The sequence below is a fragment of the Saimiri boliviensis genome, chromosome 2, assembly GCF_048565385.1.
Source record: "Saimiri boliviensis isolate mSaiBol1 chromosome 2, mSaiBol1.pri, whole genome shotgun sequence".
Taxonomy (NCBI): domain Eukaryota; kingdom Metazoa; phylum Chordata; class Mammalia; order Primates; family Cebidae; genus Saimiri; species Saimiri boliviensis.
Genome location: NC_133450.1, coordinates 139,358,532 through 139,426,216, shown reverse-complemented (window position 1 = coordinate 139,426,216; position 67,685 = coordinate 139,358,532). Strand labels below are relative to the sequence as shown.

The following is a 67,685-nucleotide window of genomic DNA, read 5'->3' as shown; positions in this document are numbered from 1 at the left end:
GCCTTTTCCAGCTTCCAGGGGCCTCCACATTCCCTGGCTCGTGGCCCCTCCTTCCACCTTCAGAACCAGCAGCGCAGCCTCCTCTGCTTCTGTCATAAATATTCTCTCTCCCTGCCTCCCTCGCTCGCACCCCAGCCCCTCTCCTGTAAGGACCCCTGTGATAACAGTGAGCACACCCAGATAATCCAGGGTAATTGCTCATCTCAGATCCTTAACTGAATTATATCTGCGAAGTCCCTTTTACCATACACAGTGGGTTTTAATAAATTCACAAGGCTGTGAAACCATCACCACTATCTAATTCCAGGAGATGGCCATCATCTTACAAAGGTCCCCGCGCCTGTCAGCTCTCACCCCTGGTCCTTCCCTCCCCGCCCCGGAACCTCTCGTCCACTTCCCATCTCCGTGGACTTGCCTGTTTGGGCGTTCCGTCGAAATGGAATCATATACATGTGTTTCTTGTGACTGCGTCTTTCCCTTAGCATACTGTTTCCTGGTTTGCCCAGGCAGTAGCATGTGTTGGCATTTTATTTCTTTTTATGACAATAATATTTCATTGTGTGGATAATTCCACCTTTTTTTATCCTTTCATCCAAAGGTAGACATTTGATTTCTTTCTACTTCTTGAGTTTTATGATGCAGCTAGGGACATTGCGTATAAATGTTTTCATAGAAACATATGTTTTCATTTCTCCTGGGAGTGGAATTGCTGGGTCATATGGTATTAAATAATTCTAAGCATAACTGTTGGATGAACTGCCAGACTATGGTTCTCGGAGCTGTGCCGTTTTACCTTCCCCTAGGCAGTGCATGAGGGGTCTATTTGCTCCGCATCCTGGCGAACGCTTGTTAATATCTGGCTTTGCGATTCTAGCCATCCTAATGAGCATGAAGTGCTATTTCACTGTAGTTTTGATTTGCACTTCCCTAACGACAAGGGACATTGAGCATATTTTCATGTGCTTATTGGCCATTTTTATATCTTCCCTGAAGAAAGTCTGTTCAAGTCATCTTCCTTTTTAAAATTGGGCTATTTGCATTTTTGTGTTGAGTTTTAAGTGTATTTTATATATTGTTGATACCAGACTCATCAGACATGCGATTTGCGAGTCTTTTCTCACGTTCTGTATCTTGTCTTTTCATTTCCTTGATAGTGTCCATTGAGGTACCAAAGTGTTTAACTTTGATGAAGCTCAATTTGTCTGTTCCTTTGGCTGCATGCTTTCTGGGTGTATAGAGAAGAATTCATTGTCAAAGCCAAGGTCACAGATTTGCACATTTTCTAAGAGTTGCGTGGTTTTAGCTCGTGCGTTTAGCAGTTTGATCCATTTTGGGTAAAACCTTGTGTGTGCCGTGAGGACCCACTTTATTCTTTGCATGTGGACAGCCAGTTGTCCAAAGCCATTTGTTGATGACCCTTCTTTCCCCATTGCATTGTCTTGGTGTCTCAACTCATTCTTACATCTGTGTTTGTGGGATGCTGATTTCCTTCATTTCCTTGGAATCCTTCTTTACTCAAACATTCTTTTCTCTGGCCCTGCGGAGTTCCTCCCTCTTCCTGCGTGGCCCGGTATTTAGCTGTGGTCTTGAGGACCCCTGCACGTTTCTGGAGCTCTTCCTCTGCGGAGTGCCCTCCTGTCTGCTTCCTTGTCTCCTACATTCTAGTCGTCTGCGATGCCCAGAGTCCAGTCTGTGTCCCATCCACACCATGTGACCCCGTGCTCTGTCGGGTTCCCCTCTCTGCAGTGGGTTGAAATTCCCTCCAGGCTTAAGGCTGCCATGATCCTGCTGAGCTCCTTAGCTGCCCCTCTCGGGGATCACAGCCTGCACTGTCTGAGTCCCGTGTCTAAACACAAGCGTTTCACACCTGGGGCCGGTTTCCCTCTGTGGTTGGACAGGGAAGTCCATACCCCATTCTCTTGGAGTCCCAGGTAGAAATGAGTGCACCATCCTGGGTGATTGCCACATCTTCCTAACTGGTTTCTCTGCTTCTATATTTGCTCCCGAAATCTGTTCTCAGTGCAGCAACTGGAGTGATCCCTTAAATACGCAAGTCACAGCTTGCCTTTGTCAGAGCTCTCCAGAGTCTTTCACTCAGAGCAGAAGCTGAAGTCCTCGTGGTGGTCCTCAAGCCCTACATGGCAGTTCTGCCCTGTCCCCAGCCTCACATGTGGCCAGTGGCCCTGGATCGTTTGCTGTGACTGCTCTGTGGTGTGCTCCTGGAAACTGCCAGCGTGCTCCCACCTCCAGGCTGGCACTGGATGCTCCTGCCACCTGGATGCCTCTTCCAGCTGACAAGCTCATGGCTCGCTTCCTTCGTGTCTTAAATTTGGTGTTTGAATGCCACCTTGGTGAGGCTGTTCCTCATCTTTTCATTTAAAGGACAAACAACCCCTTGTCCCAACACTCCCTGCCAACTTTTTCACTTTGCTTTTTCCATAGCATGAGCATCATTTGAAATAATATATAATGATATGAACCAGTGACCCATCAGGATCCAGAGATGACAGATGGAACAGGGATTGCTTACACAGTGAACAGTCAGCTATAGAGGTTTAAAGTCAACCACAAAGAATGGCTCAGGATTGCAGGAGAGCAGCTAAGGAAGAAATAAACCGCGGCGGGGTCCCTTCCACAGGCTGGATTCAGACTTCGTGGATCAGAAGCTGCGTTCAGATCCCCATGCGGCCGAGGGATGCTGGAGAAGCTTGCTGGGTTGCCCCGGCCAGAGCTGGTCCATGGTCAGGGCAGAGGCCAGCAGGTAGGAAAACGCAGGCTGGGCCTGGCAGGCAGGAAGCCTTTCTTCCCTCCCGGAGGCAGGTGAGCTGGGCTGGGAAACCTACAAGAATCACTGGGAATCCACATGTGTGGATGCCACTGAATCTCAACAGGAAGCCATCCGGGGGGGTCCCCTGAATTCAAGGTAGTGAATGCCCCCAGATGTTCCTGACTTGTGCCATGTCATTTGTACAGTAAGGGAAAGAAAAAGAAAGAAATGGAAGCATCCTGGACCCAGGCATCCTGGACCCAGGCTGGGAGGCACTTCCCCCTACGCCCCTACCAGCAAAGCTTAGCATCACGCCAGGCGCACAAGAGAAGTGCCTGCTGGCTCCAGCTCCATTGCCTGGGAACTGGCCATAGAGGGTACACGTGGAGCTGGAGGTGAGACATTGACAGCTGGCACCACAATTCACTTATTTATTTTCCTCACTTTATGTCCCCTGCACCTAGAATGTAAGCCACATGAGAGCAGGACATTTGTTTGTTTTATCCATTGATGCAGGCGTCCCCAAACTACGGCCCGCGGGCCGCATGTGGCCCCCTGAGGCCATTTATCCGGCCCCCCGTCCCACTTCAGGAAGGGGCACCTCTTTCATTGGTGGTCAGTGAGAGCAGCACAGTATGTGGCGGCCCTCTAATGGTCTGAGGGACAGTGAACTGGCCCCCTGTGTAAAAAGTTTGGGGATGTCTGCATTGATGTAATCCTTGTGCCCCAAAGAATGAGCGACATATCGAAAGTGTGCAAAGATCAAACATAAAATGAACCTTTATTCAGTCATTGTTATTCTGATGGACACCTGAGGCATTTCCAAGATTTGTAAGTAACAACTGAATCCGTCTACTGGGTCACAGTGGGAGTGTAGCTGTTGAAATGCTGCTTCTGAGTGGAGTTGCTGAGTCTTTGGCTTTAAGTATTTTTTTTTTTAATTGTGGCCAGGCATGGTGGCTCACGCCTGTACTCCAAGCACTTTGGGAGGCTGAGGTGGGCAGATCACCTGAGGTTAGGAGTTTGAGACCAGCCTGGCCAACAGGGCAAAATCCCATCTCTACTAAAAATATATTTTAAAATTAGCTGAGTGTGGTAGCATGCACCTGTAATCCCAGCTACTTGGAAGGCTGGAGCATGAGAATCCCTTTAACCCAGGAGGCGGAGGTTGTGGTGAGCTGAAATTGCACCACCGCATTCCAGCCTGGGCAACAGATCAGGACTCTTTGTCAAATAATAATAATAATAAGAAGAAAGCATTTATGTTCATTTTGGTTTTTAAACTTTTAATCTTGAGACATTGTAGATCCCCACGGAGTTGTAAGAAGCTGCACAGAGTGGTCATGTGTATCTTTACCTGGCTTGCCCCAGCCTCAACCCCAGCAATGACAGACCTGTTCTCCACCACCATAATCTGCTCATTTCAGGAATGCAATCTACTACAATCATAAAATCGTGGGATTGGCTTTTTCCCATGCAGCATCATTCTCTGGAGATTCATCCCGTTGTTGCATTTATCCACAGTTCATTCTGTCTTACTTCTGAGCAGTGTTCCGTGCTATGGCTGCACCACAGTCTGTTTAACTGTTCACCTGCTGGAGGACATTGTGTTTGTAGGTCTGGGTTATGACACATGCACAGGTTTTTGCACGGACATCACTTTTCATTTCTCTGGGACAAAGACCCGGGGGTGCTATTGCAGGGTTCTATGCTTGTTGCAGGTTTAGTTGTTTTTTTTTTTTAAACCTGTCGAGCCATTTTCCAGAAGCCGTCCCATTTCCATGCATCCTCACCAGGCTTCAGTGCGATCACTGTGATCTTATCTCAGCCACCTTGATAGGTGTGTACTGATACATCACGGCTTTTATTTGCGTTTCGCTGACAACTAATGACATTGAACACCTTTCCGTGTGTTTCTTTGCCATCTGTATATTCTCTCTAGTCAAGTGCACCTTCGGATCTTTTGTTTACATTCTATTTTTGAAACTTAAGTTTTGAAAAATTCTTTATAAAGTATAGAAATGAATTCTTTGTTGAATATGTACTTTGTCAATGTTTTCTTTCAGTATTTAGCTTGTCTTTTTATTCTCTTCACAGGGTCTCTTAACAGAGCAAAAGTTTTTTATTTTGATGAAGTCTATTTTAACAATTTTTTTTTTTTTTTTTTTTGAGACGGAGTTTCGCTCTTGTTACCCAGGCTGGAGTGCAATGGCGAGATCTCGGCTCACCACAACCTCCGCCTCCTGGGTTCAGGCAATTCTCCTGCCTCAGCCTCCTGAGTAGCTGGGATTACAGGCATGCGCCACCATGCCCAGCTAATTTTTTTGTATTTTTAGTAGAGACGGGGTTTCACCATGTTGACCAGGATGGTCTCGATCTCTTGACCTCGTGATCCACCCGCCCCGGCCTCCCAAAGTGCTGGGATTACAAGCGTGAGCCACCGCGCCCGGCCACAATTTTTCCTTTTAAGGATCATATTTTTGGTGACAAATCTAAACCTCCTGACCCAGCTCCAAATCCCAAAGATTTTCTTTATGTTTTCTAAAAGTTTTATAGTTTTAAGTCTACAATCCATTTTGAGTTAATTTTCATAAAGGGTGCGAGACCTCGCTTGTGGGTCTTCTTTTTGTTTGGTGGTTTTGTCTGTGGATGTCCAGCTGCTCCAGCCCATTTGCTACAAAATCTGTCTTTCCTCCATTGAATTGCTTTTGCATCTTTGCAAAAATGTAATTGGTTGTATTGGTGCAGGTCTGTTTGAGGATTTTTTTATTGTCTGTCCCATTGATCTATGCATCTGTTCATCTGCTATCTACATAACGAGTGTTGAAAGGGTAGCCTATAGCTGGGCGTGATGGCGCGTACCTGTAATCCCAGCTATTTGGGACATGGAGGCAAGAGAATCGCTTGAAGCCAGGAGGTGGAGGTTGGATCAAGATCGTGCTGCTGCACTCCAGCCTCAGACTCTGTCTCCAAAAAAAAAAAAAAGAAAAGAAGAAGAAAGAAGAAAAAGAAAGGGTAGCCTGATTCTTCCCATTTTATTCTTAAACAAAAATGTTTTAATTATTCTAGTTCCTTTCTCTTTCCATATAAATTTTAGAATACTCTTGTCTATATCTACCAAAATTCATTCTGGAATTTTGATAGAAATTGTGTTAAATCTTCATATTACTTGGGAGAAATGACATTTTTACTCTGTTGAGTCTCCTAATCCATGGATAGAGCTTGTTTCAGTCTTCTTTGATTTATTTTATAATCGTTGCATTGTTTTCAGCATACAGATCCAGCGTATGGGTTGTTAGACATGCCTAGGTATCTCATTTTTTTAGCCATTATAGATAATATTGTGTTTTTAGGGTTAGGATCCATTAGTTGTATGCAGACACACAATTGATCTTTGTGTATTTGTCTTGTGTCCTGCAACTTTTGTGTATTTATTTGTTCTAGGAGGTATATTGTTTTGTTTTGTTTTTCAATTCCTTGTGATTTTCCAAAGAGAAAATCATGTCATCTGCAGATGCAGACAGTTTTCTTCCTTCCTTTCCAATGTGAATGTCTTTTATTTCCTTTTTAAGAAACCGTTGCTGCTCTGACTAGAACTTTCTGTACTATGGCAAACACAAGTGGTGAGAGTGGACATCCTTACCTTGTCCCTGGTATGAAGGAGAAAGCGTCTGTAACTGAGTATCCCAGCCTCAAAATGTCCTTTAAAGCTTTTTTTCCTTTCTTGCTTTCAGCCTTGACACATACTTTGTTTCTGTCTTTCCCACCAGGCACTTCTGTAAGCAGTGCTCGCTTATCTAATTACGTGCTTACTTAGAAATTCCAGGGGCCAGTTTTGAAACAAACCAGGCAGAGAGACCCAGCTGCAGAATCCTCCCACTTAGGGGGAGTTACAGGCAGCCCCCCACTGCCGGGCTGAAGTCAGGATGACGCAAAGCAGACCTCAGGACAGGCAAGTGATGACTCAGGAGAATCATCAGAACAGGATGCAGATCAACACCCCCCTGCCCCGCTCCCACCTACTCCCCAAACTTCTTCCTCCTTGAACCCTTCACTCAGCCCAAAAAGTTGGAATGCTCTTTTAAAGGCATGGGCCTGGCCTTTCCTCAACTGCTAGCATTTGAATAAAGCTGCTTTCCTTCCACCACACCTCACTGCTCATGCTTTGACTTCTGAGCGGCGAGCAGCTGGACTTGAGCCAGTTACACATCAGTCTTTCACCGTTAGGAATAATGTGGCCAGGCACGGTGGCTCACGCCTGTAATCCCAGAACTTTGGGAGGCCAAGGTAGGCAGATCATGAGGTCAGGAGTTCGAGACCAGCCTGGCCAACATAGTGAAACTCCATCTCTACTAAAAAAAAAACAAAAAACAAAAATTAGCTGGGCATGGTGCCTGTAGTCTCAGCTACTCGGGAGGCTGAGGCAGGAGAATTGCTTAAACCTGGGAGGCGGAGTTTGGGGTGAGGTGAGATCGTGCCACTGCACTCCAGCCTGGGCAACAGAGTGAGGCTCCATCTCAAAAAATAAATAAATAAGAAAAATACAAAAATTAGTGTGGCATGGTGGTGCATGCCTATAATCCCAGCTACTCAGGAGGCTGAGGCAGGAGAATTGCTTGAACACAAGAAGCAGAGGTTGCAGTGAGCCGAGATTGTACCACTGCACTCCAGCCTGGGTGACAGAGCGAGATTCCATCTCAAGAAAGAAAGAAAGAATGTTAGCCAGTTAGCCACAGGTTTTTTTGTAGATGTTCTTTGTCAAATTAAAGTTCTCTTCTGTTCCTATTTTTGAGCGTTGTTATCCTGAATGGGTGTTAAATTTTGTTAAATACATTTAACAGCCCAACAGGCATCACCATCAGAAGGAACACAGCCACCCAGAGAAACATGCCAGGCCACAAAGCACTGGGGACCAGGGATCGCGCCCCTCCCGTCTGCCATGGGCTGACCCCCAGCCTCCAGCCCTACCATCTCCTGACGGCGTCTGCACCACTGGAACCCAACCAGTCTCTAAAAGAACACAGTTGGCGGACGAGACTGGGACACAGGGCGAGATGGGTGGACGACGGGAGGCTCCTGGGGAGCAGCCGTCGCACTGAGCATGGAACTCATGGGGGAGCCCCATTCTCTGAAGCATCTGTGCATGTTGTTCCAGCATTTTCTTCAAGGATTGGGCCAGCAGCGCCAGTGTCGCAAGGTGCTTAGATGATTCACAAACAAACAGTGAAATACGAGGTGCCTGGGGTACCATCAAAGAAAACAGGAAATCAGAGACATCTTCCTGCTGATGTAGAGACTCCAGCCTGTCTGCTCTTCTCTGGTCCTGAAGAGCCCAGGCCCCACCCTTTTCTGCCCAGGGCCATGGGGGGGTTTCCGCTTGGTAGCACTTGCCGTGGGAGGGGTGAGGGACTTGGTCACACCAGCCCCTCGCTACAGCCACCTGGGGTTATTAGAGTGTGTGTTAGTATTATTTAGCAAGTACTCAAGGGCGTCTGATCTTGGACCACCGAGGCATACAGATGCCGGCATGCCAGCCCAGCACTTGACTGCAGAGCGTGGCTCAGCCCTGGGTCCCAGGGCAGATGACGCAGGCCCGGGACCTACAGGGTCCAGGAAAAAAAGGCACAGTCCTTGTTCAGGTTGTCTGGGGATGAGGCCAGCGGAGCCAGGTGCCCACACGATCTCAGCACTCATGAACGCTGAGCACAGGCTGGCAGGTGGCTCTTGGTGCCTCATGCCACCCATTTATCTAAAGGGATGAGATTCAAGGCCTGTCCCGCGGGCTGGGGCCGTCAAAGCTGATGGGAGAGGGGAACGTAAATTCTAACGGGGAGATGGCCGATGACCACGTGCAGGAAGAAGTGGACAGAACCGTCCAGAGAGACCGCGTGCTCTGAGGACAGCACAGCCAGCTCGGGTACAGAGTGAAGCGGGGTCGGGGAGGCGGCGTGGTCCCTCGTATGGCCCGAGGAGGCCGTGCATAAACTGACCCTGAGCCACACAGCGGTATCCTCCTCTGCCCCTAGGAGGCTCTAGTGCAGGGTCCGGGGCAGGGAAGATCAGTGCAGCGTGGGTCCCGGAGCGGGCGGAAGCTTGGGCTCTAGGGCGTGTGGGAGTCAGGGGGCAGCAGCCCCACGTCTCTGTGGTCCTAAAGCCCAGTCCCTTTCTCCTCAGCAGGGGAGATGCCCAGTTCCCCAGAGAACTTGCCCAGGGTCCTAGCCGCAGCACTGGGAGGGCTCAGGGGCTGGGGAGGGACGTCCCAAGGCCGTGGGTTCTCCCTCTGTGGCTCGGGGTGCAGATACACCCCATCCTGCACCGTCCTGGGGAGTCCTCCGGGCTGGTCTGAGTGGGCGCGTTCTGGTGGTGCAAACCCTGGGCACATCATGTGTCTTTTCTTCTCTGGCTGGCACTGAACTGCTGCTCACCAGATGCCAGCAATGATGACACTCCCCCTCCTGGATGCAGGACTGGCTGCCACCGCGGGGAAGGGCGACCCGTGCCACGTGCTCCCAGGACACTGGCTAGGAGGCTATAAAGAACACCTTGAGAGAAGCCGGCGCAGACTTGTTCAGACTCCCGGTGGCCCGCTGAGGTCGAGAGCATAGAGCTCTGGAGATGAAGACCCTGCTCCTGGGTGTCACACTTGGCCTGGCCGCTGCCCTGTCCTTTGCCCTGAAGGAGGAGGATGTGAGCTGGGCTGGTGTGGGCGGGTGGAGAAGCCAGGCTGACTCCTGGGTGGGGGGCAGCGCTAGAGGCCCTGCTTTAGGAGGTATCACTCAAGGCTGGGTTCTGACCCCGTGCTCCCAGCCTAGGGTTGAGGGGAGGGGTCCTATTGTTCCTCCAGCAGACATGGCCCCTTCTGGGACCCAGAGCCAGAGCAGGCTCAGCTCAGGGGGTCCTGCTGCACTGACACCTGATCCCTGAAGGTCTCGCAGGGTTGGGCCCTTGGGAGAGAGGGCTCACCCGGTGCTGGGGCCCGGGGTTCATGGGGGGCAGACACACTCTCCCTCCACCGGAAGGTGGGAGCCCTGAGCCAGGGGTAGGGATGGGGAGGGCGGCAGCCGGGCAGCATGGCTGTCTGATTATAGCTGCAGGCCTGAGTGCCGCGGTCAGGGTAGACTCTGGGCCAGCCCATGGTGAGCTCACAGCCTCGACCTGCTCCAGATCACAGGGACCTGGTATGTGAAGGCCGTGGTGACTGATAAGGACCTTCCGGAGGAGAAGAGGCCCAGGAAAGTGTCCCCAGTGATGGTGACAGCCCTGGACCGTGGGGACTTGGAAGCCACATTTACCTTCATGTGAGTGTCACCCACTGCAGGGCTGCTCAGGCCGCTTTCTCTCCCCTCCCCAGACCCACTGGTGCCCATCCCCCATCCACATATTCGGGCATTGGTAAGAATCACCCCCTGCCTTGGAGGGAAACAGCTGGGCATCCTAAAGCTTGGTGGGGGGCGTGGCAGGGGGCAGTGGAATTTTCAGGTCGCTGGGTCAGGACCATGCACCAGGTGAGCTGAGGACGGCCCAGGTGTGTCCTGGGAGCCACGGCCCGTGTGTCTCCTGTTTTCCAGGAGGAATGATCGGTGCTTCCAGAAGAAAATCTTCATGCAGAAAATGGAGGAGCCTGGCAAATTCAGCACCTGTGAGCCTCCCCCAGCCCCCTGAAGGCGGAGAGCACCCGGGCCGCCCTTCTACCAGGGTCCCAGCTCTGCCCACCTATGAGGACTGGCTGGCCTCTCCTTCCTGGGGGTCTGGTGGCCCTGACTTCAGACACCAGGTGTGACCAGCTTGTCCACAGCAGAGATGGACCAGATCACACCTTCCCTCTGGGAGGCCCTAGCCATTGACACACTGAGGAAGCCAAGGGTTAGGGATCAAGGAAGCCAAGGGTTAGGGACATGGAGGGTGAGGATTAGGGTTAGGGACAGAAGAGTAGGGCAGGGGCAGCTGCTGGAGCTGGGAAGGTGGAACTCTAGTCCTGGACGTGCTCTGGCCTCTGTGGCTCTATTGCTTGGGTTGGGACCCTCCCCGGAGGAAGCTCCTGCCTCGGTGTCAGGGAACACGCTGTGGAGAGCAGCCAGGCCCAGCTCAGGCTGTCCGGGGCACCTGGGTGACCACTGAAACATTCCCAAGTGTTCCTTCATGTGGTCGCAAATGCTTTCTCTGGGAATGAGGGCACTGAAGCCCACCTTCTCTGTCATCTACAGATGGGGGCAGGAAGCTTGTATACCTGCAGGAGCTGCCCGGGACGGACCACTACGTCTTTTACTGCAAAGACCAGCGCCATGGGGGTCTGTTCCGCATGGGAGAGCTCATGGGTGAGGGCCCGCTGGGGCCTGCGTGTCCTGCCCCACAGTCTCTGCCTCCAGAAGCCGGTGGAACCGGCATCACCACGCCCTGGCATGGGGGAAAGGGGAAGCCCCCTGCACTGGCCTTCATGTGCCAGGCCCTGAGCGCTGCCCTCGGCGGCTGGTCCAAGTACCTGAAGTGGGAATGGGGTGGGCCAGGCAGGGACAGACACGGCCCTTGGTGACATGAACCTGCCAAGAGCCACTTCTGGGGTCTCAGGTATAGGGGTGTCATCTTACAGGGGAGGTAGTGTCCTGACAGAGCCCTTTGTGGGGCAGGGACCCTCCAGGGCAGGAGGGCAGCCAGTCCCTCCAGGACACAAGGTTCCTCCCAGTGAGGGCTGTGACCCTACAGGGTGGTTTTGGGAGCTGCCCAGGTCCCCTGGGGTTGCTCAGTGGCTTGGATAGTCCCCGCCACTGTCCCCCTTCCTGGGGACCTTTCAGCTGGGCCACGGCCGTCTCCTCTGTCCCCAGCCCCACCCTCAAACTCTGGTCCCCTCTCGGGCCTCCCCTCCCCGCGTCCCAGTGCTGGGCCGTGGCCGTCTCCTTTCCGCATCTGCTACCTGCAGGGCCGGGCCGCCGTCCCCACCTCGGCTGACCTGGCCACCTCACCTGCAGGTCGGAATCCCGACACCAACCTGGAGGCCCTGGAAGAATTTAAGAAATTCGTGCAGCGCAAGGGACTCTCGGAGGGGAATATTTTCATGCCCCTGCCGATGGGTGAGAGGACTGCTGTGCCCCGTCCCCCGTGTGCCCCCATGTGCCTCTCTGTGACCTCCAGTGTCCCATGACCCCCGTGTCGCCGTGTGCCCTGAGTCTCCTCACAGAGGCTCCTGCTTAGGGTCCTTGTCATGACAGGGTCTGAGCTCTGGGCTGTGACGGGGTCTGGGCCCTGGGCCAGGGCGTCTTCTCATCACTGGGTTTTTCTGGGTCTCTGCAGGAAGCTGCGTTCCCGAACACTAGGGTGAGTGGGCCTTGCTCCCGGGGTTTGAGGGTCCGTCTGCTCTGGCCCCTGCCATCCCACACAGGCAGGGGGACCCCCCCGGCCCAGGCAGGAGGTCGGCACCTTGGAGTGTGCTCGCCCGCAATTCCCGGGACTTTCGGGAAGTCCTTCCTTTCACCTGCTCCTGAGCCTGCCAGCCCGAGCGAGGGTCCTCCTCAGCCCATCCACAGCGAGGCCACCCTCGGGCTCCTCAGGTGTCAGCTCAGCCCATTGCCCCCTGCACCTGTCCCCACTTGGTCCACTCCCCGTCCCCCACCCACTGAGGATGCTCAGAGGCCTGCTCAGGTGTTGGAGGAGCTGAGGTCGCTCTGAAGCCCCGAGGCTGCCCAGCAGTGGCCGACATGGGGGCTGTGGAGCCTGGGGAGAGAGCTCTGGGCCTGGCCTCTGCCCCACCCTGCAGCCTCCCTGACCTCTACCCTGCAGCTTCCCTAGCCTCTACCCTGCAGCCTCCCTGACCTCTACCCTGCAGCCCCCCTAGCCTCTACCCTGCAGCCTCCCTGACCTCTACCCTGCAGCTTCCCTGGCCTCTACCCTGCACCCTCCCTGACCTCTACCCTGCAGCCTCCCTGACCTCTACCCTGCAGCCTCCCTGACCTCTACCCTGCAGCTTCCCTGGCCTCTACCCTGCAGCCTCCCTGGCCTCTACCCTGCAGCCTCCCTGGCCTCTACCCTGCGGCCTCCCTGACCTCTGCTCCTCTTCCCAGCACAGCGGCACCCGGGTCTACACTTCCAGAGCCCACCCTGCCGCCAGACACGGAGCCCGGCCCGCCTGGACCTACCCTCCAGCCATGAGCCTTTCCTGGCCCCACCCGCCTGACTCCAAATAAAGAGCTTTTGCCCCAGCTCTGGGTGGCCTATCTGTGGGGATGGAGGAGCTTGTGCTGGCTCCCTGGGAGGCCTGCTGGGAGGGGGAGCCACCAGGGAAGCTGGGGAGATGTTGGCAACCACAAGAGGCATGACGTCCAGCAGGCCTGTGGGGCCGCGCGGTGTCCTGGAGGGGCCTCCTGCAGAGCCGCCCTGGGGTCTCAGGTTCATCTTGGGACTGGCAGAGCCCTGGGCAGGAGTGTTTGGGAAGACGTGGGGAGGGCAGGAGTGGGGACACAGCATCAGGGCTGTAGCCGTGGGGCCACCACATGGCTCCCGTCCTAGGATGGTCTCGGTGGGATCCTCCGAGCCACCCCCTTTAGCAGCCTGGGCTCAGTGGCAGCGCTGGGGAGAGGGGTACTGGCACCTCCGTCATCACCCCCACAGCAAGGCAGAGCTGGCCCAGGCCTCCAAGATCTTCAACCCACCATGGCCTTCTTGTGTTTTGTCCAGAGCGAGGGTCTGCACAGACACTGGGGCTGTGGGGATTCAGAGAGGCTGGTCACAGTGAGGGAGGAGAGGCCACTGCACCAGGGTGATAAACACGCCCCAGGAGGCACAAACCCAAGTGGAACGGGCCTCCTGGGGGATGAGCCTGCAAAGTGACAGCCTCTCTCCAGGGCCACTGGCTGTGTACCAGGTCACCACTGCCCGCTCCCTCTGGGACCAGCATTCTCACCTCCCCACCTCCTGCCCAGACCTGGTTCAGGCAGAGGCTGCAGGGTGGCCCCGAAATAGACCAAGCCAGCAGGGCCCAGGCGAGCCGAGGCTGAGCCAGCCAGGGTGCCCACAGGCCACATGTGGGGTGCAGGGCAAACCCCATCTTACAAAGACAGGGCTCACACTTTTCTGTCACTGGGTCTTCAAGGTGACAAATGCCTGTGATAATTTCTAAAAACAATAATTTCTAAGCAAGAAATAATTTCTAAAAAACAGAAGGAAGTCTTAGAGGAGAAACATTCCTGGGTTGGGCAAGGCTCCAGCTGTGGCGGTCGGTGCTAGGTGTGGCTGGCGTTCCTCTCCTCCCCCTCACCGCTGGCCAGGGCCTCTGCTGGTCGCTTCTCCAGAGGGATAGCACCGACCTTCACCCCCGGGGTTCTGAGCCCCCAGGTGTGCGCCTTGCAGGTCTGTGGGGCTGCTGTGCCAATTCACAGGCCTAGACGCACCAGAGGGTGTCCAGAGAACCCCTCAGTTCTGGACGTCCACTCCCTGCTCCACTCATGGGACAGTGCACCTGTTGCTTGGTGACAGGAGGACTCACTCATCCGCTGGTTGGCAAGACTATCATACTGTAGGGCAAAAGACACACGGGCAGAAGTTTAAAAAGTTCTGATTTTGCCAACAAAAGTAAAGGCGTCATCTGGCTTGCTCCTGGCCCTGGGGAACTCTAAGCACCTGCCTAGAAGATGCCAGCAGGTGGGGCGGGAGCTGCCTATCTCACCTGGCATTGCCAAAGCCTGGGTGGGCACACACCCCCAGCCGTCTGAAGATACACCCCCAGCTGTCCGAAGATCAGGCCCCAGCAGGAAAGTCCCACAAGGCCCAGGTGAGAACCGGGCAGAGGACATGGGGTCCCGGCCACCTGTTGGACACCATGGTGCTTGGAGGTCTGGGAAGCCCTTCCCTGTTCCTGGTGTTTGTCTATGACGTAGCAAGCACCGGAGTCCAGCGTGCCGGGATTTAGCTCCTGCGTTTCCACGGACCCACTTTAATGGCTGACGCTTAGAGCTGTCTCTAGCCATTCAAACTCCGTCTTTCCTTCCTGCCTCACTGGCTTCCTCTCCGACCTCCTCTCCAGTCTGTGGCTGTGCCACCGTGAGCTGAATGGGGTGCTTTCCTGTGTCATTCACTTCGCGCTGGGGATATGGTGAGAGGCTAGGGGGCTGCAGATCACAAAGGGATGCTCCCGTGTGGCACACGTGGGTTTCAGTTGCTTCACACTAAAGTGAGAGGCTGGCTACACCGCTCAGCCAGAGCGGCTGTGGCTTTCACCTGAGTGCACCGGCACGCTGGCACCACCCTGAGAGTCCCCACAACCTGCATCCACACTGCATGCAGCTCCCAGCACCGCCCTAGCTGCCCGACAACACATGAGCAAGCTGTGCTCCAACTTCCGTGGCTTCCCACACACCCCTGTGATCAGTGTGAGATCCACGACCACGTATGCAGCCCAGGGGCGTCGGCTTCTCTGCGTGTCCTGTTTAACGTGCCTGGTGCATCCACGGCTCCTCCGATGATCCTTGGCAACTAGTGAGCTCTCAGTCAGTATTTGCTGAGAGAAATCACAAGTTCACGAACCGATAAACATCTCTTGAGAGCCACAGTCTCAGACACTATTGGTCACGTGACTCTCTTGGGATGACTGAAGCTGCCAAGAAGCCCAGGCTGCGTGTTGCAAGAAACGTTTCACAGAGAGGCCTCTTCGAGGCTGAGAAGTGGGCACGGTGCTCCTGCAAGAAGAACAGATGGCGTCGAACGGCCTGGAGGGAGACAGCAAGGCACCCGGGGTTTAAACAGAAGCCACCCTGTGCAATTCTTACCTTAAGGATTTTTTTGTTTTGTTTTGTTTTTGAGACAGAGTCTCGCTCTGTCTCCAGGCTAGAGTGCAGCGGTGTGATCTCGGCTCACTGCAATCTCCGCCTCTGGATTCAAGTGATTCTCCTGCCTCAGCCTCCCAAATAGCTGGGACTACAGGTACCCATCACCATGCCTGGCTGATTTTCGTATTTTTAGTAAAGATGGGATTTCACCATGTTGGCCTGGCTGGTCTCAAACTCCTGACCTCAGGTGATCTCCCGCCTCAGCCTCCCAAAGTGCTGGGATTACAAGCGTGAGCCACCGCACCCAGCCTACATTAAGAATTTAGGCGATCGTACGGTAGCATTGACTTCTCCTTTGGCACAGTTCTATGAATTTCAAGGCATGCATAAATTTGTGTTAACACCGCCATAGTCAAGATGCAGAACAGCTTCACCCCCAGACACCTCCCTGTGCTCTCCCTTTATAGACACCCCCTCCCACCTCCCAGCAGCTACAGAGGTGTCTGTCACTCCAGCTGTCTTCCCGGGAATGTCAGATCAGCAGAGCTGCACCAAGTGTGGCCTCAGGGACCAGCTGCTTCTGCGCAGCATACGGTCCCCCAGATGCTGTGTCTGTAATCTCCAGTGGGGAAGCCACAACTACCTGATGTCTGCTGACTGTGGTGCTGAAGGCCCCTCCCTGCACCGGATGGCCCAGGTCTGAGGCTGGTGAGGAGCCAGGCTCCTGGGGGAGGCGATGTCAGTGCCCTGTCTCCCTCCTGAGCCTGGCTGATAGGACGCCGTGGGGATACCCATGCCGACTGCCCCTCCCTCTCCTTATAGGACCATCATGTCCTGTTCATCACCTCTGTGACTCCCTGGTCCTGGGGCCGGCTCCCCTCCTCAACACATCTCCTTGTCTTTGTACATAGCAGGTGCAGCAGCCCGCCTGGAGGCAGAGTGAGCCAAGGGGCTTCAGGGCCCTGGACCACAGGCCCAGCCTGGACCGCTCCACCCCGGGAGCTCTTGGGTTACGTCCCCATGTCCTGCCAAGGCAGTTCTGGCCTCTCCGCTTCACTCACACAGGGCTTCACGGTATTCTAAGCCTCAGAGCCAGGCAGTCCAGCACAGCAGGCTCCACGGTACCTGGCAGTGGGCAATGTCCAGGGCATGGGGGAGGAATCTCCTGTGGGCAGACGCCCCCCACAAGCCTTTATCTACCTCCAGGGCCCAGCACCCCGGGAACCTGTGTGTGCTCCTGGGTCCCACAGTGTGTGTCAGCCCCATCCTGCAGCTGCTTCAGGGAAGCCCCCTGCCCGGAACAGCGTACCCCGAGATGGGGCATCATAGGCTGGCTGCAGTCGGCCATTGGCACCATGGCCTTGAGCCAGGCAGGCATCTTCTCACCAAGCTTTACCCTCTGTGTGGTCTTTGAGAGTTAGGGGGGTGGTTCTACTCTAACAGGTGTGAGGACCCTTCCCCAGGAGTTCAGGGGGATGTGGCTCTAAGGCTCTCAAATGGTGTCCCTGGACAGCCCAGTCCCAAGCCTCGGGGTCTCACTCCTCCCGGCCCGGGGTTCTCACTATAGGAGATTTGCTGAGGCAGCACATTCAGCCAAAGGACATGAGGGTCTATTTAAAACATTATTTGGGAGACTCAGTCCATGTAGACTACTATAACAAAATGCCATCAACCAGGTGGCTTAGAATCCAGGGAAATTCGAGGGAAATGTATTTCTCTTTAAGGCCGATGATGCCAATCCATCTGCTTCCCTTGACCGAGTCGCCCTTCTGGTGCTCCAGCTGAGAACTCTTTGCCTCACCCCAGGTCAGGATGATCTCTCTGTATTATTCTGAATGTGTCATGGGCTGACGTTACGTGGACACCTGTGGCCGCGTGGGAGCTGGTTTTGTGTGAGGCGGGCATGTCTCTCGGGTCAAGGACCGTCTGTCTGCCTGTGGACCTGCAGCTGTTCCAACCCCAGTGGTTGAAAAGATTGTCCTTTCTCCGTAGAACCAAGCCAGGTTCCATGAATAAATGACCCTTGTCCATGCAGCTCTGTTTCTGAATGCTCTGTCCTGTTCCATCACGCATGGAACAGATGCTTCCAACACAAATGCTCACACCCCTACAGACACACACATGGAGGAAACGATTTCTTAGCCACCCGTGTGGCTGCTGCCCGAATCCCCATCCTGGCCTGCCAGCCTCCATCTGCACATTTCCTCCTGTGGAGCCTGCTGGGCTGTGGACAGACACTGCCTCTTGAGCCCCTCAGGTGTCCAGGTTCCTGCCGAGAAAGAGACAGCCGTGGAGTCTGCTTCAGGGGCTGGATGGTCAAGGGGCCTGGGAGAACACCCTGTCCTCTCTGAGATCCTGCCCCCGGGAGAAGGTCACCATGGACAGGGAACACTGGAGCCTTTCTCTGTGGCCCCTGGGGGCTGGGACCTGCCCACTTGTCTCCGGCCCGAAAGGGCACTGGCCCTGCCTCTCTCTACCCTGGATGGCAGGACACCACCCAGCTGCCCTCTCTGCAGGTAATTACAGGGTCGAGCTGACACCTACGGTGCCGCCCTCCGGGGTAATTGGGAGTGGGCGGGGGAGACAGCACCAGGGCCTGGGAGGCACAAGGGTGCCATTGTGAGCCTGCATCACCTGCAGCCCTGGCCTCCTGCTGGGGTCAGCCCTGGGTGGCAGGGCAGATGCTTCAAGCTCAGGAGCTTCCCCAGTCCCAGGAAAGAACCCGAGACCCCCTGGCTCAGAGAGCAGCGGGGGCCTCAGGTCAACAGGGCGCCCTTTTGAGCTCAACCACTGTGTCCAGCCTCTGGCGTCTGTGCCTCTCACCTTGCCTGCATGTGACATGGTGACAACGGGAAGGCCTGAGGTCAGTCAGGGAGGCTGGACTCACTGGAGCAATGACCGAGCCCTTCTCAGTGGCCAGCTCCTCCCACCTCCGCTCTGCCTACATCCCCCAGGAGGCCTGGAGTGCCTCCCACCTTCTCTCCCTGATTGTTCTCAGGGAGCTGGTCCAGGGACCTGACCTGCCCTCAGCAGCAGCGGTGATGTCCCTTAGGCTCCCCCTGAAGGGCCAGTATCTCTGTTCCCTGCTGGAAAATTCTCCATCTGCAAATAGTTCTTCCACCTCTCAAATCCTACCAGATGAATTTTGTTCTTAGTAATTTATTGAAGGAAAATTCACGTAAGATCAACATTTTAAAGTGAGCAGTTCAGGGGCAGTGAGGGCATCCATGGTGCTAGGCAGCCACCTCCTCCATCCAACCCAGGACACTCAGCTCTCCAGAGCAAGTCCCGGACCCTGTCGACCACAGGTCTGCACCTGCCTGGGATGCTGAGCTTTCGGCTTTGGGGAGGAAGATTTTGCACGATGTTTGCAATCACTGTGCGCTTCACGTGCCCATTCATTGCTTGTGACCATGTTGGGAGCCTTGATGGGAAAGCCGTGGGGTCCACACGCCCCCAGAAGTCACAGCAGCAGAGTGTGAGGAGAGGGAAGAGGGGGCTTTGTGAGATTGAAACAACACTTTTATTTTGTTTTAGCGAAGATGCTTCAGAGTCCCAGGCCAGGGCCTCAGTGTCCCCGGATAGGACTGACTGAGGCAGGGGCCGGGCTGACAGTGCAAGCTGGGGCACTTCCCAAGCTCAGCTGGGGCAGGACAGCACTGGGAGAAGAAGGGGTGGGTGGGTAGGGTGCTCACGGGTTGAGAAGCGCCAGCTCACCCCTTGGAGCCTTGGTGCGCTTCTGTCACCAACACGAACTCCAAGGCTGCTGACTCCTCCAGGAAGCTACATGGGTGCAACTATTCAAATGGCCCTTCGAGGAGCCATCTTCACCGGGAAACTCCCAAACAGGTAAGTGGCCTCCAGGAACCTGCCATGTGACCACACAAACTGTGACTGTGGCTGAGTTTTCCATGTAACAGACTGCAATCCTGCTGTCACCTGTAAACCTCAGTTTCCACCCTGGTATTGAAGGGACCATTTTTGACTTCTAGTGCCAAGTCCCACCGGTCATCCTGGCTGGTCCCAGACACAGCCTCAGAGCCCGAGTCCTTGAGAGGCTCTGAGTCCAAGATGCAGCTCTCCTGGGGCCTGCAGATGAAGCCCTGGGGGCCACAGATGGCCACTGATTGTGGAGAAGGATGCTCTTCCCCGGGAGCAGAGGAGTCAGCATCACCCAGGCACAGGCAGGGGCAAGGAAGGGCAGGCTCCAGCTGGAGCCCAAGGGGGCTGGGCTGAGCCCACGGGCCCTGTCTTGTGCCAATAGGAGCTATGCCAGGGTGTGAACAAGTCCCTTAGTGCCAGAGGCTGGGCAGCACCTTTGTGCCCAGCCTTTTCCAGCTGTCCGTGCGTGGCCTGGGTGGGGGACGTCCACGTCCCTCATGAAACCTTGGGGGCCACAGATGGCTACTGACTGCGGAGAAGGGTACACTTCCCCAAGAGCAGAGGAGCCCCAGTGCCCGGGCACAGGTGGGGGACGAGGAAGGGCAGGTGCACGTGGGGTGAGGGACCCTGGCTGTGGCTCCTGGGGACACAGGATGGGCAGGGGAAGGAAGGGGGCGTGGGCAAGGGTGGCAGGGGCTGGGCCAGGCGAGATGTGGTTTTATGGAGTGAACAGGAGACGGGCTTGAGTGACCTTTCTGGACAGAAAGCCAAGTTGGGGCTGCACAGCCCGGTGGCTCCCCAAGCCCCTGTTGTCCGGCCCGTGTTGCTGCCAGGGCGTCACTGCTGTGGGAGCACGGCAGTCTCAAGCCCCTGGAGGGTCCTCTCTCATAGTCCGGAGAGGCAGGCAGGAAGGAGGGAGCCGGCTCGGTTGCTCTGTGAGCTGTTCTCACGGCGTGCGCCTGTCGTATCCTGTGGACCTTGTTGGGGAAGGTGGGCGTAAATAACGTTTGGACGTTTGGTTCCAGCAGTAATGATGGGATCTCCTCCTCTTTGGCAGCCCGTGGGCCATTGTGAAGCCAGGTGCCTCCTACCTGGGGCGGGCCCTGGGCCAACACCCAGGCAGGTGAGGCAGGGATGCAGGCAGCCCGCTGGGGACACAGGTTCACTCCCAACCCGGGGACGGAGCTGTCTCTGCTCTGCCAGGAGCCGGCTTCCTCTGCTTCCTCATCTCCAGGCTGCAGGGAGCAAGTGAGACAGTCTAGGAGCTGGTCCGAAGACACCCAGCCTGGGGGAGGCAGGGCCTGAGCCCAGTACTGAAGGGGACCTGTCAGGGCAGTGGGTCTGGTCCTTCCCGCCCATGGTGCGGTGACAGGCACAAGGCGAACAGGCACCCCTATCGTGGGCGGGGTCCTCTCCATCTCGAGTGCAGGCTGCATCTGAGGCCCTCTCCCCTCTGGTTCTCTGCGGCGTAAATGCCGTCAGCCTCGGCAGGGGCTGCTGTAGGCTCTGCTTGGTGCTCCATGAGTTTCTTGGGTCTGTGTGCTTACAGTTTTCATCAAATGTGGGTTTGGGCAATGATTTTCTTACTACATGTCTGCCCTCGCCGTTTCTCTTCCCTGTGGGGCTCTATGTAGGTCAGACCCCTTGAGGGTACCCCATGGGTCCCAGGCCCCAACCCTTTCTTCACTGCTCCCTTGTGGTTGGCTCTGCTGCTGGGCCCCGTGCTCCCCTCTCCTGCTTTCCTCGGTCCTTCTGCTGTGAGCCCACTGGTGCCCTCATCACATCAACTTCCATGCTTTCCGTCTCCAGGATTTCCATCTGGCTCTTTATTCCCCTTTAAAACTTCACTGAAGTGAAATTCACAGAATGTCAAATAACCATTTGGAAGGGCACAATTCTGTAGCAATGAGTCCACGCAGCCCGGTGCGTATCCATGACCTCCGTGTAGTTCCAAAACCTTCCCGTCACCCCCAGAGGAAGCCCTGTCCCCAGCAGCATTCACCTCCCACATTCTGTCTCTAAGGGTTTACCTGTTCTGGGCATTTCCTATCAATGGAGTGATACACCATGTAACTTTTTGTGACTGGCTCCTTTCACTTCACTGTTTTGAAGGCTCTTCCATGTTGTAACCTGTATCAACGCCCTGTTTATTTTAAAGCTGAATAATATTTTACTGAATGAATAGACCCTTTTTTTTTTTTGAGATTGGGTCTTACCCTGTCACCCAGGCTGGAGTGCAGTGGCACAATCTCAGCTGACTGTAACCTCCGCCTCCCAGGCTCAAGCAATTCTCCTGCCTCAGCCTCCCTAGTAGCTGGGATTACAGGTGCATGCCACTATGCCAGGCTAATTTTTGTATTTTGAGTAAAGATGGGGTTTCACCATGTTGGCCAGGCTGGTCTCGAACCCCTAACCTCCAGTGACCTGCCCATCTCACAAAGTGCTGGGATTACAGGCCTGAGCGCCCACACCCAGACAACCCCATGCCTTTAATCCACTCATTGTTTCATGGACACTGGAGGTGTTTACATCTTTCAGGTCTCCTGAGCAGTCCAGCCACAGATATGCACATGCAAATATTTGTCTGAATTCCTGTCCTCAATTCAAGCCACGTTTCTGGGTCACAGGATAAGGAGGTGTCTAACTTTCTGAGAAACTGCCCAACGTTTTCCACAGAGGAAGCACCGTTTTACATCCTGGGTCTTTTCCACGCCTGGCACCTTGCTTCTCATCCTGCTCGTGCTTTCTGGACCCTCTTGAGCGTGTAGAGACATTTATACTGGGTCTTTAACATCCTGATCTGCCAAGTCCATCATCGCTGTCATTTCTGGGTCTGTTTCGGTCACTCGATTTTTCTCCTGGTTACGGCTCATATTTTCTTGCTTCATTGCGTGCCTGGTAATTGTTAACTGGATGTCATATTTACTTTGTGGATTTCGCTTTGTTGCTTTGTTGAGGTGGCAGCTGGCCCCCAGGATGACTTCCCTTGTGTGATGCTTCCCATTGAGTGTGGGCTGGACCAAGTGACCCACTTCTAATAGAAATGACAAGGAGGAAGGGATGGCGCATGAATCAGACGCACAGTGTGACGTCAGCCCCGCTGGTCCTCATTCCACTTGCTTTGGGAAACCGTGTCACCAGCAGCCCCAGGGAGAGGCTCACATGGCAGGAATCTGAAGCTCCCAGCAGCCATCTGGTCCATCAGTTCCAAGACATTCTCCAGAGCCCAAAGTCCCGGCCCAGAACATGACCACAGCCTCATTGCAGACCCTAGGCCAGAGCCACCCAGCTGGACCCCTCTTCCATTCCTGAGCCCCAGAAATTGTGGTTTTCAGCAGCTGTGTTCGGAGCCAATTTCTTATGCAGCAAGAAATAACACACTCTGTTTTGTTTTTCTCTGAATCGTGTTAGACCGTGTGGCTGCAGTTAGGTTGTTGTTAACATGATGGATCTTCCCAATACTTGCTTTTAATTGTTTTCGGATGGGTTTAGAGCCCCTATATTTAGTGAGCGCATCTGCGCAACTCAGGTTTCACTGTAGCTCCTCACAGCTCACAAGCAGAGGCACGCACAGAGGACGGGCGTTCCTCCCCCTGCTTTCTGAGGTCACCCAGCTCCAGCATGGAGTCCTTTTCCATCCACTTGCTTTCACTGTGCTCTGTGAGGCACCTTGAATTCTTTCCTGTGTGAGATCCAAGAACCCGTGCTCAGGGTCTGGACCGGGACCCTCTTTTCCAACATCTCCCCCGTGCACTGCTCTTGCCACTCGGTTAAAGGTCAGTTGCCGTATTTGTGTGAATCTGTGTTCCGGCTCTCTGTTCTTTCCCACAGATCTATGCGTCCATTTCTCTGCCAAAACCACATTCTCTTGGTTACTATTGCTAACAGTGCTTGTAAAGTTGGGTAGACTAACTCTTTATAGTTTAGTCTTCTTCAAAATGGCTTTAGCTATTGCAACTCCTTAAAAAATCTATCTACATACTCCATATGGCCAAGTGCAGTGGCTCACGCCTGTAATCCCAGCACTTTGGGAGGCCGAGGTGGGCAGATCTCTTGAAGGCAGCAGTTTGAGACCAGCCTGACCAACATAGTGAAACCCCCTCTCTACTAAAATACAAAAACTAGCCATTTGTGGTCAAGGGCACCTATAATCCCCAGCTACTCAGGAGGCTGAAGCAGGAGAATCATTTGAACCCGGGAGGCAGAAGTTGCAGTGAGCCGAGATTGTGCCACCACACTCCAGCCTGGGCAACAGAACAAGCCTCTGCCTAAAAAAAACACACACACACACACACACACACACACACACACACACACACACACGTCTATATCTATCTACTAAGTACCTTGCTGAGAATTGGATGGGAACGGCATTAACTCTCTGGGTTGAGTGGAGAGAGCGAACGTGTTCACTGTATTGAACCTTCCAGCCCACGAGCACGTTGTGATTCTCCGTGTCCTTAGGGCTTTGATTTCTCTCATTGCCATTTGCAGGGTTCAGAGTGTAAGTCCCGTCCACGTTTAGTGAGACTTTTGCCTGCATGCTGTGTGTGTGGGATTACGAATACCGCATTTCCAGTTTCGGCCTCTGTGGAGGCACCATGGTAGATTTTTGTGTGATTGACCTTGCCGACCTCACTCAGCTCGAGGAGTGTTTTTGTGGATTTCCTGTCATTTTGTACCTGGGTAATGGTGTTCTATGCAAACGGGGACAGGTGTCCTTCCCCTTCCCACCTGCGTGACTTTCCTTACCATTCTTGCCGCGTTGCCCTGGCCAGAATGACCTGCCCTGACGGGCGGGAGAACAGGAGTGGACACCCATGTCTTGCCTCAGCACTCACTTGCTCTTCAGAGACTGGGACACAGGCTCATGTGTGAGTGACAAAGTGACGCTTCCCTGTGGGAAAAGGGCTTACAATATAGACCACAGGACAAAGTCTGGAAGTTCACTGACACCTGACAGCATCCTCCACTTCCAGCCCGTCTTGCCTGTGAGTCAGAGAGGAACAGCGCTAGCAGGCAGTGAGCCCCTGTCCAGAGGCTGGCATGTGAGGGGCACAGCTGTACACACCTGGGCATGGCTGAGCAGAAGGTGCAGGTCAGGATTCGGACCATGCAGACAGCTGCCCACTGGCACAACATCTGTGGCATCCCAGGGCTGCCATGGGGCTCTCGGGCCCTCTGCCTGCCCCACAGGCCATACCCCTGCCCTGGACACAGCTGTTCTCACTGCTGGCCTCTGACCCGACATTGTCCAGAAGCCCCGACCCAGGAGGTGCTCCCACCACTGGCTGCACACCTGGACCCGATCCAGGCCCCTCCCACCTGAGGCCCTGCCAGGAACTGCCCGGCTGGACACAGAGGAGGTTCCTTCGTGGGCACAGGGAAGAGCCTCCCATGGTCCAGTGGAGGAAGCTGCCCGTGGGGTGAGGATGAGTCATGGGTTTGAGGAATGGCATGGCGAGGCTGTGGGCGGGGCTCCTGTCTGCCCTCCTCCTACATCAGGCCCCCGAGCCCACACTGCCTCGGCCTCCCTCTCACTCCAGAGCTCAGAGCCACCCACAGCCACAGTCATGCTGTGCCTCCTGTACACCCTGGGTATGGCCCTGGTCTGTAGCATCCAGGCCAGTGACATCCCCCAGACCGAGCAGGACCTGGAGGTCTCAAAGGTTTGAGGCGGGGGAAGGGGGCATGTTACTGTGGGAGGTCTGGGCTGGGTGGGAGCTGCAGGCCAGTGGGAAGCCCAGGATCTCAGAAACCTACAGGAAGCGCAGAATGGACGCCATGATGTCAGGAATCCCTCAGCCCTGCTCTCCATCTTTAGGGTGGTCTTTCTGGTTTCCCAGCATCCCAGGTGACTCCCTCAATATTTGGACTTTGGAACACTCCTGAGTTAGCACACACTGGTGGTTTTAAGTACAGGAAATTCCTTAGTCCAGCATCTGATAGATAGCAGACCAGACAGCCATCCAGTGCTCACTGCACCCATCCCTGTTAGACTCAGCCCTGCCTGCACGGGGTGCAACGAGAGCCACAGTCAGGCGGGACCCCCATGCAGCTGAAGGCCCCCTCAGTTGGCAGGGACCTGGCACTTCATGGCCATGGCGGCCAGCGACTCCACCTTCCTGGAGGCCAGGGATGCCCCTTTGAGGATCTACATCACCTCCCTGATGCCCACCGCCGAGGGCAACCTGGAGATCATTCTGCACAGATGGTGGGTTCCTCGTCATTGGGACTGGGGCTGGCGGGGGACTCAGCACTCCCCCATAGGGGTCCAGGACTGGGTGGGGTGGGCAGAGCTGGGCTCAGCCCCAGGCGTTTTCTGACAGCCAGGAGCTTCACCGTGGCCCCTCCATGAGGGTGGTGTGGAAAACCGGGGCGGCAGACGGTCCCTGTCCCCTCAGGGTCCCTGTCCCCTCAGAGCCCCTGCCCCAGGCTCTGAGTCAACAGCCGACCCCACAGAGCAGCCTCAGGTCAGACTGAGAAGAAGGTCTGGGCGGCTGCGGGCTGCGGTGCTCCTGGGACCCAGGGAAGTTCCTGCAGTGACCTCATTTGAGGAGTGACACTGAGGGCAACTCCAATTCAAGTGGTCACCACATTCTACTGTCACCGCCTTTCAGGGAGAACAACGATTGTGTTGAGAAGAAGGTCCTTGCAGAGAAGACTGAAAATCCGAGGAAATTCAAGATCAACTGTGAGCATCCCCAGGCCCCAGGGGCTGGCTCAGTACTGGCATGCTAGCCACGGTCTCCCAGAGGCGGCTCTGCTGGAGGGTGGGGCATGGGGCCTGTCTTGTCTCAACTCTCTCCGCTTCAGGGAGTCAGAGTGTTTGCTCCGCTCAAGCTGATGCTGAGCCCAGAGGCATGTTTTGCCTGGAGAGGAAGGGGAAGCACTGACTCTTGGCATGACAGTGACTGGACGTACGTCTGCACTGTGCCCGGGCACAGGGGACAGGCGCTGTCTGTGCACTGTTCACTCCAGCCTCACAGCAGGTCAGGGAGGCTGCAAGTGAGTAAGTGGGCAGACGGATAGCTGGGCAGGCAGGCAGGTGAGCAGTTGGACAGGTGGGTAGGTTGCCAGGTGGGCAAGCAGGTAGGTGGACAGGTGGGTAGGTGGGCAGGTGGACAGGTGGGTAGGTGAGCAGGTGGCTAGGTGAGCAGGTGGGTCGGTTGGCAGGTGAAACGATGGGTAGATGGGCAGGTGGGCAGATGGGTGAGTAGGTGGGTAGTTGAGCAAGTAAGTAGGTAGGTAGGTGAACAGATGGGTAGGTGGTTATGTGGGATGGTGGGTAGGTGAGCAGGTTGGTAGGTGAGCAGGTGTGCAGGTGGGCACGTGGGCAGGTAGGTAAGTGAACAGTGGACAGGTGAGTAGGTGAACAGGTTGGTAGGTGAGCAGGTGTGCAGGTGAGCATGTGGGCAGGTGAACAGATGGACAGTTGAGCATGTAGGTAGGTGAGCAGGTGAGTAGGTGAACAGATGGGAAGGTCACAAGTGGGTAGGTGAGCAGGTGGGCAGGTAACCATGTGGGTAGGTGAACAGGTGGGTAGCTTGGCAGGTGGATAGGTGAGTAGGTGAACAGGTGGGCAGGTGGGCAGCTGGGCAGGTGGGCAGGTGGGCAGCTGGGCAGGTTGGCAGGCAGGCAGGTGGGAAGGTGGGAAAGTGGGTAGGGGAGCAGGTAGGCAGGTGGGCAGGTGGGCAGGTGGGCAGGCGGGCAGGTGGGCTGGTGGGCTGCTGTTCCCATGGGCCTGGCTGCTTCCTGCTCACTCTGGGGCTGCAGCTCCGGCCTCTGACGAGCTCCCAGGCCTCTTTGCAGGAAAAGAGAGAGACCTTCCATATGTCCTTGCTCCACTGAATTCCTCGTAACAATTTGCAACTTTTTGTCTATTTTGTTAATTATTGTTTTTTTTTAAAAGACAGAGGTGGTCAGGGACTGGGGTCTCTTATCCCTTCCCGGGCAATGGGCCTCAAAGATTTAAAGGAAGGACACAGAGGGAATGTCTTGCACAGTTTTTCAGCAAATACAGTTTGCTTCTCATGCTCGGGACTTGCCTGAGGCCTTGCTGATCCCGCTTGCCCTCCCCAGAATCGAGGCACTCTGCAAGGTCCATTTCTTCTCCCTCTTCCCGCCCCCTGCCCTGTTTCTGTGCGGTCCCCCAGCGTCCTCACCCATCTTGACTTCTCAGTTGGAATCTGTCAGGTCAGAGCCCCTGCCTGCCGCGTCTGCCTCCGCACTGCACGCCTGGGCTCTCCTTCAGCCGGGGCTCCACGTCCCTCCACGCCACCTCTTCTCTCCTCCCTCTGGCTTCCCTGACCACGGCCCACGGCCCACAGGGGTGGTAGACGAGGAAGCCACTTAGTTTGGTGGGATGTCCTCACATCTGCACAAGACTCTGCTGGGATGGAGGCTTCCTCTTCCTCTCAGTGCTTCTCTTCTTTCCCAGATATGGCGGTGAACGAGGCTACGCTGCTGGAGACTGACTATGACAAATTCCTGTTTCTCTGCATGAAGAGCACCGCTGCCCCCAGGCAGAGCACCATGTGCCAGTACCTGGGTGGGTCTCAGAGGGCATGAGCTCAGCGTGGGTGAGAGGTCACGGCTACGTCCATGGGAACCCTGGGGAGATGACAGCTAGCTTCCTGTCCACCTCGGTGCCTGGGGGCTGAGTTTTTCTTTCTTGGTTTTTTGTTTGCTTGTTTGTTTTGCTTTTCTGAGACAGGGTCTCTTTCTGTCGCCCAGGCTGGAGTGCTGTGGCGCCGGGCCAGGCTGAGTTTTTCTGCAGTGATTGATTCAGTCCTCTGACACTGCATCAGAAACTGGGCAGCGGGGAGCTGATATGGGGCCAGTGGGATGGTCGCCAGTCAAGGAGCTGGGCTTGGTGGAAAGAATGCTAATTGGACATTCAACCAAAACACCCCTAAACCTATGATGTTCTCGACCAAAGACCCCAAATACCAAAAAATCCACATGGGCGCAGCCCTTCCCGGTGTTTCTGAGCGCAGCATTGCCTCTGGGGTCACACAGTGTCTTCTTGATCAACCCCAGCTGTGCTTGGTGAGAGTTGAACACTGGGGAGGCGGGTACTGTGCTCCCGTGACCCTGTAGACACCATCCTGAGCTGTGTGGACCCCAGCGCTGCCCAGAGCGGAGCAGAGGGGGCCCGGCTGAGAAGTGGGAGCTGGGGATGGGGAGCCTGGAAGCCAGGTGGACAGAGCCCCGGAGACCACCCTGGGGGCCTGCTCCAGACCAAACTCTGCCTAACCTGGGAGCACTGGGGCCTCCTTCCCTGTCCTCCCTCCCTGGCACGGCCTCTGGAGCTCCCCAGCTCTCATCCAAGCCCCTGGGGCCCAAGACTGAGCCAGCCTCCCCCACAGCCAGATCTGAGGAGGCAGACAACGAAGTCATGAACGAATTCTTCCGTGCTGTCTTGACCTTGCCCATGGACTCACGGATCCTCATGGGATGGCACCAGGTGCCAGGTGAGCTCTGCCCAGGACAGGCCCAGCCTCGGCTAGAGGAAAAGCAGCCTCCTTCTCAGCCCGAGCCCCCCGCTGGCTCTGGAGGACTCAGGTCACTCCTTCTTGGCCCCTCCCCAGTTCTCCCCCTGCCTCCTGGGGTGCAAAGGCACCTGGGGTGGGGTCCCGCCCCCTCCCGGCATCCTCTCACCTCCTCTCCAGCCCTGGGGCTGCTGTGTCCCCAGCTGTCTCTTCTCTCTCTGATGCCCCCACTGCCCCCTCTCCTCCCACAGAGCCATGCCCTATCTAGGAGAGCTCCTGCCTGGTCCTTGCTGGGTAACGTATCCGCCTCGCCCACAGCCTGGGGCTGCCTCTCTGGGCCCCTGGGAATGACCCCACTGTGTCCAGTTCAGTGCTGAGCCTGCAGGAATGAGCTGGGGTCTGGTCTTGTGATTCCAGACAGCCAGGCTGCTGACTTTGGACAGGCTCCCCATCCATGAGCCTGGCCTGTGTCTTGCAGGCGTTGTATTAGTCACCAGCTCGTGCCCTACAGTCAAACCTCATGCTTTTCTGGGGGTTTGGGGTGTTGGTTGGAAGTGGTGGGGCTGGAGGAGGAGGGAGGATGGTTTCATGGGAGGGCATGAGAAGCTGGGGACGTGCAGGGCCAGGTGTCACTTTTTCTCTTTTTTTTTTTTTTTTTTTGAGACAGAGTCTCACTCTGTTGCCAGGCTGGAATGGAATCGCGTGATCTTGACTCACTGCAACCTCTGCCTCGGGTTCAAGGCTCCAGCCCCAGCCTCTCAAGTAGCTGGGACTACAGGCACCCGCCACCATGACCATCTAAGTTTTGTATTTTTAGTAGATACAAGGTTTCACCATGCTGGCCAGGATGGTCTTAATCTCTTGACCTCGTGATCTGCCTCCTTCAGCCTCCCAAAGTGCTGGGATTTCAGGGTCACATTTTTAAGGGGGTGTCCTTGAGCCCACCCACGTCCTTCCAGGACCCCCCACAGCACCCTGCTCGTCCTTCCTCTACTTAAGTGGCCTATGAGACTCAACAGCTCACCTCTGCCTCCAGGAAGACCAGACCCCCGTCCAGCCACAGCTCCAGCATGGTACAACCTCCTCCTGCCCTTTCAAAGAATGTCCACAGCACAGAAGACGATGACGTGGCCACCGTGTTCCGGTCCCTTCCTGCTGCACATCTGCACCTCGGGCGTGGGGAGGCTGCTCCCTGGGACCGTGTCTGGCAGAGATGATTAATAAACCCATACCACATGCTCTGCCTGGACCACAGTCACTGCCGGGTGTGGGATTCGAGGGCCGGGGCCATGGGGTGGGCCCAGCCCACCGTCTGGCAGAGCCAGAGCTGCCACAAGCCCAAGGGCAGTGTCCGCTGGAGAAAATACCTCAAGTTTCTTATCTACAGGATGAAAGATTTGTGAAATGTCTAGAAAAATCAAACCAAACCACTCTGTCAGAATTGATGAGCCCAGAGGAAACTCATAGTCTTAACACTGAAATAGGTTCGCAGGAAGGAGTTGAAATCAACGAATCTGTTTCCAGCTCTTGTTAGAAAAAAAATCATTAAGGAAAGTAAGAAAATAGAATTAACAGAAATCAAAGCAAAAATGTAAAAATCAAAGAAACTTATCCAGTTCCTGCACCTGTGCCCCACGGTGGAGAGGGGGTGGGCATTCTGGGATTTAGCTCACCTGTCAGAAACACCTGGAAACAGTTCCAGCAACTGTCAATGAGCTGATTGAGAGGAAACTGATGAAAAGAATCCTAGGGGATTATGCCATTTGACGCCAGAACACAGTCTCCCCAGCCATCACACTCCCTGCCTCGAGAGACTCTGGAGAAGGAAGTCCTCCGGGGCAGGGGGGCAGGGGTCGGCCACTCCGCAGGCATCACCCTCCCCTCCCTCAGAGTGCCTCTTGCCCCAAATGAGACTAAAAAGCCCTGCGCGCTGAGGGCTTTGGTCGGCCAGCTGAGTTTTGAGGTCCCTCAGGCACCAGGAGCCTGGGTGGAGATCCCGGGTGATGCCCTGCCCGGGGCACCACTGGAAACTGGATGCCCCTCTGAGGTCAGGCTGGCCCTACCCCGGGGGCTGACACACAGAACGCAGGTGCTGCAGGTGCTCAGGGAGGAGCCCATTCAGAAAGGCCTCCCATGTGCACCGCTGGGGGCAGGGGCATTGTGCTCTCTCGGAGCTCACCCCAGGCTGCTTAGCGAGGTGGATGGACTGTCTCTGGAGTCAAGTCTTGCCCGACCCACCCTCTCCAAGACTCCCTCCCTCACGTGCCAGGCTGTGGGTCTTCAAGAACCTGATCTCCTGGAAGTTTCTCCCATGGGTCAGATGGAATTTCACTCCAAATTTTTCACTTTGCAATGAAAGGCTCATCATGAAGCTTAACCTTAAAACCACGTGTTTGTCAGTAACGTCAGACTTTCGAAAGCTAAGGGTTCACTTTTGGATGAAACGGAAAGCCCTGGAAAGGGTCAGGCTAGGACCCTGCACCGACAGTCAAAGGGCCTGGCTGAGGCTTCCCTGAGTTTTGTGTCCTCATCCCAGAATGAAAATGACCTGGTCCCAAATATGTGCCCAGGGTGGAGGCTGGTGGTCCAGGCACCCCTGGCTCCCTGTAGTGACAGGTCCAGCTCCCGAGCCACTCTGTCCTGCCCCAGGGCACCTTCCCCCTCCCCACCCACAGTGACCCCATGTCCCCCTTTCCCCGTCAGGAGGTTGGTCAGGACTGGTCAGGCTCTGGTACACCTAGGCCTGAAGATGGAGCTCCCCTGCTGCCCGTTCCTCACCAACCCCTGGCCTGGAGCCCTCCACTCCCAGGTGGCACCCACAGCCCTGAGGCCCTGGGCCACCCACCCTGGACAGAGGAGATGAACGAGGTCAGGTGGTGTGGACCCTCGGGTGCCCAGGAACAAGGCAGGAGCTGGCCTGGAGGCCGGGGCCAGGCTGCCTGTGCTCAGGACCTCCTGAGTGTGTCGGGAGGGGCAGCGCTGGTCACCTGTGGGCTGGTCTGCCCCCAGCAACCAGGACTGCAGTCATCAGATGAGATGGCACTCCCTGCAGGGGCAGGTGCCTGCCCTTGACAGGTCAGCGCCTGAGCTCTGTGCACTCGACGGTCCTCCTGTCTCAACCCCAAGCATAAAGGCTTGACCTGGTCCCGTGCGTCTCACAGGAGGGTGTCCCCCGAGGCCCCTGGCCAGGCTCCTCTTCTGATGGACACTGTGTTGTCTTGGGACTGGTTCTCCTGTCTGTCTCTGAAGCATCTCTGGGCCTCTCAGACCCACACTAAGGTGACCAAACCACACCCTGTCACTGCACTCCCCCCACGCCTCTGACTGCCACTCCACCTCCTGGCCCCGCCCCCTTTTCCTGGCTCACCGGGAGCCCCTCAGCCCTGCTCACTGATGGCTCCCGCTGACCCACCAGCTTTTAGGAAACTGGCATGTAAAGCGCTGGGTGGGCACTGTGCCCACACCTGTGGAGACGCGGACTCACCCGCTGCCTCCGTTCACATTTGTCTCCAACCATCTCCACATGGTGACACTCCAGATGCTCTTCAGCTTCTGCCCCGAGCCCAGCACCCTTCCCAGCTCACACTGCATCTTTTCTACCCCAACCCTCTCTCCCATCTGGTTCCTGAGCTCAGCCTCAGTCGCTCGGGGCTGAAAATGACCTCTTCCCACGTTATCTCAGCAACACAGCAGCTTCCGGGCCTCTCCCAGGCAACACTGCTCCCCAGGGTCCCGGCCCCAGCCCAGACACCAAGGCGAGCCCAGCACACAAGCTGCTCCATCGGCTGAGCTCTGTGCTGGGCGCTGTGACACTGGCTTTTCATGCTGGAAAAAGCCAGCGGCGTGGGTTCTGTTCTCATTTCTCTGCAGGAACAGAGCCTTGGGCTTAAAGGTTTTGCTCAAGGTCACACGGTCAGCTGGAGGCTGCCTGCAACCAGCTCCAGAACTCAGCTCGGGAGGACAGGATGGCTTGATCCACATCCTGGAGAACACGGTGGCTTTCCCCACCTCTTCTCTTTCCCATGCAGCCCTGCCTCACCCATCCCCTTCCCACCCCGTCCCCTTCCCACCCCGTCCCTTTCCCACCCTGTCCCTCTCGTCCTGGGTCTCCTCCCCCCATATGACAGGCTTGGCTGGGTGGATCCCTTCCCAGCTCTCCACTAGGTGTCTACACAGCAGAAATTGTACTGAGGCTTTCTTATGAGTGGGGGGAGTACTGTCATCTTTTAGTATTTGTTTAATTTAATTTTATTTATTTTGAGATGGAGTCTTCCTCTGTCACCCAGGCTTGAGTGCAGCGGTGCGATCCTCACCACACTGCAACCTCTCTGCCTCCTGGGTTCAAACAATTCTCCTGGCTCAACACCCACCCAGTAGCTGGGATGACAGGTGCCCACCACTATGTCCAGCTAATTTTTATATTTTTGGTAGAGATTTTTAGATTTTTTTTTTTTTTTTTTTTTTTTTTTTTTTTGCGGTGGAGTCTCCCTCACGGGAGTGCAGTGGCGTGATCTAGCCTCCCCGCAGCCTCTACCTCCCAGGTTCAAGGGATTCTCTGCCTCAGCCTTCGGAGCAGTTGGACTACAGGCTTGTACCACTATGTGTGGCTAAGTTTTGTATTTTTAATGGAGTCGGGGTTTTGCCATGTTGGCCAGGCTGGTCTTGAACTCCTGACCTCTGGTGACTAGCCTGCCTTGGCCTCCCAAAGTGCTGGGATTACAGGTGTGAGCCACCATGCCCAACCATCTTAAATAAACATATAAATCATGCGAGAGAATTCATAAAACAGGATATTCCATTTAAGGGAGACAAAGTTAACCCCTGTGGACCCTGCCTCCTCAGCCAAGGGCTCATCAACCTCACTGCCCCGCCTAAGCCACGCCCCACGTGGAGACCACGCCCTGAATTCTCCTGGGTTCTCTGCCTGTCTTTCTGGCTTTATCACATTCAATGCTCTCCATAAACAGCTCTCCTCTTACTGACTTTTCTCTACATGAAAGGGCACCATCTGTCTTCTTGCAGATGTCTTTTTCTTTTCATTTTAAAAATGACTTTTAGGTGGGATGCAGTGGAACACATAATCCTGACACTTTGGAGGCTGAGGTGAGCTGACCACTTGAGCCCAGAGTTTAAGACCAGCCTGGGCAACACAGCAAGACCCCCATCTGCACAAAACATACAAAACTTAGCCGGGCGTGGTGGTGCGCCCCTCTAGTCTCAGCTACTCAGGAGGCTGAATCGGGAGGATCGCTTGAACTCAGAAGGTCAAGGATGCAATGAGCTGTGATTGTGCCACTGTACTCCAGCCTGGGCGACAGAGTGAGACCCCGTCTCTGAAAAGAAAAAAGAAAAAAATAAATAGAAGACTCTTAAATTGGTAGTTCACTCCTAAGTTTCAAAAACCAAAGCGCAAAAGCGCACGTCAGAGGACCTGAGTGGTGTCGCCGGCTGCCCAGGCTCTCCCTGCAGCCTCCTTTGGAGGGGCTCCCGGCTCCGGCTCCGCCCAGAGTCCGTCCATTCGAATCACACATGGACAGGATGGGTGAGGCCAAGAGGGCGCCCAGCACTCCCTGCGCTCTGTACCCGGGTTTATTTTGTTCTTTTCATTTCACGAGCCGGTTAATCTTTCATCTCGCATGGGTTTAAAAAAAGGGGGAACGGATCCCAGAACTGCGGCGTCTTTTTCCTAAGTGTGAGCATCCCTCCTCCCCAGGCCACGTCTGTTTGGGGAGCAGTGTCCGGTGAGTGAGGCCGGGCAGTCCCTGCCTCAGTGGGTCCAGGTAAACCCAACAGAGCGGACCCTGGCCAGCTTCCCAACATTCTCCGGCAGATACCACGAATCCTGCAGGTGAAAGTCCACTCCCTAAGTAACGAAGAATGCAGACAAAGGAGGTGCTTGGCTTTTCTAGAAATAATAGGGCCTGTTTGCTTCTTGAGCCTTGGCTCAGGGAGCCGAATGGCGCGGGGCGGGGCGGGGAGGGAGCGGAGGAGAGGGAGGGCGATCCGATCATTTTGCCCATTAAGCAAACATGGGTGGGTCAAGAATTAGGGAGATGGTATCAGAACACAAAAGAGACACTGACCTGAGGAGATCATTTTTGGGTGAGGACACGAGGCCACTGGGCGTGCCACGGAGACCCCCAGGTTCACCGGGGCTGCTGCCCGGGTCCTGCTGCCTGCCCGAGTGGAGCTGTGGGGCGCTCAGGAGGGCTGGGTCTCGGGGACGAGAAGCAAGGGCAGGCCGCTGCCTGGAGGGAAGGAGCCGCTGACGCCGGGGCAGGGATCGTAGGAGCTGAGTGTCCTCGGGGAGCAACAGCCGGACACTCAGACACTCATCAGAGCGGCAGCACAGGCCTACTCAGTATGGACGGGGCTCGACTCCCTTGAAACCAAAAGGGGGCTCTGCAGACGCTGCGGTGTGGTAAGAAGAGGGCCCCGCAAGGTGAGGGTGTGAGCCGCGCAGGGTAAGGGGGTGAGGGTGCGAAGCACGGGGTGAGGGTGCGAGGGACGGGGTGAGGGTGCAAGGGGCCCGGCGAGGGTGTGAGGAGCGGGGCGAGGGCGTGAGGGGCGGGGAGACGGCGTGAGGGCGGGGCGAGGGCGTGAGGGAGGGGCGAGGGTGTGAGGGAGGAGCGACGGTGTGAGGGCAGGGCGAGGGCGTGATAGGCGAGGGCGTGAGGGGCGGGGCGAGGGCATGAGGGGCGGGGAGACGGCGTGAGGGCGGGGCGAGGGCGTGAGGGAGGGGCGAGGGCGTGAGGGAGGAGCGAGGGCGTGAGGGCAGGGCGAGGGCGTCATAGGCGAGGGCGTGAGGGGCGGGGCGAGGGCGTGATAGGCGAGGGCGTGAGGGCGGGGTGAGGGCGTGATAGGCGAGGGCGTGAGGGGCGTGGCGAGGGCGTGGCCTAAGGGCGTGAGCGGCGGGACGAGGGCGTGAGCGGCGGGGCGAGGGCGTGAGGGCAGGGCGAGGGCGTGATAGGCGAGGCCGTGAGGGCAGGGCGAGGGCGTGTTAGGCGAGGGCGTGAGGGGCGGGGCGAGGGCGTGATAGGCGAGGGCGTGAGGGCGGGGCGAGGGCGTGATAGGCGAGGGCGTGAGGGGCGGGGCGAGGGCGTGGGCTGAGGGCGTGAGCGGCGAGGTGAGGGCGTGAGCGGCGGGGCGAGGGCGTGAGGGGCGGAGCAAGGGCGTGAGGGGCGGGGCAAGGGCGTGAGGGTCGAGGCGAGGGCGTGAGGGGCGGAGCGAGGGTGAGAGCTGTGAGGTGAGGGCGAGAGCGGCGGGGCGAAGGCGTGAGCGGCGGGGCGAGGGTGTGGCTGAGGGCGTGAGGGGCGGGGCGAGGGCGTGAGGGGCGGGGCGAGGGCGTGAGGGGCGGGGCGAAGGCGTGAGGGGCGAGGTGAGGGCATGAGCGGCGGGGCAAGGGCCTGAGGGCGGGGTGAGGTGAGGGCGTGAGGGGCGGGGCGAGGGCGTGAGCGGCGGGGCGAGGGCGTGAGCGGCGGGGCGAGAGCGTGAGGGGCGGGGCGAGGGCGTGAGCGGCGTGGGGAGGATGTGAGCGGTGGGGTGAGGGTCTGTTGGGGGTGAGGGTGTGAGCTGCAGGGTGGGGGTGTGAGCGGGTACGGGGGTACGGGGGTGAGCGGCCACCCTGCCTGCTGATTGGCATTCTCGAGGTAGCTCCTCAGCTCAAAGGCTGCGAGATGGACCCCCTCTCCCTTCATGGTGCTCAGAGGAGCGGCTTCCAGGTCCTGAAGAAAAACATTCCTGGTGCAGAAGGCAGAGACCATCCGTGGCAGGAGACAGAGAAGGGGTTGAAAACGGGAATTTCCTAAAGTCAACGCTTCTAAGCAAAGGCCTCCGGGCGGGCGCTGCTGGGACACTTTCTCGGCAGCTGAGTTTCTCCAGCTGGAGCCCGAGGGGGCTGGGCTGAGCCCACGGGCCCTGTCTTGTGCCGATAGGAGCTATGCCAGAGTGTGGGCAAGTCCCTTAGTGCCAGGGGCCGGGCGGCACCTTTTGCCCAGCCTTTTCCAGCTGTCGGTGCGTGGCCCAGGATGAGGGACACTCACATACCTCATGAAGCCCTGGGGGCCACAGATGGCCACTGATTGTGGAGAAGGGTGCGCTTCCCCAAGAGCAAAGGAGCCCCAGCGCCCGGGCACAGGCGGGGGACCAGGAAGGGCAGGCGCACATGGGGTGAGGGACCCTGGCTGTGGCTCCTGGGGACACAGGATGGGCAGGGGAAGGAAGGGGGCGTGGGCAAGGGTGGCAGGGCCTGGGCCAGGCGAGATGTGGTTTTATGGAGTGAACAGGAGACGGGCTTGAGTGACCTTTCTGGACAGAAAGCCAAGTTGGGGCTGCACAGCCCGGTGGCTCCCCAAGCCCCTGTTGTCCGGCCCGTGTTGCTGCCAGGGCGTCACTGCTGTGGGAGCACGGCAGTCTCAAGCCCCTGGAGGGTCCTCTCTCATAGTCCGGAGAGGCAGGCAGGAAGGAGGGAGCCGGCTCGGTTGCTCTGTGAGCTGTTCTCACGGCGTGCGCCTGTCGTATCCTGTGGACCTTGTTGGGGAAGGTGGGCGTAAATAACGTTTGGACGTCTGGTTCCAGCAGTAATGATGGGATCTCCTCCTCTTTGGCAGCCCGTGGGCCATTGTGAAGCCAGGTGCCTCCTGCCTGGGGCGGGCCCTGGGCCAACACCCAGGCAGGTGAGGCAGGGATGCAGGCAGCCCGCTGGGGACACAGGTTCACTCCCAACCCGGAGACGGAGCTGTCTCTGCTCTGCCAGGAGCCGGCTTCCTCTGCTTCCTCATCTCCAGGCTGCAGAGAGCAAGTGAGACAGTCTAGGAGCTGGTCCGAAGACACCCAGCCTGGGGGAGGCAGGGCCTGAGCCCAGTACTGAAGGGGACCTGTCAGGGCAGTGGGTCTGGTCCTTCCTGCCCATGGTGCGGTGACAGGCACAAGGCGAACAGGCCCCCCTATCGCGGGCGGGGTCCTCTCCATCTCGAGTGCAGGCTGCATCTGAGGCCCTCTCCCCTCTGGTTCTCTGCGGCATAAGTGCCGTCAGCCTCGGCAGGGGCTGCTGTAGGCTCTGCTTGGTGCTCCATGAGTTTCTTGGGTCTGTGTGCTTACAGTTTTCATCAAATGTGGGTTTGGGCAATGATTTCCTTACTACATGTCTGCTCTCACAGTTTCTCTTCCCTGTGGGGCTCTGTGTAGGTCAGACCCCTTGAGGGTACCCCATGGGTCCCAGGCCCCAGCCCTTTCTTCACTGCTCCCTTGTGGGTGGGTCTGCTGCTGGGCCCCGTGCCCGCCCCCGCCGCCCGCTTCCCTCGGTCCTTCTGCAGTGAACCCACTGGTGCCCTCATCACATCAACTTCCATGCTTTCCGTCTCCAGGATTTCCATCTGGCTCTTTATTCCCCTTTAAAACTTCACTGAAGTGAAATTCACAGAATGTCAAATAACCATTTAGAAGGGCACAATTCTGTAGCAATGAGTCCACGCAGCCCGGTGCGTATCCATGACCTCAGTGTAGTTCCAAAACCTTCCCATCACCCCCAGAGGAAGCCCTGTCCCCAGCAGCATTCACCTCCCACATTGTCTCTAAGGGTTTAACCTGTTCTGGGCATTTCCTATCAATAGAGTAATAGGCCATGTGACTTTTTGTGACTGGCTCCTTTCACTACACTGTTTTGAAGGCTCTTCCATGTTGTAACCTGTATCAACGCCCTGTTCCTTTTTATAGCTAAACGATATTCTACCGAATGAATACAACCCATGCTTTTTTTTTTTTTTTTTTTTTTTTTGAGATGAAGTCTTGTTCTCTCCCCCAGGCTGGCATGCAGTGGCACAATCTCGACTCACTGCAACCTCTGCCTCTCAGACTCAAGCAATTCTCCTGCCTCAGCCTCCCTAATAGCTGGGATTACAGGTGCATGCCACCATGCCAGTAGCCCACTGGTGCCCTCATCACATCAAATTCCATGCTTTCCATGCTGATTTTGTATTTTTAATAGAGATGATGTTTCACCATTTGGCCAGGCTCATCTCGAACCCCTAACCTCCAGTAACCTGCCCATCTCACAAAGTGCTGGGATTACAGGCCTGAGCACCCACACCCAGACAACCCCATGCCTTTAATCCACTCATTGTTTGATGGACACTGGAGGTGTTTACATCTTTCAGGTCTTCTGAGCAGTCCAGCCACAGATATGCACATGCAAATATTTGTCTGAATTCCTGTCCTCAATTCAAGCCACGTTTCTGGGTCACAGGATAAGGAGGTGTCTAACTTTCTGAGAAACTGCCCACCGATTTCCACAGGGGAAGCACCGTTTTACGTCCTGGGTCTTTTCCACACCTGGCACCTTGCTTCTCATCCTGCTCGTGCTTTCTGGATCCTCTTGAGTGTGTAGAGACATTTATACCGGGTCTTTAACATCCTGAGCTGCCAAGGCCATCATCGCTTCATTTCTGGGTCTGTTTCGGTCACTCGATTTTTCTCCTGGTTACGGCTCATATTTTCTTGCTTCATTGCATGCCTGGTAATTGTTAACTGGATGTCATATTTACTTTGTGGATTTCGCTTTGTTGCTTTGTTGAGGTGGCAGCTGGCCTCCAGGATGACTTCCCTTGTGTGACGCCTTCCACAGAGTGTGGGCTGGACCAAGTGACCCAATTCTAATAGAAATGACAAGGAGGAAGGATGGCGCATGAATCAGACACGTAGTCCTCGTGCGAGGACGTAGAATGTACTACGTGCCTGTAAGCATGGCGTGTCTAACAGCTACACAGGACAGGGCTTAGCAAAGTTATTAGCACACTTATTCTTTAACAAAAGGAAAGTTTAAAAAGGAACTTAGTTCTACTTCCCACAATTTCCTCCTCTATTTTATAATTTTCCTTTTAAAACTTTCTTTTTTTTTTTTTTAACATATCTTGGCTTAGTTGGTCTGCCTGAGTTGTTAAAAGATGAAGCTTCTCTCTCTTTCCTCTTTATACTATTCTTTCCTTAGTTTCACTTTTTCTCTTTCATACACACTGTCTTACGATTTTTTAACGTACCTCAATCCTTTTTGTAAACATTTCACTGGCCCATTTTGGAGCCACTCAAAGGATGCAGTTCTCAGTGTTGGGAGAGAGCGGGTTTCTGTGCGCCCTTACTAAGGTTTGGTATTGTCCCCACTTTTCGTCTCAGCTGTCCTAATAGCTGGGCTGTGATACCTCACCGTGGCCTTAATTGGTATGTCCTTGATGGTCAGTTAATTTGAGCATCTTTTTAGGTGATTATTTGCCACCCATAGATCCTCTTGGGGAGATGTTTCTTCGTGGTTTTTGCCCATTTTCTAAGTGGGTTTTATTCTTGCTCTTGAATTTCCAATGTTGTTTTTATCTTCCAGACACTAGTCCTTTATTGTTTTGTTGGATATGAAACTTTAAAATGTTTTCTCCTAGTTTCGTATCTTGTCTCGTCATCCCTTTTTTTTTTTTTTTTTTGGACAGCGTTTCACTGTTGTTGCCCAGGTTGGAGTGAAGCGGCACGATCCTGGCTCACTGCAACTTCCGCCTCCTGAGTTCAAGTGATTCTCCTGCCTCAGCCTCCTGAGGAGCTGGGATTACAGGCATGTGCCACTATGCCTGGCTAATTTTGTATTTCTAGTAGAGATGGAGTTTCACCATGTTGCTTCCCTGTGGGAAAAGGGCTTACAATATAGACCACAGGACAAAGTCTGGAAGTTCACTGACACCTGACAGCATCCTCCACTTCCAGCCCGTCTTGCCTGTGAGTCAGAGAGGAACAGCGCTAGCAGGCAGCGAGCCCCTGCCCAGAGGCTGGCATGTGAGGGGCACAGCTGTACACACCTGGGCATGGCTGAGCAGAAGGTGCAGGTCAGGATTCGGACCATGCAGACAGCTGCCCACTGGCACAACATCTGTGGCATCCCAGGGCTGCCATGGGGCTCTCGGGCCCTCTGCCTGCACCACAGGCCATACCCCTGCCCTGGACACAGCTGTTCTCACTGCTGGCCTCTGACCCGACATTGTCCAGAAGCCCCGACCCAGAAGGTGCTCCCACCACTGGCTGCCCACCTGGACCTGATCCAGGCCCCTCCCACCTGAGGCCCTGCCAGGAACTGCCCGGCTGGACACAGAGGAGGTTCCTTCGTGGGCACAGGGAAGAGCCTCCCATGGTCCAGTGGAGGAAGCTGCCCGTGGGGTGAGGATGAGTCATGGGTTTGAGGAATGGCATGGCGAGGCTGTGGGCGGGGCTGCTGTCTGCCCTCCTCCTACATCAGGCCCCCGAGCCCACACTGCCTCGGCCTCCCTCTCACTCCAGAGCTCAGAGCCACCCACAGCCACAGTCATGCCGTGCCTCCTGTACACCCTGGGTATGGCCCTGGTCTGTAGCATCCAGGCCAGTGACATCCCCCAGACCGAGCAGGACCTGGAGGTCTCAAAGGTTTGAGGCGGGGGAAGGGGGCACGTTACTGTGGGAGGTCTGGGCCGGGTGGGAGCTGCAGGCCGGCGGGAAGCCCAGGATCTCAGAAACCTACAGGGAGGCAGAATGGACGCCATGATGTCACGAATCCCTCAGCCCTGCTCTCCATCTTTAGGGTGGTCTTTCTGGTTTCCCAGCATCCCAGGTGACTCCCTCAATATTTGGACTTCGGAACGCTCCTGAGTTAGCACACACTGGTGGTTTTAAGTACAGGAAATTCCGTAGCCCACCGTCTGATAGACAGCAGATGGCCATCCAGTGCTCACTGCACCCATCCCTGTTAGACTCAGCCCTGCCCGCACGGGGTGCAACGAGAGCCACAGTGGGGCAGGACTCCCGTGCAGCTGAAGGCCCCCTCAGTTGGCAGGGACCTGGCACTTCATGGCCATGGTGAGCAGCAACCTCTCCCTCCTGGGACCCAGGGATGCCCCTCTGAGGATCTACATCACCTCCCTGATGCCCACCACCGAGGGCAACCTGGAGATCATTCTGCACAGATGGTGGGTTCCTCGTCATTGAGACTGGGGCTGGCAGGGGACTCAGTACTCCCCCATAGGGGTCCAGGACTGGGTGGGGTGGGCAGAACTGGGCTCAGCCCCAGGCCTTTTCTGACAGCCAGGAGCTTCACCGTGGCCCCTCCATGAGGGTGGTGTGGAAAACCGGGGTGACAGACGGTCCCTGTCCCCTCAGGGTCCCTGTCCCCTCAGATCCCCTGCCCCAGGCTCTGAGTCAACAGCCGACCCCACAGAGCAGCCTCAGGTCAGACTGAGAAGAAGATCTGGGCGGCTGCGGGCTGCGATGCTCCTGGGACCCAGGGAAGTTCCTGCAGTGACCTGATTTGAGGAGTGACACTGAGGGCAACTCCAATTCAAGCGGTCACCACATTCTACTGTTGCCGCCTTTCAGGGAGAACAACAGCTGTGTTGAGAAGAAGGTCCTAGCAGAGAAGACTGAAAATCCAAAGAATTTCAGGATTAACTGTGCAGGTCAACTGAGCAGGTCCCCGGTCCCCAAGGGCTGGCTCAGTACTGGCATGCTAGTCACGGTCTCCCAGAGGCGGCTCTGCTGGAGGGTGGGGCATGGGGCCTGTCTTGTCTCAACTCTCTCCGCTTCAGGGAGTCAGAGTGTTTGCTCCACTCAAGCTGATGCTGAGCCCAGAGGCATGTTTTGCCTGGAGGGGAAGGGGAAGCACTGACTCTTGGCATGACAGTGACTGGACGTACGTCTGCACTGTGCCCGGGCACAGGGGACAGGCGCTGTCTGTGCACTGTTCACTCCAGCCTCACAGCAGGTCAGGGAGGCTGCAAGTCAGTAAATGGGCAGACAGATAGCTGGGCAGATGAGCAGGTGGGCAGGCAGGCAGGTGGATAGGTGAACAGGTGGACAGGTGAGCAGGTTGGTAGGTGAGCAGGTGAGCAGGTGGGCAGGTGGTAGGTGGGCAGGTGAGCAGGTGGGTAGGTGAACAGGTGGTAGGTGTATTGGTCGGGTGAACAGGTGGGCAAGTGAGTTAGTGGGTAAGTGAACAGGTGAGCAGATGGCTAGGTGAACAGGTGGGCAGGTAAATAGGCAGATAGGTGAACAGGTGGGCAGGTGAACAGGTGAAGAGGTGGGTAGGTGGGTAGGTAAACAGGTGGGCAGTTGGGTAGGTGAACAGGTGGGCAGATGAACAGGTGAAGAAGTGGGTAGGTGGGTAAGTAAACAGGTAGGCAGGTGAACAGGTGTATAGGTAAACAGGTGGGCAAGTGGGCAGAGGAACAGGTGAACAGGTAGGTAGGGGAACAGGTGGGCAGGTGGGTAGGTGGTTATATGGGCAGTTGGACAGGTGGGTAGGTGGTTTTGTGGGCAGGTAGGCAGGTGGGCAAGTGGGTAGGGGAGCAGGTGGGCAGGTAGGTAGGTAGGGGAACAGGTGGGCAGGTGGGCAGTTAGGCAGGTAGGGGAACAGGTGGGCAGGTGGGCAGGCGGGCAGGTGGGCAGGTGGGCTGCTGTTCCCATGGGCCTGGCTGCCTCCTGCTCACTTTGCAACATTTTGTTCTGTTTTGTTAATTATTATTTTTTAAAAAGACAGAGGTGGTCAGGGACTGGGGTCTCTTATCCCTTCCCGGGCAATGGGCCTCAAAGATTTAAAGGAAGGACACAGAGGGAATGTCTTGTGCAGTTTTTCAGCAAATACAGTTTGCTTCTCATGCTCGGGACTTGCCTGAGGCCTTGCTGACCCCGCTTGCCCTCCCCAGAATCGAGGCACTCTGCAAGGTCCATTTCTTCTCCCTCTTCCCGCCCCCTGCCCTGTTCCTGTGCGGTCCCCCAGCGTCCTCACCCATCTTGACTTCTCGGTTGGAATCTGTCAGGTCAGAGCCCCTGCCTGCCGCGTCTGCCTCCGCACTGCACGCCTGGGCTCTCCTTCAGCCGGGGCTCCACGTCCCTCCACGCCACCTCTTCTCTCCTCCCTCTGGCTTCCCTGACCACGGCCCACGGCCCACAGTGGTGGTAGACGAGGAAGCCACTTAGTTTGGTGGGATGTCCTCACATCTGCACAAGACTCTGCTGGGACGGAGGCTTCCTCTTCCTCTCGATGCTTCTCTTCTTTCCCAGATATGGCGGTGAACGAGGCTACGCTGCTGGAGACTGACTATGACAAATTCCTGTTTCTCTGCCTGAAGAGCACCGCTGCCCCCAGGCAGAGCACCATGTGCCAGTACCTGGGTGGGTCTCAGAGGGCATGAGCTCAGCGTGGGTGAGAGGTCACGGCTACGTCCATGGGAACCCTGGGGAGATGACAGCTAGCTTCCTGTCCACCTCGGTGCCTGGGGGCTGAGTTTTTCTTTCTTGGTTTTTTGTTTGTTTGTTTGTTTTGTCTGAGACAGGGTCTTGTTCTGTTGCCCAGGCTGGAGGGCCATGGCACTGTCTCAGCTCACTGCAACCTCCGCCTCCCAGGTTCAAGCAATTCTTGTGCCTCAGCCTCCCCAGTAGCTGGAGTTACAGGCACATGTCGCCATGCCTGACTAAATTTTGTATTTTTTGGTAGAGAAAGGGTTTCACCATGTTGACCAAGGTGTTCTTCAACTCTTGACCTCAAGTGGTCCACCTGCCCCGGCCTCCCAAGGTGTGAGATTATAGGTGTGAGCCATGGCACCTGGCCAGGCTGTTTTACTCCAGTGGTATCCAGTCCTCTGACACTGCATCAGAAACTGGGCAGCAGGAAGCTGATATGGGGCCAGCGGGGCGGTCACCAGTCAAGGGGCTGGGCTTGGTGAAAAGATTAATACTCACTGGACATCCAGTCAAAACACCCTTAAACCTATAAAGTTCTTGTCCAAACTAAGGCTGGGAATGCTGAATCAGGCACATGGGCGCAGCCCTTCCCGGTGTTTCTGAGCGCAATGTTGCCTCTGGGGTCACACAGGTGTCTTCTTGATCAGCCTTAGCCATGCTTGGTGAGAGCTGGACACTGGGGAGGGGGGCACTGCGCTCCTGTGACCCTGTAGACACCATCCTGAGCTGTGTGGACCCCAGCGCTGCCCAGAGCGGAGCAGAGGGGGCCCAGCTGAGAAGTGGGAGCTGGGGATGGGGAGCCTGGAAGCCAGGTGGACAGAGCCCCGGAGACCACCCTGGGAACCTGCTCCAGACCAAACTCTGCCTGACCTGGGAGCACAGGCGCTGTCTGTGCACTGTTCACTCCAGTGTTCACTCCTGTCCTCCCTCCCTGGCACGGCCTCTGGAGCTCCCCAGCTCTCATCCAAGCCTGAGGGGCCCAAGACTGAGCCAGCCTCCCCCACAGCCAGATCCCTGGAAGCAGATGCTGAGGTCCTGAAGGCATTCTTCCGCGCTTTCAAGACCCTGCCCGTGCAGATATGGTTCCTCCTGGAATGGTACCAGGTGCCAGGTGAGCTCTGCCCAGGACAGGCCCAGCCTCGGCTAGAGGAAAAGCAGCCTCTTTCTCAGCCCGAGCCCCCCGCTGGCTCTGGAGGACTCAGGTCACTCCTTCTTGGCCCCTCCCCAGTTCTCCCCCTGCATCCTGGGGTGCAGAGGCACCTGGGGTGGGGTCCCGCCCCCTCCCGTCATCCTCCCACCTCCTCTCCAGCCCTGGGGCTGCTGTGTCCCCAGCTGTCTCTTCTCTCTCTGATGCCCCCACTGCCCCCTCTCCTCCCACAGAGCCGTGCCCTATCTAGGAGAGCTCCTGTCTGGCCCTTGCTGGGTAACGTATCCGCCTCGCCCACAGCCTGGGGCTGCCTCTCTGGGCCCCTGGGAATGACCCCACTGTGTCCAGTTCAGGGCTGAGCCTGCAGGAATGAGCTGGGGTCTGGTCTTGTGATTCCAGACAGCCAGGCTGCTGACTTTGGACAGGCTCCCCGTCCATGAGCCTGGCCTGTGTCTTGCAGGCGTTGTATTAGTCACCAGCTCGTGCCCTACAGTCAAACCTCATGCTTTTTGGGGGGTTTGGGGTGTTGGTTGGAAGTGGTGGGGCTGGAGGAGGAGGGAGGATGGTTTCATGGGAGGGCATGAGAAGCTGGGGACGTGCAGGGCCAGGTGTCACTTTTTTTATTTTTTATTTTTTTGAGACGGAGTCTCACTCTATCGCCAGGCTGGAGTGCAATGGTGCGATCTTGGCTGGCTGCAGTCTCTGCCTCCCGAGTTCAAGTGATTCTCCTGCCTCAGCTTCCTGAGTAGCTGAGATTACTGGCTCCTGCCACCATGACCATCTAATTTTTATATTTTTAGTAGAGACAGGGTTTCACCATGTTGGCCAGGATGGTCTTGATCTCTTAACCTCATGATTCACCCGCCTCGGCTTCCCTGTGCTGGGATTTCAGGGCCACATTCTTAAGGGGGTGTCCTTGAGCCCACCCACATCCTTCCAGGGTTCCCCCAAAACACCCTGTTCCTCTTCCCTCTACTAAAGTGACCCGTGAAACCCAACGGCTCACCTCTACCTCCAGGAAGACCAGACCCCTGCCCAGCCACAGCTCCAGCATTGTATGACCTCCTCCTGCCCTTTCAAAGAATGTCCACAGCACAGAAGACGACGACGTGGCCACCGTGTTCCGGTCCCTTCCTGCTGCACACCTGCACCTCGGGCGTGGGGAGGCTGCTTCCTGGGACCGTGTCTGGCAGAGATGATTAATAAACCCATACCACATGCTCTGCCTGGACCACTGTCACTGCCGGGTGTGGGATTCGAGGGCCAGGGCCGTGGGGTGGGCCCAGCCCACCTTCTGGCAGAGCCAGAGCTGCCACGAACCCAGGGCAGCGTCTGCTGGAGAAAATACCTCAAGTTTCTTATCTACAGGATGAAAGATTTGTGAAATGTCTAGAAAAATCAAACCAAACCACTCTGTCAGAATTGATGAGCCCAGAGGAAACTCATAGTCTTAACACTGAAATAGGTTCGCAGGAAAGAGTTAAAATCAACGAATCTGTTTCCAGCTCTTGTTAGAAAAAATCATTAAAATAAGGAAAGTAAGAAAACAGAATTAACAAAAATCAAAGTCAGAGAGTCAAAAATGACAAAATCAGAGAAACTTATCCAGTTCCTGCACCTGTGCCCCATGGTGGGGAGGGGGTGGGCATGCTGGGATTTAGCTCACCTGTCAGAAACACCTGGAAACAGTTCTAGCAACTGTCAATGAGCTGATTGAGAGGAAACTGATGAAAAGAATCATAAGGAGTTTGGTGTCTGACCCACAATATATTTTTTAGAAACCAAAATGGGTGATTTCAGGGCAAATGTAAGTGTCCAAAACAGATCAGAGAAGGCTAGAGATGAAGTAACTCGGGTCCCTTCCCAAGGCAGACAGACAGACAAACCACACAGCCAGGAGTCTGTGTCCCAGCCCGGCCCCCGACAAGGGCCAGGCAAGGGTTGCTCCTTTTGGGAACAGACGAAACTAGGCAACATGGACAGTCCCAGGCGTGGGGAGGGCGCAAAGCCTCCACACTCATTTATAATGCTGGGGAAACGTCTCCATCAAAACCCGAGAGAGACGGCACCGCAAAGCCAGCCCCTGCCGGGAGTAAGTAGCGCTCATGCAGAACTAAGGAGCTTCCGTGCTGTCTGTGTTGCAAACAGGCCATTTCCACCCAGGTGCAGTGGTTCTCACCTGTCACCCCAGCACTTTGGGAGGCCAAGGCGGGCGGATCACCTGAGGTCAGGGGTTCAGGACCAGCCTGGCCAACATGGTAAAACCCCATCTGTACTGAATATTAAAAAATTAGCTGGTGTGTTCACAGATGACCTGAAATCCCGGCTACTCTGGAGGCCGAGGCAGGAGAATTGCTTGAACCCAGGAGGTGGAGGTTGCAGTGAGGTGAGATCGTGCCACTGCACTCCAGCCTGGGCGACAGAGCGACGTCAACACAGACCTTGCGTCTGATAGGAAACATTTACAACCTATTCTCTCTGAAGCCTGCTATCCGGAGTCTTCATCTGCAGGAGAAAAGTTTGGCCTCCACAACCCCTTATCGTAAGCCAGACATTCCTTTTGGCCTCACAAGAGGGCACCTGCCATGGCCCCTGGCCTGGCTCCCCTTCTGCTGATAGAGGTGAGGCTATCATGGGACCAGGACTCCTGACTGTCCCCTGAATATCTCTGTCTAGTTTGCTTTGCGACAAAACCCCACGCCTCTCTCACTGTTATTTTCCCTCTCTCTATTTCTCTCTCTCTCTTTTATTTTTTTGAGACGGAGTCTCACTCTGTTGCCCAGTCTGGAGTGCAGTAGTGTCATTTTGGCTCACTGCAACATCCACCTCCCAGGTTCAAGCAATTCTCCTGCCTCAGCCTCCCAAGTAGCTGGGATTATAGGCATGCGCCACCATGCCCAGCTAATTTTTGTATTTTTAGTAGAGAAAAGATGTTGCCACATTGGCCAGGCTGGTCTCGAACTCCTGACCTTGTGATCCACCCACCTCAGCCTCCCAAAGTGCTGGGATTACAGGCGTTAGCCACCACTCCTGGCCTATTTCTCTCTATCTCTCTCTCTCTCTCTCTCTCTCTCTCTCTCTCTCTCTCTCTCTCTGAAATGGGGTCTTACTCCATTGCCCATGGCTCAAACATGGCCCATTGCAGCCTCAAACTCCTGGGCTCAAGCAGTCCTCCTGCCTTAGCCTCCCATGTAGCTGGGACTATGGGACTACAGGCATACCCCACCATGCCCAGCTAATTTTTGTATTTTTCTATAGAGACAGGAGTCTCACTTTGTTGTCCAGGCTGGTCTTGAACTCCTGGGCTCACGTGATCCTCCCACCTCGGCCTCCCAAAGTGCTGGGATTCAGGTGTGAGCCGCAGTGCCCGGCCTCCTTCCCTCTTGCTCCTTCTTCCACCCTCAGCTGTTTCCCAGTTAATTCCACATCCTCAGAAATCTGTGCCATGCACCGATGGTGTCTGCTCAAACACTGGAGGAGTCGGGAAAGGCTCGGCCTCCCTCCCGCCACTCCAGTGACTACTGCATCTCCCTCTGAGTGGAAGGATGGCGGCAGGCCCTGAGCTGGGTGCAGGACAGGGAGCTCTGTAAAAAGGAGATGGCTCCGCCTCTGCCACCGTAACGGATCCAGTTTTTAGTAGACCGGAGTTGTCTAAAAGTTCCTGATATTTGTTGGGGGGTGTCAGCTTCACGGGCCCCGAGCATGTTTGTGAGCTGAGGGGGTTTCCCAGGCTCTCACTGCCATCCAGGCCCCAGGCGGAGGAAAAGGAGGTCTCTGGCCACTCTTCTTCCATCTGGAGACTTCTGGGAAGGGGAGAACCTGCTTCCTTGGCTTTCCTGGTTTCCGGTGCGGCTGCACCCTGCACTCCCAGCCCCGTCCATGCCACCCGGGCCTCCGTTTCTGTAGCCTCTGCTGCTCCCTGGCATCCGCATGGTTGCCCCCAGGCCAGTCGGTGCGGGGGCCCTTCCTGAGCTGCAGAGAGCTGGGGGAAAGAGGTGTGGCCACAGCGGGCTGCGTTCAGGGTCTTTAAAGCCACCCCAGCCACCGCTGGCTCTCAGCCCTCAGGGAGCCACTTCCCCTGCCGGCACCAGGCTCCCGGGTCCTGGGAGGGAGTCTCTGCGTCTGGCTACTGGTGGAGACCTGAGCCCAGCTCCAGGGTCCTCAGTCCTGCCCCTCGTCCTCCGCAGGCTCTCGCCACATTCCACCTGTGTCCAGGGCCCTCGGCCCATACATCCGCCCGGATCCCAGCCTACCCCAGGTCATGTGTCCCCGCCGAGGCCAGCACCCAGCACCGCCCACAGAAACTTATAAACCTTGCTAGCTTTGCCTCTGTTGTCTCTGCTTGTTGCCTCGGCGGGGAGGTCGGGGTGCTCTGCTCAGACGGGCTGCAGCACGTCCTAAAGCCAGACCCTTCCCAAAGAAGAGAGGAGCCCGGCCCTGGTAGGCTCCGTCTGCCAGGAAGACACAGGCAGTGGGGCTGGGTCCCAGCCTGTCCTCCCTCCTTGGCTCTCGTACCAGGCACATGATACGGGAGTGACACACGGGACAGGGGTGCCCCCAGGAGTGACACATGGGGACCACCGTGCCCCCAGGGAATGTCAGGTGGGGATGGTGGTACCTCCAGGGAGTGACACACAGGGTTGGTGGGTGCCCCCAGGAGTGACACATGGTGACAGTGGTGCCCCCAGGAGTGACAGGTGGTGACAGTGGTGCCCCCAGGGAGTGAGATGAGGGGACATTAGTGGCAGGGGGAGGGGTCAGGGCTGCAGTGACCTTCTTTCCCCAGAGCAGACAGCCCCACACGGCTGCAGCATCTACTGGGTCCCAGGGCTACCTGGGAGCTCTCTGGCCCTCTGCCTGCCCCACAGGCCATACCCCTGCCTCCGGGCACAGCTGTCTGCAGTGCTCTCTCCCACCTGCCATTGTCCTAGAGCCCCAACCCAGGAGGTGCTCCCACCACTGGCTGCCAGTGTGGACCCAGCCCCTCCCACCTGAGGCCCTGCCAGGAACTGTCCGGCTAGACACAGAGGGGGTTCCCACGTGCATGCAGGGAAGAGCCTCCCATTGTCCCAGTGGAGGCAGCTACCCTCGGCTAAGGATGAGTCACAGGTGAGGCTGTGGGCGGGGCTCCTGTCTGCCCTCCTCCTACATCAGGCCCCCGAGCCCACAGGGCCTCGGCCTCCCTCTCACTCCAGAGCTCAGAGCCACCCAAAGCCGCAGCCATGCTCACCCTGGGCATGGCCCTGGTCTGTAGCATCCAGGCCAGTGACATCCCCCAGACCCAGCAGGACCTGGAGGTCTCAAAGGTTTGAGGCGGGGGAAGGGGGCATGTTACTGTGGGAGGCCTGGGCCGGGTGGGAGCTGCAGGCAGGTGGGAAGCTCAGGATCCCAGAAACCTACAGGGAGGCAGAATTCGGCCACAGTGTGAGGGGCCACCTTGGGCCCCCAGATGGAGAAGCGCTTGTTCCCCTCTGACCACCTGGGTCCTGACGCTCAGGCCGCCCCTTCATTCCCGGATGCAGCAGCCTATACGGATTGATGGGGCGATGCCCCTGGTGGGAGCTCAGGTGGGGCCGCCCTGGGTTAGGCAGAGAGGAGGGCACTCTTCCTGCAGGTACGCGGGAGCCTCCAGCCAGGGACTGGCGCGTGGCAGGCGGCTCTCAAACACGCCCTGGATCCCGGCTCATTGCCTTCCACACGCTTCCTTGAACAGTTCTGCGTTGGGGCCACACAAAGCTGAAAATGACCTCATAGGATAAATCAGGAATAACCCACCCCTCTCCTGTCCCCCGGAAGCATTTGCACAATATCAAACCACCTGGCTCCTCAAATATGGCAGAACTCACCCCTAAAACATAACCCTCTGGGCTAATGATTTCTATGTGAGAACATTTTGAATCACTGACTTGATATTTTCCATTTTTATAATATTACCTACCCTTTCATTTTTTCTGGGAATTTGTTCATTTGGTCTCAATTTTAAAATGTATTCACATCAAGTTGTTGCTCAGAGTAATCTCTCTCCCTTCTATTTTGACTGTATCTGCAGTCACATTATCTTTTCCTTTTGGAAAAAAATAAAAGACTAGTAAACTTGATAAGCCATTAGCAGGACTGACAAAAATAAAAAGAAAGGACACAGATCACCCATATTCGGGATGAACCCCGGTCCTGCCGTCATGAAAAGGTACTAAGGGAATATGAGCGCCTTGACAGTCATAAACCTGGCAACGTGTGAAACTCAGTGAACCCTCTCCCCAGAGAACAGGTGTAAACCTGGACAAGACCCCCCACCCCGGCCCTGACGACACCCATTGCTTTGCCATCACTTCCTCTGCTAGCATGGGCTCCTGTTCTTTCTTTCTTTCTTTTAAATGGAGTCTCGCTCTCTAGCCCAGGCTGGAGTGCAGTGTCGTGATCTCGGCTCTCTGCAACCCCCCGCCTCCTGGGTCCCGGTTCAAGCAATTCTCCTACTTCAGCCTCCCAAGTAGCTGGGATTACAGGCATGAGCCACCACACCCAGATAATTTTTGTACTTTTTGGTAGAGATGGGTTTTGCCATGTTGGCCAGTCTGGTCTTGAACTCCCGACCTTGTGATCTGCTTGCCTAGGCCTCCCAAAGTGCTGGGATTATGGGTGTGAGCCACCATGCCAGGCTGATTTTTTTTTTTTTTTTTTTTTTTGAGACAGGGCCAAGCTCTGTGGCCCAGGCTGGCAGTGGTACAGTCATGGTTCACTGCAAATCAACCTCCAAGCTCAAGCCTTCCTCCCACCTCAGCCTCCCGAGTAGCTGGGACTCCAGGTACGTGCCACCACGCCTGGCGATTTTTAAATTTTTTGCAGAGATGGTGTCTTGCTATGTTGCCCAGGCTGGTCTCAAGCAATCCTCCCACCTCCGCCTCCCAAAGTGTTCTCGTTTTGAGTTCTGCTAGCAGAGGTGGGCTGTGGGTGGGGGCCAGGCCCTGGCCCTTCCCCACTAAGGCTCAGTCCCACCTACCCCAGGCTGTCTCCTCCTGCTTCCTTGCCCTGGGCTCCCTGCCCTGGCTGGTTTTGCTTTGGGGATTTTTCTTTTCTTCCCCCTGGGGAGGTGGGGGAGGGCGTCCTGGGACATTTCAGCAGTTCTGGTGAGCGCAGCGATACTTCCGCTGTGTTTTGTTAAGTTTCTATTTAACAATTTTACTGGTTGGCGCTACTATTAACGGTGGTGTTCAAGTTTGTCTCATTTTTCTTGGGATTTTCTGTATAGTCAATCATACTGTCTACCCGTGGAGACAACTTTCTTTATTCCCTTCAAATCTCTGTGCTTTTACTTTTATTATTATTATTATACTTTAAGTTCGTCAATCCCCCCACCCCCTGCTGTGTCCACGTGTTCTCACTGTTCAGCACCCACATCGAGTGAGAACGTGTGGAACCACTGTGCTTTTTCATCCAAACACGAGACTGCCAGGCTTGCCCCTCTGTTCCGAAAGTGCCGGCTCCTTGGCTTGCTGGGGGCTGGGAGGCGCCCTCCTCCTGCAAAGACCTGTCTGAATGTGGAGCTCATTTGGTCTGGGGCCGAGTGCTCCCCACCCTGGCCAGGGACAGCCTCACAGTGTCACCTGCCCCAGAGGCCTCCCCCGAGGGCAGTGACATGGCATTGCCTTTGACCCGGTGAAGGGGTGTCCATGCAGTTGAGTCTTGGTGTGACTGGACCGCAGCACCTGCTAAGGACTCTCTGAACACCCCCTCCCTGACTTCTGGGTGCCCGAGGCCCCCTCTCCTGCCAGGAGTCACTGCCTTCCTCTAGGTCAGCAGCTCGGACCTTCTACCTCCTCTTTGGCCTCTGGAGGCCGATCCTCCGGTTTCAACTCTTGGCTCCGTGCGTCTTTGCCCTGACTCTTGGGGTGGATGCCCTGAGCACTTCATGGCTGGGACAGCAGCTCCCCAGGTACCAGGGGCTGTGTCAGATGCACCCCGAGGGCCTGCACCTGGCTGTGGTTCTTTTTTTTTTTTTTTTTTTTTTTTTTTTTGAGACAGAGTTTCGCTCTTATTACCCAGGCTGGAGTGCAATGGCGTGCTCTCGGCTCACCGCAACCTCCGCCTCCTGGGTTCAGGCAATTCTCCTGCCTCAGCCTCCCGAGTAGCTGGGATTACAGGCGTGCACCACCATGCCCAGCTAATTTTTGTATTTTTAGTAGAGACAGGGTTTCACCATGTTGACCAGGATGGTCTCGATCTCTTGACCTCGTGATCCACCGGCCTCGGCCTCCCAAAGTGCTGGGATTACAGGCGTGAGCCACCACGCCCGGCCCTGGCTGTGGTTCTGTAGCGCGCCATTGCTTCCAAACGTTGACAAAGAAACCTCCCACTGGGGGAGCTGCTGCCCTTTAGGGCTGCCCCGGCCTAGGCTGTTCTCCAGAGACCCTCAGGAGGCCCCCCTTTCCAATTCCATAACTAACTTCCCTGAAGAACAGCAGTGAGCCACTTGAGAAGCCGCTACTTCCCATGACGGGCACTGGGCTGAGCTGAACCCACGCACCAGGCACCCGGCCTTCACCCTCGCGTGCTCACCACGCCCGCCTCTGCTGTGTCTGCCGGCGGACCCTGCCTGTGGGTGCAGTGCCTGCCTACGGGGGGTGCCCATCACGGCGGGGAGATACATCAGTGCCAGTTATGACAGGGCTACATGGAAGAGCATGACGTGGAGAAGGGACAGAACAGGCAGGGGATGACATTCCACGTGGACAGGCTCAGGCTCCAACAGAGCGAGGGGCACGCCAGGATGCAGTCTGTTGGAAGAATATTCTAGATCGAGGCAGCAGGCCAGGCTGCACCAGAATGTTTGCAGAAGAGCAGGGCCGCAGTGGCGGCAGTGGGGGAGGCTGGGGACGAGAGCCCTCAGGGATTCCAGAATCCACCTCCCAAAGTGGGAGCTGAGGGCAGAATGGCGGGGGGACGGCCTCACGGCAGGGGGGAGGCAGCGTGTGCGCGCGAGAGAGGGGCTGGCTGTGTTTCCATTGTGGTGACATAGGCACGATGTAAATTCACCCATGTGCAAGGGCACGACTCAGCAACGTTGGGTACATTCACAGTGTCGTACGACCATCACCACCTGCCATTTCCAGAACTTTCCATCATCCCAAACTGAACTCTGTCTCCATGCAATACTCACGCCCAGTCCCCTCCCCAGCCCGGCACCCCCGTCTCTACGTCCTGTCTCTCTGGACCTGACGACTCTGGGCCGCCTGTGGGTGGAACCATGGGATAAGTCCTTTCCTGACTGGCTCATTTCACTCTGCGTGATGCCCCCAGGCTCACGCGTGTTGCAGCAAGGGTCAGAATGTCCTTCCTCGTCAAGGCTGAGTAGTATTCCACTGTCTGCACGGACCACAGACGGTGGCCATCGTCCATCCGTAGGCACATGGGGTGGCCTCTGCCCTCGGCGGTCATGGGTGACACTGCCGCAGATACGCCGTGAAGACCCTGCCTCCAGTCTCTTGCCTGTAAATCTAGGAGTGGAGCTGCTGGACCCACTGCCACTTTAAGTTTTGGAGAAACTGCCACACTTTCTTCCACAGCCACAGGATTTTGCCCTTTTTTTTTTTTTTTTTTTTTTTTAAGACAGAGTCTCACTCTGTCAACAGGTCGGAGTGCAGTGGGGCCATCTCAGCTCACTGCAACCTCCAACTCCCGGGTTCAAGTGACTCTCCTGCCTCAGCCCGCTGAGTAGCTGGGATTACAGGTGCGCCACCACGCCCGGCTAATTTTTTTTGTATTTTTAGTAGAGATGGGGTTTCACTGTGTTGGCCAGGATGGTCTCGATCTCCTGACCTCGTGATCCAGCAGCCTCGGCCTCCCAAAGTGCTGGGATTACAGGTGGGAGCCACTGTGCCAGGCCAAGTATTTTGGCTTTTAGGAGACATTGTGTTTGGTGCCACATTTGGAGATATCTTGGCACGTTCTATTCTACCCGCTAGGATAATGACGTTGGTGATGAGGGTGATGGCCCTCTAGGGACAGGTAACCCCCGACTGTGCGTGCCTGGGGCCCCGGCGGGACTAGTGAAGCTCAAACTCACACTCACAAGTCCATGCTGCCCACCCCGTGGCTGCTACCACTGCAGCAGAGGGATCCCAGGGAGCACAGGGCCACAACTGAATTATGCTGGAGGAGGATTGTCCATCACAGCCGCATCTAAGTCCCTTGACCCTTCCTGGCTCCAGGATTTCATCCTAAGAAAAGCAGTTTCAGCCGGGCACCGTGGCTCACACCTGTAATCCCAGCACTTTGGGAGGCTGAGGCAGGCGGATCACAAGGTAGGGAGTTCAAGACCAGCCCGGCCAACGTGGCAAAACCCTGTCTCTACTAAAACACAAAAAAATTAGCCAGGCGTCATGGTGCGCGCCTGTAGTCTAAACTACTTGGAAGGCTGAGGCAGGGGAATCGCTTGAACATGGGTGGTGGAGATTGCAGTGAGCCGAGATCATGCCACTACACTCCAGCCTGGTGACAGAGCAAGACTCCATCTCAAAAAAAAAAAAAAAAAAAAAAAAAAAAAAAAAACAGAGAAAAAAGAAAAGCAATTTCAGCCCGGCACAGAGGCTCACACCTGTAATCCCAGCACTCTGAGAGGCCAGGGTGGTCAGATCGCCTGAAGTCGGGAGTTCAAGACCAGCCTGGCCAACATCCCCGCCTCTACTAAAAATACAAAAATCACCTGGTCACAGTGGCAGGCACCTGTAATCGCAGCAATTTGGGAGGCTGAGGCAGGGTAATCACTTGAACCCAGGAGGCAGAGATTGCAGTGAGCCGAGATTGCACCCTTACACTCCAGCCTGGTGACAGAGCAAGACCCTGTCTCAAGAAAAAAAAAAGAAAAAGGAAAGAAAAGCAGTATCCTGCTTCTGCAGGGGCTCCCAAGCCCATCCTGGTGAGGGGTGTAGGGACTCAGGGCATGGTGGGGCCCAGCCTGGGCTGAGGGGCTGGGGTCTCTTCCCAGGCCCTCTCCGGGTCAGTCACCTGGTCGAGTTGCCTCCTCCAGGCCTCAGTCTCCCTTCCCAGCCGGGCAAGGCCAACTGCTTGAGACCAGGTGTTGCTTTTCTTCCTTTTTAAATGGTTTGCTGTGGAACACTGTTCCTGGAAATGTTGACAAGGGGTGTCCGGCACGTTCCTGGGCGCCCCAGCCTTCCCAGGAACACGCGGAGCCTCTGAGAACCTGCGGGAAAGACACCACCAAGCCTGTCAGGACCCAGCACGTCCCAAGCTTGGCGGAAAATAGGACGCTTTGTTTCTTCCTGGCTGACCTCCCTTTACTCGGCCTGCCCCGCTCTAAGAGCCAAGCCCTGCCTGACCCGTAACACCCGGGTCACCATGTCACCTGCCTAAGCGGCCTGTGCCAGGGTCCTGGGGCCACTAACAAAGTACCAAACAGTGTGCAGCTCCCAACCACGGGACTGACCGTCTCCAGGCTCCAGAGGCCGGAAGTCCCAGACGGAGGCGTGGGCAGGCTGCAGTCCCACCAGGATCCAGGGAGGCTCCTTCCTCATCCTCTGCTGGCTCCACGTCCCCGGGCTGGGGGCCCAGACCCCAGTCCCTGTCTCTGTCTTCACATGGTCTCTTCCTTGTGTGTGTCTGTGCGTGTGTGTCTGTGTGTGTGTGTGTCTGGGTGTATCTGTGTGTGTGTCTCTGTGTGTGTGTCTGTGTGTGTGTGTCTGGGTGTATCTGTGTGTGTCTGTGTGTGTGTCTGCGTGTGTGTGTCTGGGTGTATCTGTGTGTGTCTGTGTGTGTGTCTGTGTGTCTGTCTGGGTGTATCTGTGTGTGTCTGTGTGTGTGTCTGCGTGTGTGTGTCTGGGTGTATCTGTGTGTGTCTGTGTGTGTGTCTGCGTGTGTGTCTCTGTGTCTGTGTGTGTGCGTGTCTGAGTGTATCTGTGTGTGTCTGCGTGTGTGTCTCTGTGTCTGTGTGTGTCTGTGTGTGCCTGTGTGTGTGTGTCTGTGTGTGTCTCTGTGTCTGTGTGTCTGTGAATGTCTGTGTATGTGTCTGTGTGTCTCCGTGTCTGTGTGTCTGTGTGTGTGTCTCTCTGTGAGTGTCTGTGTATGTGTCTGTGTGTCTATGTGTCTGTGTCTGTCTGTGTGTGTCTCCCTGTGTCTGTGTTTGTCTGTGTGTCTGTGTGTGTGTCTCCCTGTGAGTGTCTGTGTATGTGTCTGTGGGTCTGTGTGTGTGTCTCCCTGTGAGTGTCTGTGTATGTGTCTGTGGGTCTGTGTGTGTGTCTCCCTGTGAGTGTCTGTGTATGTGTCTGTGTGTCTGTGTGTGTGTCTCCCTGTGAGTGTCTGTGTATGTGTCTGTCTGTATGTGTGTGTGTCTCTCTATGAGTGTCTGTGTGTCTGTCTGTGTGTGTGTGTCTCTCTATGAGTGTCTGTGTGTGTGTTTGTGTGTCTCTGTGTCTGTGTCTGTGTGTCTGTGTGTGTCTCTCTGTGTCTGTGTATGTGTCTGTGTGTTTCTGTGTCTGTGTCTGTCTGTGTGTGTGTCTCCCTGTGAGTGTCTGTGTATGTGTCTGTGTGTGTGTGTCTCTCTATGAGTGTCTGTGTGTGTCCGTGTGTCTCTGTGTCTATGTCTGTCTGTGTGTGTGTCCCTGTGTCTGTGTTTGTCTGTGTGTCTGTGTGTGTGTCTCCCTGTGAGTGTCTGTGTATGTGTCTGTCTGTGTGTGTGTGTCTCTCTGTGAGTGTCTGTGTATGTGTCTGTGTGTCTCTGTGTCTGTGTCTGTGTGTGTGTCTCTCTGTGAGTGTCTGTGTATGTGTCTGTATGTCTCTGTGTCTGTGTGTCTCTGTGTCTGTGTCTGTGTGTGTGTCTCTCTGTGAGTGCCTGCGTGTGTGTCTGTGTGTCTCTGTGTCTGTGTCTGTGTGTGTCTCTCTCTGTGAGTGTCTGTGTGTGTGTCTGTGTGTCTCTGTGTCTGTGTCTGTGTGTCTCTGTGTCTGTGTGTCTCTGTGTCTGTCTGTCTGTGTGTCTCTCTGCGAGTGCCTGTGTGAGTGTCTGTGTGTCTGTGTGTGTGTGTGTCTCTGTGAGTGACTGTGTATGTGTCTGTGTGTCTCTGTGTCTGTGTCTGTGTGTGTGTCTCTCTGTGAGTGCCTGTGTGTGTGTCTGTGTGTCTCTGTGTCTGTGTCTTTGTGTGTCTCTCTCTGTGAGTGTCTGTGTGTGTGTCTGTGTGTCTGTGTCTGTGTGTCTCTGTGTCTGTGTGTCTCTGTGTCTGTCTGTCTGTGTGTGTGTCTCTCTGTGAGTGCCTGTGTGAGTGTCTGTGTGTCTGTGTGTGTGTGTGTCTCTGTGAGTGACTGTGTATGTGTCTGTGTGTCTCTGTGTCTGTGTGTGTGTCTCTCTGCGAGTGCCTGTGTGTGTGTCTGTGTGTCTCTGTGTCTGTGTCTGTGTGTGTGTCCTCTCCTCTACTTACAGGGACACCATCTGTATTGGCGGTAGGGCCCACCCCGTTGCAGAATGGCCTCATCTTACAAATCCACCTGCAAAGCCCCATTTCAAGTAAGGTCACATTCTGAGGTTCTGGGTGGACATGGGTTTTCAGCATGATTCAGCTGTGTTCATGGCCGTTTCCTCACCCTTAAGATGGGAAAACTAGGGAGACTGAACTTAGAGGACTGTTGCAAGAATTCAGGGAGATAGCGCAGGTGAGGCCAGCAGCAGGTCTGGGCATGGTGGCAGAGGCCAGGGCATGTACTTTGTCAAAGCCTCCTCCAGGTCAGGTCCTTTCTTAAGGAACGTCGAATAACCCATTTCCCTTCCCACTTCCAGCCCTCTTTGATTCTGTTCCCACAAAGTGTCCACGGGAACAGGACTTGCGATCCACAGGCAAGCACCTCCCTCCCGTGGGGTGACCAGGGACCTGGGCCACACCTGCCCCAGGGAGAGCAGCCGTGGTCCCGTCCCTCTGGAGGTGGCTCATTGTACAGCTGCCGGCAGCAGGACCACAGCTCAGGAGGTTCCGGGGCAAGGACTGGGGCCACCTGAGCCACCTCCTTCTCTTGCTGCCCCCACCCTTGGAAGGAGGCTTGGGGCCAGCCTTGGACCTGTAGGCTGTCCTGGGGGGTGATGATAAACGGGGTCCTTTGGAAATAAACAAGAGGACAGCTAGCAAACAGAAGCTCATCTAGGAGACCCCTTCCCTCGATCCCAGATGCTGAACATGGCACACAGGTGGGCAGGGCCCCGAGTGCAGGCTGCAGGCCACCCGGAAGGACCATACATGACCCTGGGCGGGGACAGGGCAGATCACCCAAGGCTCCCACCCCTGGAGAGGAGGCTGCTCCCCTCTTAGGACACATGGGAGGTGGCTGCCTGCACCCTGCTTGCTCCCAACCCCCACCCCAATGTCAGCCCTCCCCAGAGATGAGCAAGTCCGTTGTTTGGAATGGAAAGCTCCAGGGACTGTGCCCACTGCACACAGGCACACACACGCACACAGGCACGCACACATGCAAACGGGCACATGGGCACATGTGCACACAGGCACACACAGAGACACGCAAGCACACAGACACATGCACAAAGGCACATGGGCACAAGCACACAGGCACACACACACACAGGCACACACACACAGGCACACAGGCATACACACAGGCACACGCACACGGGCACACACAGGCACTACACGGGCACACACAGGCACATGCACAGGGGCACACGCACATGCACACACACACACAAGTACCTATATACGGGCACACTCACAGGTACACATGGGCACACACACAGGTACACACATGGGCACACACACAGAGCAACACATGGGCATGCATACAGGTACACATATGGGCCCACACACACAGGTACACAAACGGGAACACACACACACACACACACAGGTACACACACAGGCGCACACACAGGCACACACATGGGAACACACACAGGTACACACATGGGCACACACACGGACACACGTGGGAACACACACACAGGTACACACATGGGAACACACACACACACGGACACACACAGGCCCACACACACACAGGTACACACACGGGAACACACACACATACACGGGAACACACACAGGTACACACACAGGCACACACACATACATACACGGGCGCACACACACGTACACACGTGGGAACACACACAGAAACACACGGGCACACACACATACACACACGGGCACACACACATACACACACAGGCACACACACACACACGGGCACGCACACACACACTCCTGTGGGTGTTGGTTTGCACACATGGAATCGCAAAAGACATGTTACTCTACAACTTGCTTCATCCTCCCAAACCTGACAGGGACCTGTCCTCCAGCTCGCCTGCGCCTCTGCGCTCCTGGCGGCCCTGGCTGCAGAGCTGAGTGGCACAGAAGCGCCTGGAACCAGAATTTTAAGAGTTAAAATTCCGGCGCTGCAGCCGTGACCCACCACGCCGTCCACACGGCGCACGCTGGGTCGGCTGCCCACACTGCCCCTGCCTGTGGCTGAAGCCACAGGCCGGGCCATTGAGCACCCTGGTTTGGAGCACCACGACCGCCAGGTCACCGTCGCCGCTGGATCACCCGAACTGTGGTTGCACTTCACTGCAAAGAGCACCGCACACCGCCATCCTCAGTGCCCCCCTCAGCCTGGCTCCACCCGGGCCGTCCCAGGTGGAGGCCACTGAGCAGGGAAGGAGACACCGTCCCTGCAAGGCAGCGGCCGAGGATTCTGGAGGAGCTGCTCTCCAAGACCGGAGAGGAAAACAGAAACACGACGGAGATCAGGACACGCAGAGCCTTTCACGGAGGCCTTGCCCAGCCGAGCTCCGTGGGCAGCCCCTGTGTGGATGGGCACCTGTGGGATGAGCCCCAGCCGGGAGTGTTAAGGGTGCAGCCTTATGGCCCCTTTGCGGGGCAGACAACCGCTCACCGGCATGATGTCTGTGGCATCCGGGGGCTGCCATGGGGCTCTTGGGCCCGCTGCCTGCCCCACTGGCCCTACCACCGCCCTCGGGCACAGCTGTCCTCAGTACTGGTCTCCAATCCACCATTTTCCAGGAACCCTGACCCAGGAAGTGCTCCTGCCACTGGCTGCCAGCCTGGACCCTCCCACCTGAGGCCCTGCCAGGAACTGTGCGTCCCAGACCCAGAGGAGGATGCAGGGAAGAGCCTCCCATTGTTCCGGTGGAGGAAGCTGCCCGCAGGCCGAGGATGAGTCATGGATTCAAGGAGCGGCATGGCCAGGCCACGTGTGGGCCCTCACCTGCCCTCCTCCTATATAAGGCCCCGAGCCCACTGCCTCGGCCTCCCTCTCGCTCCAGAGCTCAGAGCCACCCACAGCCGCAGCCATGAACTGCCTCCTGCTCACCCTGGCCGTCGCCCTGGTCTGTGCCGTCGGGGCCATCGATAGTCCCCAGGCCATGCAGAGCGTGGAGGTCCCAAAGGTTTGAGGCGGGGAGGCCTGGGGTGGGTGGGGGCTGCGGGAGGGTGGGAAACCAGGATCCAGGAGGCCGAGGGTGGACAGAGGAGACCATGAGGTCAGGGCTCCTGTGAGCGGCGCAGGGCTGGCCTCCCGCAGGCTGCAGCCCAAACAGCAGGGCTGATGTTCGCCGTCCTGGGGGCTGGAGGTTCGGGATCAAGGTGTCGGCAGGGCCGGAGCCTCTAGGCTCCTCTCCTTCCTTATAGATGCCATCTTCCCGCTGTGTCCTCACAGGGCCGTTCCTCCGGGGGTCCGTTCCTAACCTCCCCTCTAAAGATGCCCGTCAGATTGGGTCAGGACCCCCAGCGGCCTCACTCCAACGTCCTCCTTCCTTAACCACCCTAGCTCACGTTTGGAGGTGCTGCAGTCAGGTGCTGCTGGGGGGCACAGTTCAGCCCCAGCAGAGCCTCTCTGCCCCCCACCCTTCCTCCTGCCCCAACCACATGGCTCCCCAGGATCCAAATATTCCCCTCACTCAGGTCATGGGCTCAGCCAGGTGCTTTTTTGGGCTCCCATGAGTTTAGCTGGAACATTCCTGGAGCAGCAGAGTGGGGTCCAGGGCTGGGGGAGCCCCCCACCCCGCCACGGCATCAGGCCACATAGGTGCCTGAGGAGCTCAGCCCAACTCCTGCACCAACCCAAGGGGGCTAGGGGCAGGCGGGACTCAGCCTCACCTGCCCAGGGCACAGTGGGAGCCATGGTGGCCAGGGTACCCTGTGCAGCTCAAGGCCCCTCAGTTGGCAGGAACCTGGCACTCCATGGCCATGGGGGCCAGCGACTTCTCCCTCCTGGAGACCAAGGAGGCCCCCCTGAGGGTCTACATCACCTCGCTGCAGCCCACCCCCGAGGGCAACCTGGAGATCAGCCTTCACAAATGGTGGGTTCCTCATCTTCGGGGCTGGGGCAGGCGGGGCCTCCCTCTCCCTCAGCAGGGGGACTGTGTGGGGTGGGCAGAGCCGGGGCCAGCCCCAGGCATTTCCTGACCGCCCAGGGGCTTTAGTGTGGACTCTCGTGGTGCCAAGTAGGGTGGGGAAAGAAGCTTGGGAGGTTGCCTGTCCCCACAGAGGCCCCGCCCAAGGGCCTTGGGTCAGCAGCTGACCACAGCACGCAGCCCAGGCCGTCTTCAGAGAAGGCTGGTGTGGAGGCCGGGCTGGGGCTGCTGCGGTCTGTGGTCTCCGGGACCCGGGTAGTTCCTGCGATGACTGCTACCCCGGAACCAGGGGTGGGCGGGAGACAAGGACATGAACCCCAGGACCACTGCTGCCCACGGTCACGGCCCCTGACTTCACTGGTCCCCTCTGGCCTCTCCAGCTGGGTCCCCGGCCACATGCTGTGGGTTCCCTGAGGGCAGCGTTTGTCCTGTGACCAGCACTCGTGGCCCGGAAGCCCCTCTCTCCTCAGTCCTCAGCGCCTGGCCCTTGCCCGCCTCTCCAGGGCTGGCGTGTGGCCCCGTAGCATCTGTGCACACAGCTCACAGAAACAATGCCCTTTCAGGGAAAACAACCAGTGTGTTGAGAAGAAGATCGTCGCAGAGAAGACCGAGAACCCCATCGAGTTCAAGATCAACTGTAAGCGCCAGCCACAGCCCAGGCAGCTCGGAGACCCCGTCCAGCTTCCCGAGGGATGGGTGGGGGCCGGGCCTCTGGCCTGGCTGTGCTAAGGCACAGGCTGATGATGAAGGTGACGGCAGTGGCAGGGAGCAGCACCGCCCCCCCAGTCCCCTCTGGGCTGGTCTAACTCCCTGCAGTGACACTGGGCCACTTGGGCTGAGCTCAGCCACCAGCCTGTTCCCACCCTCCCTGTACCCTCTCTATGGCTCCTGACTGCACCCCCCGGCCGACGGCTGAGAGTCAGGGCCCCTGTGGCCACCGGACCTCACTCATCTCCTTGACTCTGCGTTCATTCATTGCTACACACAAGACTCCAGGGAGCCATGAGGGCTATTTCTCCCTGGCCTCCCCTCCCCAGCCTGGAGCAGGGAGCTCCCCAGGAGCCACATCCTGCCTTCCAGTGCCCCCACGGTCCCCTCCATGTGGCTTCCCTCCACAGCTGCACACTGCAGCCACAGAGGCACCTTGGAAGGATGCCCATGCCAGGGTACCCGCCCGGGGTCTCTGGCACCCCTGCTTACGGCTGGGCAGGGACATCAGTATTTCCCACAGAAGCCACCCTGGTGACACAGCTGTGCCTGGTGGTGCCGCTGGGCTGAGTGGGCAGAGCCCACCTCGCTCCCCCGGCCCGAGGGTCTCGGCTTCCCCACCGCTATGGCATGTGGGGGTCTCTCCAGACCCGCCTTCACTGCCACAGCTTGGTGTCCGTCTCACCCCTCCGAGTGGAGACCCCGTTTCTTAGCCTCACCGGGGCACGGTATTGGGACTGGCTTGCCCAGGCCTGATGATGAGGGGGAATCCCCAGCCAGGGGACAGTGTGGGACAGTGTGCATCTCCGTGGAGAGTCACAGTCAACAGCCGGGCCTCTCCCGGCCCCGTTTGCGCCTTGGCATTACCTGTGGGCTGTGCTGGGAGCTCCCTGAGGGGAGGCCACACCACGCCGGGTACAGGGAAGACCGCCCCAAGGACGCGTCCCTCACGGGAAGTCCAGCTGAACCACAGGAGACCGACCAGCAGCCCTCCCGCCGCGGCGAGGTGCCCGGAGTTCATTTCTGCTCCTGTCTTGTTCTCTTCTAGATGTGGATGAAAACAAGCTCTTCCTGTTCAACACCGACTATAGCAAGTACCTGTTCGTCTGTCTGGAGAGCACCTCCCCGCAGAACCTGGCCTGCCAGTACCTGGGTGCGCGCCTCAGTCCCTGGGGTTTCTGTGGGAAATGGGCACAGAATGAGACGTCCCGACCACTCCTCACGGGAATGGAAGGCGGGCCCCCGAGGGAGCCGTCGCCCCAGCCCTGCCCCAGCCCTGGGATTGCCTTCCCTAGGAGCCCAGGAGCCCCGTGGAAGAAGGGGGAGGGTCAAGGGGTCCTAGTGTCACATGAGAAACAAGGCGGGTGCTGCACACAGAGACCTGGGGACAGACACAGACCCCGAGGATGGCAGAGACCACTGTGGACACCGGGAAGGAGGTGTCCCTGCAGGGCGGCCCCAAGGGCAGGCGTTAGACCTCTCCGTGTGGTCAGCAGGTGTCTCTAAATCCAGTGGCCTTCCTTAGTGGAGATTTGCGATGACTTTGCCAAATAAGAAGTCAGATACTATAATGTCTTTCAAACAATCACGTCTGGAAAACAAATGTAAGGTGACATTTTTCATGTCACACCAGCAGTGCTGCTGCGAGGTCCCAGGGTCCCTGAATGGACCAATGACTTTGGGCTGCAGAGACACCCCCTGCTCTATAAATCAGCCATCCTGGGTCATGAGGGGTGAGGCCAGCACTGTGGGGGAGGCCGGCACTGTGCTCTCCTCCTAGACCCTGTGGACACCGTCCTGAGCTGTGCAGGCCCCAGCGCTGCCTAGCACAGAGGACGAGCCGCCCCAGCCAAGGAGCAGGGCCTGGGGACAGGGAGCCTGCAGGCCGGGTGGTCAAAGCCCCGGAGTCCAGTGTGAGGACCTGCTCCAGACCAAACTATCCCAACCTTGGAGCACTGGGGCCTCCTTCCCCGGCCTCCTTCCCCGCCCTCCTTCCCTCGGGGCAGGGCCCAGGACTGAGCCAGCCTCCCCACAGCCAGGACCCCGGAGGCCGACGACAAGGTCATGGAGGAATTCATCCACTTTCTCAAGACCCTGCCCGTGCACATGCAGATCTTCCTGGACATGACCCAGGCTGATGGTGAGCTCCGCCCAGGACCGGCCCAGCCTCAGCTGGAGGAGAGGCCGCCGCTGTCCCAGCCCAAGCCCCCCGAGGGCTCTGCAGCACTCAGGACGGCACCCCTCCTTCCTCAACGGCCTCTCCCCAGTTCTCCCCACACCTCCTCTGGGGGGGGCAGAGGCACCCTGAGGTGGGCTCCCGTCCCCTCCTGTGACCCACAACCTCTGGCCCTGGGGTTGCTGTGTCCCCAGCTAAGTCTCCCCCCTGCTGATGTCCCCACTGCTGTCTCTCCTCCCACAGAGCGGTGCCGCGTCTAGGAAAGCTCCCGCCCGGTCCTGCCTCCTGGGTAATGTACCAGCCCTGCCCACGGCCTGGGGCTGACCCTGGGACAGACCCCACTGTGTCCATTCCCCAGGGCTGACCCTGAGTGAGGCTGGAATCGTGGGGTCTCTGAAAAAACCCAGCTGGCCACGTGCCCGCATCTCTAGGCTTGGCCTCTCCAGAGGCCATTTCCTGTGTCCTGGGCACAGGCTGGGCCCCTTTCCTCCAGGGTGGAGGTGAGTGAGGGAGGGGGGCTCAGGGAAGGGCGGGCCTGGGGTGACATCCCGACAGCCCCTCACAGGAATGGAAGGCAGGGGATGAGGTAGGGGCTCCCCTCACACAAGCAGGGGTCCCTCACCTCCAGCTGATAGGGGCTGCCCAACACCCTGCAGGGTCCCAGAGTCACAGGGGACCTCCCTCTATACACATCAGGTCCCGGAGCCTTGACTCCTGTGCAGAGGAAGAAGACATCACCCCTCCAGAGGGACCAGGAGGCTGAAGACCAAGGAGCATTTCCTGGGACCCTGGGACTTCCCGGCCTCAGCCTGGGGTCTCTGTTCTCAGCCATCCCTTCTGAGCAATAAATAAACTAGTGAACCCGCTCCCCTGACTCTGTCCGGACTGGCACTTGTGGATGCAGCTGAGGGCAGGCTGCGGGTTTGGGGGACTTGGGGGCTGGGGGACTTGGAGGCTGGGAAACTCGGAGGTTGGGGGGCTTAGAGGCTGGGGGACTCAAGGGCTGGGGGTTTCGGGGACTGGGGGCTCAGAGGCTGGAGGACTCAGGGGCTGGGGGGCTCAGAGGCTGGGGGGCTCAGGTTGGGGGCTCAGAGGTTGGGGGACTAAGGGGCTGGGGGTCTCAGGGATTGGGTGGCTCCCAGGCTGGGAGACCCAGGGCCTGGGGGCACGGGGACTGGGGGCTGAGGGAGCTGAGTTCATGGTTTCTGCATTGTAGGTCCCATCATATTTGGGGATGAAGACACATCTCAGGGGCTTTAGAATTCTCAGAACTAGATAAGCATGCTGCTGACGTGGCCAGAGCTTGCCTTTCATGTTGGAGGTCCAAGCCACACAAAGCACAAAATATGAAAAATCACAGACCCATTCATTGAATGAATATTGATATAAAAATTTAAATGAGTTACTCACAAATCAAATTCTGCACTATTTAAAAAATGTAAACCCCATGACGTCCGGGGCATCCCTCAGGAGCATAAGGGAAGTTGCTACCAGAAAGAACTTTGCTGTCCATCTTCATCTGCTCACAAAGGCCATTGATCTCTTCTGGGCTAAGGTGAACCAAAGAGATTTCCCCTGGATTCAGGAACTCAACAAAAGAGGTCAGATGTGGGAAAGGAACTCGTTTTTCACTATTAAATAGTTTGAATGTTACAAAGGAAAAAGAATATACAATAGAAATCGATTTGTCAATAACAGTGACAACATGTACAACTTTAAATTTTCAAAATATAGATGGCATGGATACATTTCTGGTAAAATATCAATTACCAATATTGGCTTAAAACATATAAGAAAACTTAGAAACAACAATCATCGTAGGGAAAAGAAAAAAAAAAACAGAATAGTTCCAGATCTTCTGCCTGTGGATGAAAATAAAAAACCTTTATCTGATCGCTCCTGGCTCAGGCAATACACTCCGGGGCATAGAGAAAGATGAGGAGCCGCTCAGCTGCCCTGATAGCAAAACTGGATGGATAAGGAAGATGCAGGACAAGGAATAAGAGAGCCGCCAGCCTTCAGATCCAATACACAAATGTCTGAATATCTTATTAGCAGATTGAATCTAACAAATGTATTTGATACATCATGATTTAGCCCAGAAAAAATAGGATGTTTCAATATTAGAAAATGTATCAATAAAGG

The 67,685-nt window shown here is 56.4% G+C and overlaps 4 protein-coding genes across 13 annotated transcripts; all 4 read left to right on the top strand.

Annotated features, from left to right (window-relative positions):
• Positions 1–9,382: 9,382 nt before the first annotated feature.
• Positions 9,383–12,907, top strand: OBP2A (odorant binding protein 2A). The gene is made up of 7 exons (XM_074391924.1): positions 9,383–9,454; positions 9,932–10,065; positions 10,336–10,406; positions 10,972–11,080; positions 11,664–11,832; positions 12,053–12,080; positions 12,825–12,907. The coding sequence occupies exons 1-7, from the start codon at positions 9,383–9,385 to the stop codon at positions 12,905–12,907; spliced, it is 666 nt and encodes a 221-aa protein (XP_074248025.1).
• Positions 12,908–24,737: 11,830 nt separating this feature from the next.
• On the top strand, positions 24,738–29,635 carry LOC101034921 (glycodelin-like). Of its 2 annotated transcripts, XM_074394526.1 has the most exons (7): positions 24,738–25,070; positions 25,476–25,615; positions 26,022–26,095; positions 27,842–27,952; positions 28,773–28,877; positions 29,147–29,189; positions 29,563–29,620. In XM_074394526.1, exons 1-6 carry the CDS (start codon positions 24,834–24,836, stop codon positions 29,161–29,163), a joined length of 684 nt encoding a protein of 227 aa, XP_074250627.1. In that variant the 5' UTR covers positions 24,738–24,833; the 3' UTR covers positions 29,164–29,189; positions 29,563–29,620. The 2 variants fall into 2 exon arrangements, with proteins under 2 accessions (XP_074250627.1, XP_074250626.1); XM_074394525.1 differs by lacking the exon at positions 29,147–29,189 and having other exon boundaries at positions 29,582–29,635.
• A 6,442-nt stretch (positions 29,636–36,077) lies between these two features.
• LOC104653446 (glycodelin-like) lies at positions 36,078–47,689 on the top strand. 9 transcript variants are annotated; one of them, XM_074394518.1, is made up of 8 exons: positions 36,078–36,141; positions 40,914–41,324; positions 41,724–41,863; positions 42,270–42,349; positions 43,953–44,063; positions 45,139–45,243; positions 45,513–45,555; positions 46,261–47,689. In XM_074394518.1, the coding sequence occupies exons 2-7, from the start codon at positions 41,088–41,090 to the stop codon at positions 45,527–45,529; spliced, it is 690 nt and encodes a 229-aa protein (XP_074250619.1). In that variant the 5' UTR covers positions 36,078–36,141; positions 40,914–41,087; the 3' UTR covers positions 45,530–45,555; positions 46,261–47,689. The 9 variants fall into 9 exon arrangements, with proteins under 9 accessions (XP_074250619.1, XP_074250618.1, XP_074250625.1 ...); XM_074394517.1 differs by having other exon boundaries at positions 36,088–36,141; positions 40,367–41,324; XM_074394522.1 differs by lacking the exon at positions 36,078–36,141 and having other exon boundaries at positions 36,377–41,081; positions 41,202–41,324.
• Positions 47,690–61,594: 13,905 nt separating this feature from the next.
• Positions 61,595–65,800, top strand: LOC101034603 (beta-lactoglobulin-1). Its single transcript, XM_003941426.4, has 6 exons — positions 61,595–61,690; positions 62,463–62,602; positions 63,196–63,293; positions 64,413–64,517; positions 65,400–65,504; positions 65,784–65,800. The coding sequence occupies exons 1-6, from the start codon at positions 61,595–61,597 to the stop codon at positions 65,798–65,800; spliced, it is 561 nt and encodes a 186-aa protein (XP_003941475.2).
• Positions 65,801–67,685: the final 1,885 nt, after the last annotated feature.

Excerpts from the sequence above, each read along its gene's own strand:
- LOC104653446 (XM_074394518.1), top strand. The coding sequence starts at position 41,088 with ATGAGTCATGGGTTTGAGGAATGGCATGGCGAGGCTGTGGGCGGGGCT. Across the intron at positions 41,864-42,269 it reads GAGATCATTCTGCACAGATG|GGAGAACAACAGCTGTGTTG; the intron begins GTGGGTTCCTCG and ends GCCGCCTTTCAG. Across the intron at positions 42,350-43,952 it reads TTTCAGGATTAACTGTGCAG|ATATGGCGGTGAACGAGGCT; the intron begins GTCAACTGAGCA and ends CTTCTTTCCCAG.
- OBP2A (XM_074391924.1), top strand. The coding sequence starts at position 9,383 with ATGAAGACCCTGCTCCTGGGTGTCACACTTGGCCTGGCCGCTGCCCTG. Across the intron at positions 10,407-10,971 it reads GCCTGGCAAATTCAGCACCT|ATGGGGGCAGGAAGCTTGTA; the intron begins GTGAGCCTCCCC and ends TGTCATCTACAG. Across the intron at positions 11,081-11,663 it reads TTCCGCATGGGAGAGCTCAT|CGCATCTGCTACCTGCAGGG; the intron begins GGGTGAGGGCCC and ends CCGTCTCCTTTC.
- LOC101034921 (XM_074394525.1), top strand. The coding sequence starts at position 24,834 with ATGAGTCATGGGTTTGAGGAATGGCATGGCGAGGCTGTGGGCGGGGCT. Across the intron at positions 26,096-27,841 it reads GAGGAAATTCAAGATCAACT|ATATGGCGGTGAACGAGGCT; the intron begins GTGAGCATCCCC and ends CTTCTTTCCCAG. Across the intron at positions 28,878-29,581 it reads GGGATGGCACCAGGTGCCAG|GCTGGAATGGAATCGCGTGA; the intron begins GTGAGCTCTGCC and ends CTCTGTTGCCAG.
- LOC101034603 (XM_003941426.4), top strand. The coding sequence starts at position 61,595 with ATGAACTGCCTCCTGCTCACCCTGGCCGTCGCCCTGGTCTGTGCCGTC. Across the intron at positions 62,603-63,195 it reads GAGATCAGCCTTCACAAATG|CTCACAGAAACAATGCCCTT; the intron begins GTGGGTTCCTCA and ends CTGTGCACACAG. Across the intron at positions 64,518-65,399 it reads CCTGGCCTGCCAGTACCTGG|CCAGGACCCCGGAGGCCGAC; the intron begins GTGCGCGCCTCA and ends GCCTCCCCACAG.